Here is a 71,284-nt window from a genome sequence, read left to right as displayed (position 1 = left end):
TGGCTCAGTCGGTTGAGCGTCCGCCTGGTGATTTCAGCTCAGGTTGTGATCTCACGATTTATGAGTTTGAGCCCTCTATCAGGCTCCACACTGACAGCTCGGAGTCTGCTTGGGATTCTCTCTCCCTCTCTCTCTGTCCTTCTCCTTTTCGCTCTCTCTCTCTCTCTCTCAAAATAAATAAACAAAATTTAATTTGGCCCTTCTTTGTTTTATGTATTTTGAGGCTATGTTATAAATTTTATGCAACTTAATAATTGTTCTGTATCCTTTGTGGATTGGCTTTCTTTTTAAGTTTATTTATTTATTTTGACAGAGAGAGACCGCACGCATGTGAGCGGGGGAGGGGTAGAGAGAGGGAGAGGAAGAGAGAATCACAAGCATGCTCAGTGTTGTCAGCTCAGAGCCCAATAACGGGGCTCGATCCCACAAACCCAGAGATCATGACCTGAGCAGAAATCAAGAGTCAGATGCTTAACCAACTGAGCCACCCAGGCGCCCCTCTACCTTTCTTTTGGAGAAGTGTCCACAGCTCTCTTTTGAGAGCTAAGCATAGCATATGCAATATGCCTCAGCAATTCCACTCCTAGATACATACCCAACAGAAACTTATTACAGATGTACACCAAGAGATAGGTACAAAAATGGGCATAACAACACTATCTGCAATAACTCAAAACTGGAAGTAACCCAAATGCCTATCAAGATTTAGACAAACTGGGGTAAATCTTACAAGAGAATACTATGCAGTTGTGAAAATGAACTGCTACACGTGGCAATGTGGGTAAATCACACAAACATAATGAAAAAAGCCAGAAGAAAGAGTACATACCAGATGACTGTGTGTGTGTGTGTGTGTGTGTGTGTGTGTGTGTGTGTGTGTATTTATATATATATATATTTCAAAAGAAGCACAATTAACCCATGGTGTTAAAAGTCATGATCGTCGGGGCACCTGGGTGGCTCAGTCAGTTGAGTGCCCGACTTCAGCTCAGGTCACAATCCCTCAGTTCGTGAGTTTGAACCCCACATCGGGCTCCCTCCTGTCAGTGCATAGCCCACTTCAGATTCTCTTTCCCCCTCCCTCTGCCCCTCCCCCGCTTGCACTCTCTCTCAAAAATAAATAGAACATTAAAAATGATAAAAAATCAATAAAATTCATGATCGTGACCCCTTTTGAGAATGAAAGGATGATAGTAAGTGGAAAGGGGCTGGTAATGTTCTACTTCTTGACCTGGACATTTGTTATATGGGTGTGTCAACTTTGTGAATATCATCAAGTTTTACAATTATGATTGTTGTACTTTTCTGAGTTCACAATCCCAAAATCCTATTAAATATAAGATATGAAACATCAACTCAGTGGACTAATTTTAATTATTAAAAGTTACATTTATTTCAAACTGTGGAAAATGTTTATAATATACTCGTACATAAAAAAGAAGATACAAATTGCATCTGCATTACAACTACAATTATTGTATAGGTGGCTCAGTTGGTTAAGCGGCCGACTTTGGCTCAGATCATGATCTCACAGTTCATGAGTTCGAGCCCAGCGTCAGGCTTGTGCTGACAGCTCGGAGCCTGGAGCCTGCTTCGGATTCTGTGTCTCCCTCTCTCTCTGCACCTCCCCCCCCGCCGCCAGCTTGTACTCTGTCTCTCTCTCTCTCTCAAGAATAAATAAAACATTAAATACATATATATTACAATTATTGTATAAATAAGTACTAAGTGGAAAGTTTCGGAAGAAAATAAACCAAAATGATGAACGGTTATGTTATAGTGAAGACTCAATAGGAAATTTTTAAAACCATTTTCTTTAATGTCAATTCCATCTTTACAAAGTAGAGCACTTTTATAGGAAGAAAAAAACAGCCAAATTTTGTAAACGTTGGCTTTTCATTTTCTTAACACCAGTAAAAATCTTAACCTTCTTCTGAGATTATCTTTGGAATAGAAAAAGCAAACAGCAGATGAGTATCAGAATCAACTGTTGCTTTCAAAGACTCCCAAGCTCCTACCACTGCATTTTATTTTTTACTATTTTTTTAAGTCTCTTTATTTATTTAGAGAGAGAGGGACAGTGGGAGGAACAGAGAGAGAGGGAGAGAGAGAGACTCCCATGCAGGCTTTGCACCGTCACTGTGGAGCCCGATGTGGGGCTCAGACTCACAAACTGCGAGATCATGACCTGAGCCAAAATCAAGAGTCAGACGCTTAACCAACTGACCCACCCAGGTGACCCTTGATTACTTTAAAAAAAATTTTTTTTAACGTTTATTCATTTTTTAGAGAGACACAGCACGAGTGGGGGTGGAGCAGAGAGAGAGACACACACACTCTGAAGCAGGCTTCAGGCTCTGAGCTGTCAGCACAGAGCCCGATGTGGGGCTCAAACCCACAAACCGCGAGATCATGACGTGAGTCAAAGTCAGCTCCTTTTTTTAATGGACTGAGTCACCCAAGTGCCCCACCCTTGATTATTTTTTTAAATGTTTATTTACTTATTTACAGAGAGAGTGTGTGAGCAGGGGAGGGGCAAAGAGAGAGGGAGAGAGAAAATCCCAAGCAGGCTCCATGCTGTCAGCACAGAGTCCAACGTGGGGCTTGATCTCACGAACCAGGAGATCATGACCTGAGCTGAAACCAAGAGTCATATGCTTAACCAGCTGAGTCACCCAGGCTCCCCCTCCCTTTTGATTATTAACTGAGAATGTAAATTAGTCACTAATCTCAGTGAGCTTTTTTGTGTTGTGGGTCATTTGAAAATCTACTGGAAATGATGGAGCCTATCCCCAGAAAAATACAGATTCCTACACACACGTCAAATTCGTAAACAATTTCCTTGAATTTATGAAACCCCTTGAGAGCCGAGCACACAGATCCATAGTCAGGAGGCAGAGTCCCCTGCCAACTGAGAACTGAATCCTCTAAGCATGGGAGAGTCCCCATATGTCTAGAGCCCTGAGGAGTTTCAAGAATCCAGCGTAAGAACAACCGCTCTGATCCAACCCCTCGCTTCACACACGAAAAACACGAAACTCTGACAGGCACGTGATCTGTGCACGGTCCCAAAGGTACTCAGCAGAAACACTGGAACAAGACCCTTGGATTGACATCTGATCATTATCAACCACCCCTCTTCTGCTACAGTAATACTTCTGGACTTCGTCTTCTTGGTCCATCAGCACAGCTGTTCCAGCTTACTTTAGATTATGATGACATCACATCTCTTCCCACCATTTTATTTGCAAAATGTCTGCATCTTTACATTTAAGGTCTGTTTCCTATAAGCACCATATGGCTGGTTGTGATCTTTAATCCAGCTTCGTATCTCTTTTAATAATGTCATTTAATGTATTTGCATTTAATATACCTACCAATGTGTTTGTATTTAAACTATCATTATTGTACTATCTGTTTTATAATGTCTCCCTTATTATATTTTCCTTTTACTCTCCTTTCTCACCTTCTCTGGGACAAAGCTTCAAGGCTTTTTTGAACATTTCTGTTCCCCACTACTGGCTTGTGAATTATACATTCTTTTACCATTTCTTTTTAGTGGTCACCCTGAAGATCAGAACATCCATCCCTGACTTTGTAAAGTCTGACATAAATTAGAACTTTTCTTTCCCACAATAAAGCATGACGTAAAAACATTTTAAATTCCATTTATCTTCCTCTCTTTTTGAGCTTCGTTGTCAAGTATTGTATCTACATATAGTTCATACCCACAAGACATTATTGTTACCTTTTATGAAAATAGTAGTTTATATTTTCACCATGTATTTATCCATTATATTGTTTTCTGTTTCTTTCTACAATTTTTTTTTTTTCCAATCCGGGATACTTTTCCTTCTGCCTGAAGAACTCTCTGTGGTATTTTTTTAGTATAGATATACAGCTAAGTTGTTTCTGTTTTTATAAAACGTGACTTTTATTTTGCCTTCATTGTAAACATTTCCTCTGGGCGTAGAATTCTAGGTTGACAGTTATTTTCTTTCAAAATTAAATACACTACACCATTGTCTTCTGGCTTTGATTGTTTCTCTTGAGAAATGAGCTAGGTCTTATTTTCTCCTTTTGAAGATTCCTTTCAAGATTTCTGTAGTTGCTTTCAAGTTCGTTTGGGTTTGGGGCTTTTTCTTTTGTTTTGTTGGTTTTGTTGTTGTTGTTGTTGTCGTCGTCGTCTTAGGTTTTTTTAAGTCTGGCTATGATATGCCTAGGAGTGGATTCCTTTAAGCCAGTTTGGGATTTGTAGTGATTCTTGAATCTGTGGCTTGATGTCTTTTGACCGTCTGGAAAAATCGGTGGCTTTTAAGCTCTTCAAACATTTGTTCTGCATCATTTGCTATCCCTTCTTTTTCTAAGGTTTGAATTACAGTGGATTTTTTCAAAAATTTTTCAAAAGTTACTCACAACATTATTGTCTGTATTATTTTCTCTGCTCTATTCTTAAATCTGTATGTGTTCTGCTGACCTATATTCTAGTTCATTAATTCTCTCTTCATCTGTATTTAATCCATTATTAGTTTGTTCCTTAATTTCAGATATTGTAGTTGTATTCTCAGATTGATATTTGTTACTTTTCTATAGATTACACTTAACTTCTAAACTTTTACTCATGTATTCTTTTTTCTTGAACATACTAATCCCAATTCTATTACATGTCTGTATATGATCATTCCAACCTAGATACCCCAGTCTCTCTATTAACTGATTCTCTCTCTCTCTCTCTCTCACACACACATATCATTAATCTATCTGGAAATTTCTTATTAAATACTGGGAGCAAATGGACTATCACTGCTCAAGTGGAGCCAGTGTATTAGAGAGTGAAAGTTTTGCACAAAACTATACGAAAATCCCACGATTTTTAAAAAATATGGTGAACTTTCTGAGAGTCACTATTAATTTTAGAGCCAAATCCCCCAGAGGTGCATTTTCATTCCGCCTGCCCCACACGCCTCCACACAGGGCTGTTCCCATGCCACTGCCTCCAAGAAGTAGCCCAGATCACCAGCTGTGCGACTTTTCGCAAGGCGCTCAACCGTCCTGTGCCTCGATTTCCTCATCGGCAAAATGGAGACGATAGTGGTATTCACAGCCCCAGACTGTTGCCTGCAACACTGCAAACTGCACGATATGTATTACCATTGTTTTCGCCATTAGTACAACTGATTTGTAGAATTACTGTGCTGAATATAATTAGCCTGTGAAATGATACATATGAGTGTGCTGGGTAAACGTCAAAGCATCTTCCATGTACAAGGCATCGTTATTTTTTTTAACGTTTATTTGTTTATTGTGAGAGACAGAGCGTGCGCACACACTAGCTCGTGCGTGCCCTTGAGTCAGAGAGGAGCAGAAAGACACCGAGAGAGAGAATCCCAAGCAGGCTTAGGCGGGCTCCGTGCTGTCAGAGCAGAGCCTGACTTCGGGTTCCATCGCACAAACCCTGAGATCATGACCTGAGCCAAAATCAAGAGACGGATACTTAAGTGACTGAGCCACCAGGCACCCCTCTAAGGCATCATTATTAACATAGTTGGCTCAATAACTATGCTACAGTCATAGGTCATAAAATGAACGTGGAAGGAATATTTACCCTGTATGAAGCCCTGACAGTTGTTCTCTTTGGGGAATTAAAGAGAGCTGCCCCAACAGAATCCCAGGGGAAGAAAGCTGCCTGGAAGAAAGATGACCCCTAGATAAACAACCATAAACAGATTTCAGTATCATCATTAGGGCAACAAATCATCCTTCAAACCCGCCAGCTGACAGCTCTGTGATCCCGTACTGATGGGAAAGTAAACCCTGCTGGGGTCAAATAATTGAGGGAAATATGGCCAGATTAGATGTCATCCGATGAGTTTACATTCTATAATAATTGAAACAGTCATCGGAGCTCTGACCCTGCCTTAATCCAGCTCTGCAATACTTAATATTTGTGGCTGCTCCTGGTGGCTCTGCCTCAGCCCTCGCTCCTGGCCCAGGATTTGTTGAAATAAACTGGATTTCCTGGGTGAGATTTGAAATAAATTAGCCACGTGACGGCCACCTTCCCACCAGGTGCCCACTGGGTTCCATGTACTGCGTGATTCTAAGCGCTTAGAAGCACTTTCTAACAGCAACTCAGTTGCGCCAAGAGAAAAGAACGAATCGTTCATCTGCTGGCCCCAACAACCAGGAGGAATCGATTAAATTACCAGACTGTGCCATGGGCCTTGTTTGCAGCATGAGAGACAATTCTAGCATTTGAGTCAGAGCAAAAGAGGCAGCCCCGAGAAGGGCAGAGCCCAAGGCCGTCCCGTGGTTTGTTGTGGTCCACTTGGGCCGTCCGTCTCCCTGAGATCATACGGCAGCCGCTCCCCTCTGTCTGGTCGCCTAGATTCCTTCACGAAATTCCACTTCATATTTTCATATTTGTAAGTCCGCATAGCTGCTCCCCGCCATTCATTCTTGCCCTTTCCCCCATCTGTTTATATGAGGCAACCACATGAGAGGAAAAAATAAGACACCCTAGAAATTAATTCCATGAAGTAAGAATTTACTGTCTCTGCCTCCTAGGGGAGCACAAAAGAAGGGGAGAGGTCATTCTGTAAGTCACTCCTGAAAACGTGACAGCTGCTGGTTGTCTCAGGTCGGGGGGTGGGGCATCGCGTCTTATTTTCCAGGACCCAGAGTTTGTCTCTCTTCTTGATCTGTGCAGTGACGGTCTTCTTGAAAGACCAAGTTCATCAAGCGTTCCACGGGAGTATCGGGCTGGGTGATTGACTCAGTGTGCTCACTGTCATTGAGGATAAGAAAATGTCGAAGTTTGAAGGGAGCTGAGATATTATCACGTCCAACCACGATATTTTACAGATGAGGAAACAAAGGCCAGATGGATAATTGTTTGCCTCAGGCCGTGTATCAGGTATGTGGCATAGTCAAGACCAGAAGTCTCAAAATCTCTTCACTCCCCAGTCCGGAGAATATTCCGGGCAACGTGCCCCCTGAGTTCTGTGCATCCCTACCTTGTATTGAGTCCCCCATGGAGCTCAGACTCAGGAAAGCCCTGTCAGTGACAGAGAGGGCACTCTACAGGTGTAAATCCATATAAGCTTTCCAGATGACAGGAATATCCCCTGTGATTCCAGAAAAAAATTCACTTCAAAATATATGTTCTAAAGAATAGAGATGTTCATAAAGTCGTATGCAAAAATAGCTCAGCAATTAATAATATAGAATTCATATTATAGACAAGATCTCAAAATTATATATATGATACCAATCTTTCAATTATAGAGAAAGAGAGATTTGAAGGACACTACCAATTGGATCGTAAATAGGGTTTTCCTCTTTGTTGCTTTTTCTTTTTTTCTTTTCCCAGAGAAGATGAATTTATTTTTTCGATGCAAATATACCACCCTTCAAGGCATATAAGATAGTTATAATTTCTGAAAGTTGTATCTGCCAGCGAGAACCACAATCTTGTTGATTCATATGCCTCAATCCTTCAGCGCAGAGATTCAGTGCTTTATGCTTAAACGTGGCAGAAAAGGTGTCTCGAAAGAGGAACCACTATCAGCTCAGAAAAGAAGAGTTCCTTATTCATTCTGGGTTTATTGGGATGAAACAAGATGACTTCTCTTGTTTTGCATCAGACGCTAAATCTAAAATAATAATCTTAACAAATAGTCCAGTTCTGGTTTTCCTTTCTTATCCATAGTATCGCTCTGATGTGACAGAACATAAGGTTAATGGCCCGATGTAAACTAATGTTGCAGAAACATCACGTCTAATTTTTCACCTGAAATAAACAATATAAAATGTATTTTGGTGATCTGAAATTAAAGGTTGCAAGTCTTAAGGGCTCAGAGAACCCTTTCTGAGAACGATCAACTAGAAGAAAAATATATCAAATACTGTATTTTTTTCATTCTTCTAAAATATAAGGTCTTTGTATAAATTAAAACAGTACTTAAGTCAAACACATATACAACACACTCATGAATCGCACTAGAAATCCTTAAAAAGTTTAGGGGCACCTACGTGGCTCAGTCAGTTGAGCGTCCAACTTTGGCTCGGGTCACGATCTCACGGTTCTCAGGCCCCGCGTCGGGCTCTGTGCTGACAGCTCAGAGCACAGAGCCTGCTCCAGATTCTGGGTCTCCCTTTCTCTCTACCTCTCCCCCACTCATGCTCTGTCTCTCTGTCTCTCAAAAGTAAATAAATGTTTTAAAAAAATTTTTTTGAGTCCTTAAAAAGTTTAAATGCTTAAACAAAAACAAAAGTAAATAAAAGTAAAAAATCAAAGCAAAAAATACTATAAACAAAAATAATCTACGACCCTATCACATTACAGTTCTAGCTTTACAGTAACAAGTACAGCTAAAATGAACACTGAGGTCACTTGATGTAAGATGGTCCTCCCCTAGTTGCTTTGAACTTTTGGGGTTTTGGCTTTGCAATAAATGTGTAGTAAATATCTGTAGTGCTTTGCACATGATAAGTGGGTGGGCAGTAGGGATTCTGCAGCGTGTTTATTAACAAAACAATCTTTGTATCTGTGTGCTCCTGAAGTTTATATATTCGCAGATCAATATATTCCACAAGAGTTTTTCTTCCATCAGGTGCATATTTTTAGTAAGAGTCTTTTCCAAATAGGAGCACACAGGTTGCTCTTCCATTTCAACACCAACAATGACCACACGTCAGTGATGTTTTCCTGCCACTTGGCGTGAATGTCCCACGCGGAGATGGTTGACCAGACTACATAGATTCTGAAGAAAAGACAGCAACGCGGAGTTGCGAATATCAGAGGTGTCACTTGCTTTCTTTGCTAGGAAAGAAGAAATTGCATTTTTAAGGTCATTCTCAAGGAGACGATGGTTTTGGGGCACAATTTTACACTCTGGGGTTTGTAGTATTTCCTCCGCCAGGTTGCTGCGGACTCTTCTCAATGGAAGCATTTAAGTCTCCAGTCACGGTTCCAGATGTCAATCCAGTTCTGAAAGGAAAAGGAAAAGGAAAAGGTGTGCAGGGTGACTCGTGCAAGGCTCCTGAGGTCGATGACGATTGTAGGTCAATCGTACGTTTGGATCCCTTATTTCCCAAGACCGGCCGATGCCGCTTTCCAACAGGAATCCAATTCTGCCTTTGAAACCTAATCGTATTCATCAATTGCTGAGCTCCAGGTGACAACCTGGAGAGTTTGGAACCCTCTGGAGGTCTAGCCTCGATCCTAAAAAACAAAAAATAACTGCAAACAAAAATAATCTATGACCCTATCACCTTACAGTTCCAGATTTGCAGTGACGGGTACACTTTCAATGAACACTGAGGTCACTTGATGTATGTAAGATGATCCTCCCTTACTTGCTTTGAACTTTTGAAGGAGAGCTGGTTGAAGAATTTGCTGAAACCGGCCTCACGTGTACCATAACTTTAGTGATGAACACATATTGCTTTTCACCAACGGAGAGCAACTTTATTTTACAAGCGTGGCTGGGGGACTCCAATTTTCTATATTTTTTGTAGAAAATCATTTTGTGCTTACCCCGTTAGGGCCACATCTCGGGTAAAAGGAGCAGGGGTGTTCATCTTGGCTGTTCAGGCTTCTCTTCAAACTCACCAGATCTCGGCCCCAGGAAAGGTGGCACGCGGACGAGCCTGGGTGCGAGGAAGGCTCTGGGCCAGAGTTCCACCTGCAGCATCCCAGGAAGAGGCCAGCAGGGGCGGCAGGTCAGTCCCTTGTCCTCAGGCCCGGTCTCCATTCTGCCGCCGCCAGCCCAGGCTAACCCCGGAAGCTCTCTTTGTGATTTTCTGAGTTTTTTTCCAAGTTGTATACACTGATTGTGTTTGTACTTTACTATTTTAATTGGGACAAACGTTACTTAAAACAAACCAAATGTTTTAGTAAACACTTCTTCATCTTGTTCTTGAGCTACACCTCCACTGAGTGCTTCTTTGAAATCAATTTTCTGGTCCATGAAGTGACTGGACCATCCCCCCCCCCGCCCCCCACCAAACTACCATCCCATTCTGATCCCCTCCCCTGGAGGCTACATCCCACTTCCTGTTCCTCCTGCAATATACATGCTCTCTGGTCTACTGAGCTCCTGCCACAAAGAGAATTCTCACTCTAAAAGCCAGTATTTTAGTCCTGAATTCCGGCACCCCAACGTTCCAGCATCTGATGTCAGACAGAACCATTGGGCCAGTTGCCCTGAGAACCACGCCGACATTGATTTGAATCATTCCTACACCTGGTGTCCCAGATATGTGCGGAAATCTGGCCTTCTCTTGCCCTTGCTGGAATCCCTGCTCAAGGCCTCCTTCCTAGTTCCAACATCCTCTGGTGGCTTTTCAAATCCAGGGGTTGAGAACCCAGCAGGCTTTGAGTCTGTATCCACTGGAGCCATGATGTCTGGAATCAACTGAGGTTGAGGTTCTCCTATGGACAGCTCCCTGGAAGAGGTCCTCATCATCTAACACTCATAGCGTGGCAGAAAGCAAGCAACAGTGTAAGGGCTTGTGTTTAAAGAAATATTTAGCAAGGGTGGTTGAGCTTTAGATGAATACATTCCATTTCACCATAGACACAAGCAAACCATGGGGGTCTTGTTGGACTTGGCACTTTATGGTTCCCAGAGATGGCACCATATTTCTAAAAGCTGTTTCCAAGGAATCTTCCAAGAAAGCAAGCTCAAGAAGAAAATCAGAGCTCTTAGGCAAGTTAGTTGCCCTTAAAACCCAGTTGTCTATAAAAAATATTTTTAAATAAAGTTTTCCCTCCAGATTATAAGAGAGAACTCTTAAACATGGTTCATGTGACAGAGGCATGGGGTCGGGGCAGTGGAAAATGAGCATCCCTGACTTGCCTTGTGTGAAAGGAAACTATAGCTTTAGTTTTACCCATTAAAATCAGGTTAGCGTATAAATTTTTGGCAGGAAATTAAATGATGCAAACAGATGTAGATAGCAGCATCTTAATGCCCAAAGCAGTTTGTCTTTAAATATAAGAATACAATAAAATAGGGGGGAAAGTTCATTTCTGAGCATCTGTTTTTATCTCGAGAGGAACTATCGGAGACAAGAGGGTGAGATTGCTTTTGGAACCGTGTGAACATGAGTCAGGCAGAGCAGGTATGAGGGGACAGCTCTGGGGCTCAAGGTCCAAGGGTCAGACCAAAAGGAGGGACAGTAACTCAGAAGGCTGTTTTGCCAGCCTGAGCAGCATGTGGCAGGACCCTGTTGCAAGCCTTTTACAATCCACTTCATGGGTCCTGGGATATCTCCACCCAAGGCAGACCCACTCGGGCTCATTGACTGGGGCCTGGTGATTCCGTCACCGAATCCGATTTCCTTGGGGTATATTTGTTAGCACATTCTACAGCTTCAAGAAGTCAGACAATACGGGGATAGAAAGGCACCTGGGGCCAAGAACAAGAATTGAATTTCCTATGAAAATAGCAAACTACAGGAACCTCTATTCCCTATAGTTCTTCCATGCAAGCCATACCCAAACCACATCCCAACGATGTAGGGGACGCAACTCTGGGATGGATTATGTGGTCAGTGAGTTGGAGGCTGTATGCAAATGCTTGATTGCAGAATAATAGGTAGAATATTACATCAGTTATCATTTCAAAAAAAAATATGTGATTTCTGTTTTGCATATAAAGGCACTGGTAAAATTCTATAAGGATATACCAGTCTCATAACAGTGGCTACTTGTAAATGCATAAGCTCTAAGGGAAGTGTCTGAGGAGATATGCAAAGGCTTCCAGGATTAGATGAGATTAATTTTGAAGAATATGTAAGAAATGTAGGAATTACCAAAGCAAATAAGGAAAAGGTGGTATTCCAGTAAAGAGGTCAGCATTTCAGACTACCACCAGTAATTCAGTATAGCCTGAATATAAGGTGCATAGAAAGAGTTGATAAGAGATGAGATTGGAAAAGGAGGCAGGCTTCTGATCTTGATGCGTCTTGCATTTAATTCCAAATAATTTTCATTTTTTCCTATAGGCAGTAGAGAGCCTATATTTGATTACCAGTAACAGAAGGATCATCCAAGGATGACTCAATAAGAACATCTATTTCATCATGTATTAGCTCTGTTGCCATGTGGACAGGGTGGAAAACAAGAGTGGATACAAGGCAGATACCCTGTTGGACAGGAGACGTGAAGCCAGTGGTTTCTGAGATTGCGTCTGATGAACCCCTAGGGCAGTGATGAGGGAAGGAGCCAGGTGGGGAGGGACTCCCATTTAGGGGGTGCTGACATGCTTGGCCAACTTGATTTGGAGTGAGAGCCAGAATTCATCCTTATATTGCCAAGAACGGTTTGCAAGAGTAGACGAAAAAAAAAAAACTAACCCAGGGTGGAAAAAAAAAATCAGACCAGTAAGACTGGTGGAGAAGGAGCATGAGGGAACTTTCTGGAGTGATAGTAATACTCTATACCTTGATAGGGTGTTCGGTTACACAGGTGTATAAATGTGTCAAAATTGATTGAATGGTACACCCAGAGATTTGTGCCTTTCTGTGCAGAATTCACCCTCCACTTAAAAAAAAGACCCTAAACAAACACTGCATTCTAGTTAATGAACATATAGTAAAGCATTTAGGAGTAGAGTGAACTAATGAAATGTACTACTTTGAAATGTACCAAAATAGGAGGTAGATTTATGGATGGGTGGAGACATGGAGTGGTGGGTCCTTCTGTGTAAACAAATACACCACAACTGAATTGTATAATCTTGGTGGCACCAATTCACTGTAAGATTCTCTCAACCGATGTTTAGAAATTTTTCATCTAAAACATGGGAGGAGGTGGGAAACGACCTACAAGAAAATCTTTTCTCAGAGCCTTAATACCTACACATCCTTGGGTTCACATAGTCACAGCCCTGGCACAAGACAAATCTGATTATTTTGTAATTATATAGTGCCCCAATAATGGCACCCTGAATTTCCAGGAAAAACCTTTCGCTGGGTGGATGGGTAGACACTCTCTCCCGAACTCTGACCACAGTGTTTCAGACAGAACAGTTTGCATACATTAATCGATAGCTGTTACACAGTAGTCCTTCATCAAGCACAAGAATTAAATTCTTCAAAGCCCCGTGGGATGTGAATTGAAGAACTGAAGATTCTATTAGGAATATAGTGCCGGAAGATAGAGGTTCCAAAAGAACCCAAAAATTAAAAAAAAAAAAAGTTCCTAAATATTTTTCACAGCAAAGTAACTACACAATTTAAATTTTTAAATGTTTCGCAGTAATCATTAGCACCACAAAATTAAATATTTGCCATCCCTTTCTCAAGGCCATGGTGTCCCCAGCTCTGCCCTATTAGCATTTCAGGTCACATCATTCTTACGGGGGTGGGGGCTGTCCTGTGCACACCTGGCCAAATACCGGGACTTCTCACCTCAATGGTGACAACCAAACATGTCTCCAGACATTCCCAAACATCCCCAGGGGAGAAACCGCCCCTGGCTGAGCCCCCCGGGCACCACATCCTTGTCCTGGGCTGCTTTTCTCAGCATTTCAATGAGATGCCTGCAGATGCGTTTGCTTTGTTCTGAGTGAGTCCCATACCAACAGGCACATACCCCACATCGAGTCCTTCCCCTGACTGTCCAGTGCTGTCTGGTTTTATGGTTCCAGATTGTTCTGCCCGCTCCAGAAGAAACATGGGAACCTTGCAGCTTGAGACAGAAAAAGCTTTCACTAAACTTTATCTAAATAATGTGCTCAGCTCTCTGTTCTGATGCCTTTAACTCCCCACCTCCTTCTCCCCCCTACACACACACACACACACACACACACACACACAGGGATGTAAAGACTCCCTTGCAGACTACATCATGCCAAAGTCCCCCTCCTGAGCCTCTCTCTCCTGCTCTGCCTCTGGCATGATGTCTCTTTTCTAGTCCCTAAAACAAGTCTCCTAACTTTTTCTAATTATCCCCAGCTTGAGTGACTCATAATTCTGGGTTTTCATCATTTCAGCAAGATGTGCAAAAGCAAACCTAGACATATGAGAACTTTGGGGAAAGAAATCGACGCTAAGGGGAAGGTGACCCAACATTCTGCATTCGATCTAAGGTTTATAGCTACCAAAGTTGGCGTGACTACTCATGCTGCCCGTGTGGGGGCACAGGGACCTTCCTGGGTTCTCCTTTGCCACCCTGTGCAGTGCACGGTCACTCCCAGTATTGGCAGGAGAATCCTAGGACTCCTGCTCTGACGTAGGAGGGGTTATAACTTTTTCAGGGGAGACTGCATCTCCAACAAGGATGTGACCGTGCAGGAAATTTCCCTTAAATGGCAACTTTGGGGTCCCTCTGGATGTTGCCCTAACCAGAAATGCCCTTTGGGTCTCCTCAGTGTCGAAGTGCCATGATGGCTTCCAGACCCCCTGTGCGGTATCTTCTGCCCAGACTCCAAGTGAGATGGTGTCACTGACTGTTTGCTGGTAGGAGGAGCGAATCTTTTCCTAACCCTTCCGTCTCCCTCACTAAGTCTCAATGCCCTGCTGGGTCTGGACTGACAAGATTCAGCTCCATTGACTTCTTAGAAACACGGGATAGAAACAGCCAAATTAGGGGCGCCTGGGTGGCTCAGTCGGTTGAGCGTCTGACTTCTCAGGTCATGATCTCGCAGTTCGTGAGTTCGAGCCTCGCGTGGGGTTCTGGGCCAACAGCTCAGAGCCTGCTGCTTCGGATTCTGTGTCTCCCTCTCTCTCTGTCCCTCCCACCCCTCGCACTCTGTCTCTCTCTCAAAAATAAATAAACATTAAAAGAAAGAAAGAAAGAAAGAAAGAAAGAAAGAAAGAAAGAAAGAAAGAGATGCCCAAATCAGCCAGGCCCTCAGGGACAGGAAACAGTGACCTCCCACATCCTCGGAGAAGCACCTCTCTTATCCACCGTCCATGTCACATGGCACTGCATCACCCAGACCCCAGTACCTGCCTCTTCCCCATCAGACTGCAAGCTCCGTGAGAGCTGGAATATAGATCGATCACCGCTGATCTCCCAGCACTGATCACAGTACCTGGAACACAGCAGATGCTTGATAAGCACTTCATGAGTAGAAAGGAAGAGAAGCCCAGTTTCAAGCATATCAGGATTTTACAATTCCCAAGCTGCTGCCAGAAGAACCGGGCAAAGGGAGGTAAGAATGAGTTTGCACATTTGGTAAAAGAATTCGTGCTCTAAGAAAGAGGTTTACCCTAACTCGTTTCCCATCCTGGACAAAACTGACAAATCTTTCTGGTACTCTGACATTTGGTTTCTGGGCCTGTGTTTGTTTAACCACAGATCAATGAAAGTCGCGATGACTGGCTTCTCTCCACACCGTCCTCACAGCTTCTGGGAGTTCCAAGGCAGAGCTAGAGCCGGGGAGGCTGGGGGGAGACCCCAACGTCCCACAGTTTTCCAAGCCATGTACTCACCCACCCTGCTCATGCACCGAGTCACCAAAACCCAATTGCCAAACTGGGGGGCGCTGTGGGTTCAGGCAGTCTGGAGCTGAGGCAGGATTTTATTTCTCGTATCTTCTCCATTCCTGTCGCAGTAAGCGAATCACACCTTTGACTGTCAGCCAATCCCCTGACAACCAGTCAGTAGAGGGAGAGTAATTGTCAAGGGGCGTGGCCAGTGATTGAGGACGCACTGACTGTAACTTCTGCATGGCCTGATTCAAGACCTCTTTTGCAAGCTATGCTCCCTTTAAATACGGAAAAACAGAAATGGGAGTCAAATTGGTGAAGCAACTTTGGCAAACAATTGGGCAGCATCCCTTAGAATTTTAAATGATCTTACCCTATAACCTAGTATTCTAGTTCTCCCTCGGAAAACACATGTGTGAATAAGCTAATGAGTAATAAAGCGTGCACAAGGATGTTAACTGAAAACCTGGAAATGAACAAAATGCCCAACAACAGGTGAAGGGCAAAATAAGCTGATAGAGCCATACTAAATAATATTTGTTGCACGCAGCAGTTGAAGTGCAGTTAACTTGTTTGTACTAGCACGAGGGGGTCTCTAAGACATGTTAGGTCTTTAAAAAATGAATATAAATAACACAGTAGGAGCCCATTTGCTTAAAGCGTACATCCGTGTGTGTGTGTGTGTGCGTGCGCGCACAAAAACACACTACACAACCTAAATCTTTTCTATAAATACAACAACCCTAGAATGTAAATCGATCGGGAAATGTGTAGAAAGGTCCACATCCATCTACTGACCATGGTTACCCTACGGTTGAAGTCAGAGAAGGAGAGAGAGGGGCAGAGAGGCCGAGGGTGCTGAGCAGGACAGAGTACGGTCTGATGTGTAATATTTTAGCTTTTACAAGAAGATAATATTCATGTGCACCTTGAAAATGTAACAAATCCAAAAATGGGCTGGGGGGACTACACGTCTCCATCTCTGCAGGGGAAGGAAGGCTATTAAACGGAAATCCCAGGAAGTAGCAGCTCTTAGAATTAGTGCAATGTCCTGAATGTGGGCAGGACTCGCACGGCTGAATTAATGCACTGACAATGCTCCCAATGCAAAAATGTAAACTCTTCGCCTTGAGAATTCTTCACCAGGAAGGGCTCTTCTGTATTAGGCAGAAAGTTGGACTAGATCCCCTTTAGTGTCAGATGCCTGGAACGCAGTGTCATCATCCAGTGTGTGATGACAACAGGTACAATGTACTGAACATCGACGTTTGCCCAGCACAGCCTGGGCACCTCACATGCCGTTTCTCAGCCAGTTCTAATCCCGGAGGTTTGTAGAGTTATTTCCACCCTACAAGTGAGGAAACCAAGTTCGTAATAAACAGTGAGCTGAGGTATGGAGCCAGATGTGCTTTATTTCAAAGCCCATTCTTTTAACCCCGATGCCGCACAGTGCATGAGAATTCGGGGGCTCTGCCCCCTGGAAGAGGGTTAGGGGTTTTTGGAGGGGCCCTTTCTAAAATGTTTCCCAAAAGTTTGGAATAGCCCTATAGCTTCTTGGGGACCATGGAGTAGTTTCTCTGTGTCCAATAAAATGAAGTTGCCTCTATAGAACATTTTTCTGGATACGGCATTCCTCAAATTCTGTCCCAGGAGCTGTGTGATAATGAAGTTTCATTGTCATTTGAAAGAGGTCGATGGAAAAGGGAAAGGAGTCCCAGGTGGGACAGATCTGAATGGTGTAGCAGAGGAAATGCTGTCCCCATGAACACAAGCAGCTGGGTGTCTGGACGCACCATAAAATTTTATTGTGAAATGCGCAGATGATGGGCCCAGCTGCAAAGCATCAGGAGGGTTTATCGTGATCTCCCAGTGCATTCTGGGTGTGCTCCCCTTTGACACTATTTTCGTGGGCTGAACCTAACTGAGATGAAGACATCAAAATTACTTCAAGGTGCCGTCCTGCTGGGAGGCACTCCATGGGCTTCCCTCTCTAAAGCTCATCATACCATTTGTCATGACCAGCAGCGAGAACAAGAAGTATTAAGCATTAACCTGAGAAGACGATGGGACCTGGAGTTTAGGAAACCTTTGTGGGTTATACCCCTATCTGACAGACATCATCAGTTACCAAGCATACTGTGAGACCTGTGGCCCTATTGGCCACACTTTGTCACTGAGCAAGATCACCAAATCATGCTATACAACTACACGCTTGTGTTTCAGGGAATGAGATAATCTACAGCCTAAAAATAGTTTGACTCTGTCCACTCACCCCATAACGCCTTATAAGCAGTTCTGTCCTTGGTAAAAATCCCTTCTTCTAAGTAAGGCTTTGCCTTTTCCCTTAAAGACCATGATATCCTCAATCAGGCTTTCCCCTATGAACCATAGGACACAAAAAGTGTTTGGGATGACTATTTTCTCTCTCACAAGGATAGTACATAGTTAGTTCTATTTCAGCCACACTGGAAAGAAGTTGGATCGTTACATAAAATGGATGCCTTCCACATCATGGCAGAATTCTCTTACTGAAGCCCCGTTGAGAAGGGCTTAGGAAGGCCTCCGGAGTCATACAGCATAAGATTAAGTCATAGAATCTCATGAGGAAAGGGCTTCATACAAGGGTTCCAGTTCAACAACCCCATATATATATATATATATATATATATATATATATATATTTGCGTATTTATCTTTGAGAGACAGAGATAGAGAGCGAGAAGGAGAGGCGCAGAGAGACAGGGAGACAGAATCCCAAGCAGGCTCCACGCTGTCAGCGCACAGCCTGACGGTGGGCTCGAAATCACAAACTGTGAGACCGTGACCTGAGCAGAAACCAAGAACGGGACACTTAACCGACTGAGCCACCCAAGTGCCCCAAACAATGTCCCCTTTTTCGTACGTGAATTCTCAGTGATACCCTGAAAAGTAGTCAGTCAGTCTCTGCCCGAACAGCTCAGCCATCAGAGGCAGAGAACTCCAGGAAGAAGAGTGCTCACTGCTAGAAGCTTTTCCTCTGGACGAGGTAGGAAGGGACCAGATGATAGGGAACCTCGAAAGCTACATGAAGACATGGGGACTGCGTGGCAAACCATCAATCCCCAGCTCTCTGCCGGGCCAGAACAACCCCACGTTTGTTCCCCTCTGATTCTGCCAAAGCCCGTTATGTTATTGCAGGGAGGGGCACCCACAGAACTGTCGACAAGTTTAGAAATCTGATGCGGGGCCAGCAGGTAGATGCTATCAACAGGTAACACCATCCATCTCACTCGAGGAGATTTACTTGGCCGGGCAGACAGCGCCTCGGGGAATGCTATCTCTACCCATAACCTACCACGATTCCCCTGCCTCCTTGGAGAAATTGAAAATACCCCCTCCTGATGTCTTATCTTGTTTTCTCACATCAGGCCCGGGCTGAGGTTTCAGGTGTCAGGCTGCAGCCAGAAGGGCGATTTATGGTCCTGTTATCAGGGCTAGACAGCAAGAGGCTGTGGTCACACGGTGGGGAAACAATAGCCGGGCGGGGAGGGCCACGAGGAGGGCTGCTGGTCAGCACCTGGAATCACCTGTACCCACACGGTCCCCGGGGGCAGGTGGACTGGGCTGGGGGTTGGAAACAGAAATGTCCCATGGGTGCTGGGAAAACAGCTCCCTCCACGCGAGCGCTCTGAGTGCAGTCACTTACCGGCTCGGGTGGTTATTGCCTATGGCTAAATCCACTGTCACATATTTCAGAGGTGCTAAATCATTCCAGCAATGTATAAAATAGAAAGCCTATCACAGCTGCTCAGGACTGAGGAGGTCATGATAAATGGACAGTGAGTGAGAGGACCCTTGGGGGCTGACGCAGGCCCATGTTCAAGCCATAGAAGAGGCGTCCTGTTGACTTGTGCCATATGACAGCTGGTCTGCCCCCACCCTCCAAGGACAAAAAGGAGAGGTTGCAAGCCAACTTCTACTTCTCAGGCAGGGGCAAGAGGGGTAGGCAGGAACAAACCTCATTACCATAGCAGCCCCGGGGTTTCTCAGTCAGCCATTTACCTTTGTGAGACCTCCCATCTCCATTTCTAACAAAGCCTCCTCGACTAAATATATATACAACAACATATAATATATAATACATTTTTTACATTCTCTCGATACAGATATAGATTAGATTAGATTATAGATACGCATTGTAGATTATAAATATGTATGTATTACAGATATAGATTATAATTATATAGATACGTTATCTATATCTCATATCTATATCTCATATCTATGAGATATATATCTATATATCTATAATATATAATATTATATCTCATATCTATAATATATTATCTCTATATGTAATCTAGATGGCATTTGATAAATGACACAAAATATAGTATGATGAGCTAACTGCTTCCCCATCCCGAACCGTACCCTCGTGTTGCTGGACCCTGAACACACAATCCCTGCCACTGTTCCCCGTGATGCTATGAGTGGGGTACGCTGGGAGAGAAGCTCTCCCACAGCTCTCTCCCAGCCTTCGGGTGTGTGCAGAAAAGGCGAGAGCAGACTTCAGTCAACTCCAGGGAAATCCCAATGCTAAGCAACAGGGAGCAGCATCTAACTCTTCCTGCCTTCCACTCAGGCTGCCAGCGGAGAATTTAGATTTGCCAAAGAGATTCTTTTCCAGGCATTAGGCTAAAGTCACCACTTATTCCCCACGGTCTGCCACACGGATATTGTCGCCTGCTGAGTCAGGGCCCTGGGCTGAACCTGAGCAGGTGACCCCAAAGGAAATGGCTGTAGTGTGCCCGGGAGCAGAGCCCTGCTCAAAGCCCAGCTTCTCCAGAGACTCTTCCCTGGTTTACCCTGAGTAATTAAGCAGAGGCTGGACCACATACAACAAATATTTACCGAGTGCGCATTACATGGAGGGCAGGATGTCAAGGGGCCATTGCAGTACTGTTAATTCAGCATACATTTATTTGGAAGCTTTTGTTGGTGAAGAGTGGAGGGCAGGGGTGCCTGGGTGGCTCAATCCGTTAAGCGTCCGACTCTTGGTTTCGGCGCAGGTCACGATCTCGTGGTTCTGTGAGTTTGAGCCCCGCATCGGGCTCCGTGCTGACAATGTGAAGCCTGCTTGGGAGTCTCTGTCTCCCTCTCTCTCTGCTCCTCTCCCGCTCACGCTGTCTCTGTCTCTCTCGAAAGAAATAAATAAACTTAAAAAAAAAAAAAAAGAGTGGAGTGTAATGGATTCAAGAATGAGCTCTGAGCCATCCTGCCCGGTTCACATCCTGAGTCAGCATCCCTTTGGATATTTTTAAATTAAATGAGTTAATACATTCAAAATGATTAAAACCATGCCCAACACAAAAATAAGCACTCGATATATATTAACCGTTATTATGTTTACACAGTGGCGACGCCCTGGGGATGGAAAGATCAGTAAATTATTCTCCAGCCACCAAAGAAAATGGAACCAACGGGGGCAGAACATTTCAACACAGTGGTGTTTCCCAACCAGTCAGCCATGGCACACGGATATATCCAAAGCATTTCCCAACTATACTGCCAAACGGTAAACAATGCTTGAAAGGAATGTTTGCCACCCTGAGTATACAGCTGGGTTCCTCAGCTAAATCACTGAGTTGAGCTAAATCACTAAATATTGTCTGGAGCAGGGGATAATGCCAATCTTCCACCAAAGAAAAATCACACCTTACGAGAAAACGTAAAAAATGTAAGAATGTGCCACTGGGTCACAGGTATTTCTAGTTGAGCAGTGAGAGTACTCGGGCATACTTTTATCTGCTAATAACACGATACCCAACTAAAGTGGGTAACATGTAAGAACACTTATTATGTTGCAAGACAAGAAGCCTCGAGGAAGGTGGTACAAAGTTGGTCCAGCAACTCAATTACATCATTAAATCCCAGACTCATCCATCTCTCCAATCATCAGACCAAAACCCATCAACTTAGTCCTTAAGTATCTATCCCCTAGGATGCAAAACGATTACCAGAGTTCCAGTCGTCACAGGTAGACATGATGATGTTCAGCAAAGAATTTCCAGTGGGTCTCCTTTCTTGGAGTTGCATGTTCCTCAAGGCCCATTGCCAGCATTGAATCACATGGCCCTACCCTAGCAGCCAAAGAGTCTGGGAACGCAAGTGCCTGGCTTCTTTGGCCTCCGTAATGGAAGATGAGCTATACCAGAAAAGTGCGTCACCATGAATGCCTGCAGAGCGAGTAAGCGAATCATCCAGAAACCGTGGATGTTTATTCAGACATTGTGAGTTTTTGTTGTGCTTGTGCTATAGTAGTAATTGTTTACTAATTATTACTAACTTGTTGAGTGTGGCTTTAAAACACGTAATCCTCTCAAGCGCATAGCCAAATACTCTAGTATTTCAAAAGGTACCGCAAACACGGACAGGCTGAGCCCTAGTTCAGTACGTGGCAGTAAATGATAGTCAAGGAAATGAAATGCTAGAGAAGAGACTGGAAAATCAGCCAGGAGATGCATACATATTCACATACTCATTCATTTTTTAATTAATTTTTGAACATCTGCTGTGTGTCTGGCACCGTTTTATAGCGGCGAATAAGACGAAGTCCCTGACTTCATGGAATTTAAGTCTATTGGGTGTGACCCCGTGGCCTTTAGTCCCCAAGACCCAAAGATTCTATTATCATCCTAGGTTTATAGGAGTTTGCTGTTGTTGTTGTTTTTTGTCTGTAAATGTTCTTGCATTTGTCAAAGTGTGTCTTGCTTCCCTCCGGACCTCCCACCTCACAAAATAAGAAACACAGGGCTTCCATTAATTCTGCGCCCCGTGAAAGGAAAGGTTCTTCACCTTTCTTACATTGGCAAATTGGCAGAGTCCCAAAGGGCAGACCGATGCATTTACCCCAGCTTTGCTACCCGGAAGCCATACAGCCGTGGGCAAGTCACTTGGGGATCCGGTTTTCTCATCTGAAAGTGGGAACGGTGATAGCCTGTATTGCTACATAACGCTTTCATGACGCGGATCCTCGGTACAAAGCTTAGACAAAATCGGCGCACAACGGCTGGCGCGTCGCAGGCACTCCGTGTCCGGGAGGGGCTCGAAGCGGTCTTTGCTGCCATCTGACCTTCTAATCTCGTTTGCCACTTGTCAAATGAAGCAGCCCTCTGCAGCAGGTGGCCAGGCCAGTCAATTAGTGCCTACAGATGGCACGGTGATCTGCTAATTGCTGCGAGGCTTCCAAAATCTAAATCGGTGTGGTGGCCCAGCTGCCAGGGACATCAAGTTTTCCTCTCTCCCGCCCCTGCCCTCAGCCCTGCTCCTGAGCATTCCAGCGAAAACTCTAATTCTCTGGAGACAGTCAGCAGTTTGTGCTGTTAAAAATAAGTCGTTTGGACCCTGACTGGCCACGTATGAGGACCAAGGAGGCACTTAGTGCCATCTTTGATTTCTTTACGCCCACCCCCACACAAAAATGGTTCTTAATCTACGGGAATTTTGACAATTCTCTCATGGCTCAGCTCTTCAGCTGTCACTCGGGCTATTCCTTGACTAAGCACGAGGTGAACAAGGGACCTGAGAAGAGACAAGCAATCGTGAGAAACCAGCAAACTCAATTATTTATTCAAGTGGCACAGCAGGGTGTATGCTCACTGCCATGAGTTAACGAATTTTCTAAAAAATTAGCTGAGCAGGGGCACTTGGGTGGCTCAGTAGGTTTAAACGTCCGACTTTGGCTCAGGTCATGATCTCATGGTCTGTGGGTTCGAGCCCCACCTAGGGCTCTGCGCTGACGGCTCGGAGCCTAGAGCCTGCTTCGGATTCTGTGTCTCCCTCTCTTGCTCTACCCCTCCCCGGCTTGTGCTCTGTCTCTCTCTTTCTCGCAGAAATAAACAAACATTTAAAAAGAATTTTTTTTAAGAAGAATCAAAATTAGCTGAGTGTATCTCCATATATAAATATACGCTGTATTTTTTTCCAAATACATAATCAACTCCGTTTCCTAGCAACTCAAACAACCATCTGCTTTTTTTTGAGCTGTCTCATCACAGATGTCCTTCCTGAGTCTTAAACCACGGCATGGGCCAGGGCTTCCTGCTAGGAAGTATGGGTAGTTTGCCATTTGTGGGGGAAAGGCCCCAGCACATATTTTCTCGTTGCCATTCTGAAAACATGACATGTTACCCATACATCAAAGCATCGGTGTGTCCCTGGAACCTCTACAATAGGCCCGAGATATGGTGGCTGAATGTAATGGAAAATAGTGGAGAAGTGGAGCAGGGACAGAGAGGAAACAGATGGAGAGAGAGAGCTCCCCTCTTACACCCCAAAAGGACATATGTCTATGGAGCTGTGTCTTTTTTTTTTTTAATTTTTTTTTATGTTTATTTAATTTTGAAAGAGAGAGAGACAGAGCACGAGCAGGGGAGGGGCAGGAGAGAGAGAGACAGAGAGACAGACAGACAGACAGAATCTGAAGCAAGCTCCAGGCTCTGAGCTGTCAGCACAGAGCCCAACACGGGGCTTGAACTCAGGAACCATGAGATCATGACCTGAGCTGAAGTCAGACGCTTAAAGGACTGAGCCACCCAGGCGCCCCTGGAGCTGTGTCTTCTTAAATAAGAAAAGCAGGAGAAAGAATTTGAGAAGAGGCCAAGCAAAAAGGACCCCCCCCCCCTTCTTCCTATTGTCATTCAGGACCAGCATGGATAAGACAAAGCTCCCTTGGAAGTGATAATGCCAAATTCAAGGCAAAATTCAGAAGCCAACTGCAGCTTTTCTGCTCGTGTTGGTCAGCTCAGGCTGCCAAAACGAAATACCACAGACTGGGAGGCTTAAACAACAGAAGGAGGCTGAAAGTCCAAGATCAAGATGCCAGACAATTTGGTTCCTGATTTGGGCTCTCTTCCTGTGCACACAGATGTCTGCCTTCTAGCTGGGTCCTCACCTGGCCCGGAAAGAGAGAGAGAGGATCCTGATTCTATTGGGTCAGGACCCCGCCCTGATGACCTTATTGAGCCTTAATCACCTCCCGATAAACCCCATCTCCAAATACAGTCATTTATGGAGCGAGGGCTTCGACACATGAATTTTAGGACACAATTCTGTCCACAGCCCTGTTAAAAACCTTGCCCTTTCTGAAGGCCCCTCGCTGTACCCTGGGTGCAGCCATCCTGAGCATGTACCGTGTGCTTCAAGACACAGTGACCCAGGGGGGTGCCTGGGTGGCTCAGTCTGTGAAAGCGGCCGACTTCGGCTCAGGTCATGATCTCGCGATCCATGAGTTCGAGCCCCGCGTCGGGCTCTGTGCTGACAGCTCAGAGCCTGGAGCCTGTTTCAGATTCTGTGTCTCCCTCTCTCTGACCCTCCCCCATTCATACTGTCTCTCTCTGTCTCAAAAAATAAATAAACGTTAAAAAAATAAAAAAAATAAAAAGACACAGTGACCCAGGGGCCTCCAACTCACTACAAATTCTCAACTCAACCCAACTCAAGTTCTACCCTCCCTTGTGGTCATAGGCATGTAAAAAGTCCTTTATCAGTATTAAAACTTAGGGGCGCCTGGGTGGCTCTGTCAGTTAAGCCGCCAACTTCAGCTCAGGTCATGATCTCACAGTTCGTGGGCTCGAGCCCCACGTCGGGCTCTGTGCTGACAGCTCAGAGCCTGGAGCCTGCTTCGGATTCTGTGTCTCCCTCCCTCTCTCTCTACTCTTCCCCCGCTCGTGCTCTGTCTCTCTCTCTCTCAAAAATGAATAAACATTAAGAAATTTTTTTAATTTTTTTAAATACTCAAGTTTATATTTGAAAAGCATTGCTGCTTTGTCAAAGGATTCCTCAGATGACATATGCTACATGAACTGTTAAGAGAGGCAGGAGTATCTGGGTAGGAAGGGCTTGGGATTTCTGCCCACTGGAAAGTTGTTAGAAATGAAGGTAAAGAGGAACTAAACTCATGGCACAGGACGACGGTAGATGGACTTTAAGTTGTACCACACTTGCCTCTGTTACTAAAACAAGGCGACATGCTGGTCATCATTAATATTATTCTTAGTGTTGTCTCATAAATCTCCATTTTTCTCATTTAAAGAGAAACATATGGTATATTACATACATAATTTTACACCTCTAAAGATGATCCTGCTCCAAGGCATGGAGAGGAAAAGGCTAAGGCTCTGTCTTCCTCTCAGATTCCACCTACATTCTATTTAATTCAGCCAAAATTTAGGAAGCAAAAGATTATCCTCGACACTGACAAAGCTGAGGGTCAGGAAGGGTGATCCTGCCACACCCAAGGTCTTTCCCTCTCTCCCCCCTAGTCTGTAGGTCCTGGGGCCGTGCCTGGGCAGAAGCACAGAACCGGACCAGTGCATGCAAAGGACCCTCCACCCATCTTGGTCTGGAGCGAGAATAGGGCACAGCTCCCACACCCACAGAGAAGTCAGACCGAGGAAATGATGGCGGCGACGTCTCAGAAGAGCCCCAAGGTGTTCCCCCATGCCCAGGTCATTCGCCTCATTTCCTTCCCCTCCTCTCCTGGCTTCCTTCTCTCCCTGTCCTGATTTGCCTGTCACCTGACTGTGCCCAAAAGGGCTTGCGCGCGCTTCTTGGAGATCGACAACGCACATCGCACATCGGTGAGAAGTCTTGCAATTAAAAGAAAACTTATTTAACCCAGTATTTCCCAAATGCATTTCTTTCCCATGGCAGCGCGCAGCCCCACGGGTGGCTTCTAAGTGTTGCCGACCAGTTTTCAAATACGCACTGAGCTGCCTTCATTATAACCCTTAAGATGATAGTGTTTGCTTTCGGTTCTCTCCCACCTCCTAGGCACGTCCCCTCACTTTCGGCAGGTACTATCCTTTTACCCCTTCTCTGCACCTTGGGACCTTAGATTCAGATCTTCTTCACGACCCTCAGACACAGAGGACCACCAAACAAAACCTGTACCTGCCAAACAAACCTGCAACACCAAACAAAACCTATACTTTCCAAACAAAACCTGATGCTCTAGGCTGGAATTTCCAACTGGGAACTCTAAGGAACACTTATCGTCAAGAAAATATTAAAGAGAGAAAACTCACGATTAAATGTGTTTACGTATTAAATTCCCCCCTTTGATATTTGTAAGACACATTACCGAAGGCTCTGAGAAGTCTTGTATTAGAGAAACTTATCTAACCTCCCTTTCCCAAATGCATTTGGCCGCACTGCCCCTTTTTAATAACACCTAACAAAGAAAGAATCACCAGTCCACAGAATACCCTTTGAGAAACTCTGCTGGAGACCAGTTTTCTCCTCTGAACCCCTCCTGTGCCATAAAATCCCCCCTGTTTGCTGTCTCATTCTGTCAGAATGGTTCGAATAGGTGAGCTAATAATGGCTCATTGAGTTAAGAACAGCAGGCACGCTATTCGGTACTGGTTGCTACTCTGCAAAATACTCTGGAAAAAAAAATCATTTTACAGATGAAGAAACTGAGCCCTAAAGAAGGGAAGGAACTTTCTCAAGTCTTGCCCATGCAGGAGGTAGCAAGCTGAGAGCTAAATCCAAGCCTCTGTGATGATTCCTTTTAAACTGGCCACTCTTGTCAATCAGGGGTTAATAGGCTCACTTTCCAGAGCTGTTTACATTTTAAAGTCAAAGAGAAGAAATACTTTAATCCCAGAAGAATGAAGTGAATCCCGACTGACAGGGATCACGGAAGACTTTGAGGAAGCCAAGGAGGCTGGTCTTCCTTCAGACCACAGCCCTCTCTCCCCGTGGGTGCAAGGAAAGTTTTGCCTGCTTGGGCAAGGAACCCTTCCACCCTCCTCCCAACTAAGGTTGTAAGGTTCTGCAAATAGCCATGTATTTGCGTGGAGGCACAGCGAAGGAGTGGGGCTAGCTAAGAATAAGTTGGGGGGCGGGGGAGCGCCTGGGCGGCTCAGTCCGTTGAGCGTCCAACTTCGGCTCACGTCACGATCTCGCAGTTCCTGGGTTCGGGCCCCGCGTCGGGCTCTGTGCTGACAGCTCAGAGTCTGGAACCTGCTTCGGATTCTGTGTCTCCCTCTCTCTCTGCCCCTCCCCGGCTCACGCTCTGCCTCTCAAAAATAAACATTAAAAAATCTTTTAAGAATAACTTGAAACCGACTGCCCATCACACGTGAGTTTTTGCCGACAAAAGGGACGGGTCCATGAAATGCTGGCTGTATGATGCTGAACGTGGTGCCTTTCAAAACCAAGTGGTTCGCTAGATATTTTCTGAAGACGATAATCCTGAGAAATCGGTACCCGTTTCAGCACGTATTTGCTCCCAATGGCCGGCAAACTCCCCCCAAGTCCTCAAATCAGAATTTGGGGTGCGCTTCCGTTGAAGAGATTTTCCAGGAGGCGTCCCTTCTAATGTATTCTGATTTCAAACGCGTGGCCTGTGATGATCACGGAGTCCGCGGTGAAGCAGCAGAGGAATTTGCTGCAGCCACCCGATGGCCATCTCATTAGGCTCCAGTCCAGTTCTGTTTGTGCTTCTCCATCACCTTTATTTGTTTAAGAGGCCTGACAAGGCAAACACTCCTGATGCGATGTTTACATTGCAGCTTTCACTGGAGCTTATTAAACTCATCGTTACTTCATATAAGCTGCAGATATGTGGCTGGGGCCAGTTAGTGTTGACAGTACGTAACAGACACCCTGTCACAAGGTAACATGTTTATACACTCCATTGGATGCCTGGTGGATTTTGTCCCTGTAAAACTATCAGAGATAATGAAGCTACTATCAGATAAGTGACTATAATAAATGACTACAATTAGGTCTCTGGTTGATGAGAACACTTGGTGGTCTCTCCAGCTTGACTTAGACAAATCCCAGGCCACAAAAAAAAAAAAAAAAAAGTGGGGGAAGGGGATCAAAAATCCAAGGTAAATGAGATTGATTTAATGGAACACCATTTGATTTCAAAAGGAGCAAGAGTTAGAAGAAATCCAGTTTTCATCTTTGCTCCCTCCCTCCTGACCCTCCTTCCCTTCCCCTTTGTCTATTGCGAAGAAAGAAAGAAAGAAAGAAAGAAAGAAAGAAAGAAAGAAGAAGAAGGAGGAAGAGGGAGGAAGGAGGGAAGAAAGAAAGAAAGAAAGAAAGAAAGAAAGAAAAAGAAGGAAGGAAGGAAGGAAGGAAGAAGGAGGGAAGAAGGAGGGAGGGGGAGGGAAGAAAGAAAGAAAGAAAGAAAGAAAGAGGAAAGAAGGAAGGAGGGAGGGAGGAAGGGAAGGAAGGAGGAAGGAGGGAGAAAGAAAGAAAGAAAGAAAGAAAGAAAGAAAGAAAGAAAGAAAGAAGGAGGGAGGGAGGAAGGGAAGGAAGGAAGAAGGAGGGAGGAAGGAGGGGGGGAGAAAGAAAGAAAGAAAGAAAGAAAGAAAGAAAGAAAGAAAGAAAAGAAGGAAGAAGGAGGGAGGAAGGAGGGAGGGAGAAAGAAAGAAAGAAAGAAAGAAAGAAAGAAAGAAAGAAAGAAAGAAGAAAGAAGGAAGGAAGGAAGGAAGAGAGAGAGAGAAAGAAAGAGAGGAAGAAAGAAAGAAAGAAGGAAAATTCTGGAATCAGGTTCTTCTGAAGTTCTAAAGCACTCTGCATGCCTCCTCCCCAAATGCCCCAAGGATATCTAGACTGGAAGAAAACACCACTATGCCTCTAAACTTGGGGAAGCTTCTCCAGAAGAAAGAGCCCATCTGGGGCAGTTACTGCACCCAGAAGAAAAACTGGCGAAGAGAATAAATCCCCAAAGGGTCTTGGCATGAACTTCAATATCGCTCTACGGTCAAGGCTCCATCCATCCATCCTTGGGGCGGCTCGCAAGGCGCGACTATAATCACTCCTTTAAAGGGTTTTTGTTACACCAGGCAGGCTCTCATTACATGCCTTCGAAATAATAGCACACAATTTAAGTGCTCTGATGAAAAGGTCTTTAAAAGACATTTATTTTCTTGTACGGAATAGTCATTTCCAGGATGGCTTGTAGGTTTACAGTGAGCTCTATATATAGACGTATAACCTGAGAATGTGCTGGAAGCAGGTGTGTAGGGCCCTTTTAAAGGACTTAGAAGATGACACCAGCCAAGTGGAAACGGATTGGCAGTCAAATGCACTGTGGGCGCTGCACAATTAGTTTTCTTCTGTGACAACAATTTTGTTTACATCGCATCGCGCCCGCTTGCCCCAGAGGTCTCCCGACCGTCCTCTGCCATTCTCCCTTCACGCACCTCCTCCTCCCCACCCCCATTCTCCTACCCCTGCCTCCCTGAATCACAGCCACGTTTTAGAATTTGGCTAGAGGAGAAATGCTTTTCTGAAGCAGTGTGTTTACTCTGGGGGGTTCTATTTTCCTTTGATTTAATATTCCTAATAATAGTTTCAGGGGAAATTACCGTTCATGGTAGAGTGATTCCCCCCAGGAATAAATGCTCCGGGAGGTGGGGATGGGGAGGGGGTGATTGATGGGGCTTTTTGTATATCCCTGTTGCCAGAAGACCTCATAAACTCAGGAAAGCTGTCCAGGCATCAGTCTGTTTACCTTTTCACGACTTTAAAGGTGATTTATTTGACCTTTGAAAACTGGGATCATACTTCTTGCTGAAAACAGTGCACATTTCAGCATAAACGGTGACAGTCAAGATGGTAAGGTCTCCAGTTTGAGGTCCTTTATCACTATTTTTCTCATTCTAATCTGAATGGGAAGCGTCTGCTGGGGTCTCGGTACAAGCATATTTGAGGAACGCTGTCTAAATACATGGAGATAAGTGTGCGTTTATGTACCATACGTACGTACAGTTCTCATAACGATTTTTAACACTAGTTAGAAACGCCCCGGGCATCAGGGAAACAAGAGGTAGCACGCGTAAAGAAAAGCCTTGGGATTCCAGATAGGACCTGAGCTTTCACTGGCTGGTCGTTACCCTAGTCGTATAATTTAGCACCTTGCAAGCGACAACTTTGGAGCCGAACCACCGGCATGGGACGCCCAGCTCTATCACTTAGTATATAATGTTGGCAAAGACACGTGACTTCTCCGCGCCTTGACGCCGTTATCTGTAAAATGGAACAATTACAGTGTCTATACCTCACAAGGTTGCTGTGAAAATTAGAATAAATTGAAGCATGTAGATTGCTTACAATAACGCCTGGCATATGGAAAACAATACGTGTTAGTTACTATGACTCTCTGGAAAGGGGGGTAAATAATTATCCCTACAACAATACATGCAGCAATTAGGAGCGGACAATAGACAGTGCATATTAAGCCCCTCGTACAAGGCGACATGCTCTACAAATGCCACTCACCCCTCGGACGGAAAACAACTCATGAAGATCGTGTAAGTCCCTCGAAGCGGCGCTGCGACTACAGACATTTTCCTAACTTTCTTTTACTCAAACGACAAAGCAATATGGCAGGCTCTTTGTAGCTTCGTTTTACATGCGAAGAGACAGAAGGGGTAAACAATGAATGACTTACTCAAGGTCGCACAGCTCTTCACACGGCTCTTTGCACAGCATGTGCATAGAATGCACATGCAATCTATGTGCATTCTGATTAAAATTGTATAGTATTACAATGTGGGGTATTCGCGGACCAGTAAGGGATGAAACAATAGCTACTGGTTCTTCAGGTTTGGGGGGCCCACTTCCCCAAAGCGACCAGTTTCGCCTTCAGAGGGACCCAACCAGCAGTGGAAACGGTGCATAGAACAGAGTGAACGTCATTAGCAAGGTCAGTCTTTCTCTGAGATTTAACAATCAAGAGAGGAAATGAGGGAAATCGTCCAATGGCACAGACCGGATCGGGGGAACTGCTTTACCAACTGGACTCTTGGTTTTACTTCTAAGGAACATTAGAAAGGACGTTTGGTATCAGTAAGATTTCTATTTTAAAACGTTTTTTATGTCGGAGCTCCTGGGTGGCTCAGTCGGTTGGGCGTCCGACTTCGGCTCACGTCATGATCTCACGGTTCATGGGTTCGAGCCCCGCATCGGGCTCTGTGCTGACAGCTCAGAGCCTGGAGCCTGCTTCGGATTCTGTGTCTCCCTCTCTCTCTGACCCTCCCCCGTTCATGCTCGGTCTCTCTCTGTCTCAAAAATAAGTAAACATTAAAAAAAATTTTTTTAATAAATAAATAAATAAATAAATAAATAAATAAATAAAACGTTTTAGGTCTCTTTAGAACCCAATCCGTCAATAGAAGAGTGAACACTGCAACACGAATCCATTCTGTTAAAATAAAATTGAGTTCATTCCCACTGATGACTTTGCAAGCTTTCCCCACAAGTGGCCAGCAGGAGAGGACGGGGATCCTTGAGTGCAGGGGGGGACATTTACATTGCTACACATTTTGCAAGGCCAGTTCAAGTTGGGGGTACAGTGATTTTTTTAAAGCTCCCGGGAGCCCCACAGGTGCTAAGTGAGGGCTCGGGACACAACCTAGAAAGCCCCATTCAATGGGCAGAGGGCACAAGCTTTCTGAGGAGTCAGGAGACAAGTCCTTGGGACAGCAGAAACGGGCCCTGGAGGTGACATTGGTAACAACAAATGTGCCTGCCCCTAGAAACCAGCTAGAAGGCCATCTGCTCTGGGAGAAGACCCACCTGTTCCCACACTTCCAGGGCCTCAACAGCAGTAACTGCTCCGTGACCGTGCGCGTCCCCTGTTTCCAACACCCCGCCCTCCTCTGCACCTGTCAGAAACCTGAGCATTGACAGACGCGGCGACCCGGTGCCCATCCCTGACCCTGCACATGCTCGGCTCAAACCCCCACGAACCCAGGAGGACTCTGGAGGTACCCACCATCTTCTCTGACGACAGCCCATAATTTATGAGCCGCTGCATTTCTCTTCAGGACGTGACGACTGCATGTGTTCTAAGGGGAGAGCTGAAGAGCCATTAATCTTCACCCTGGCAGGGAAGAAACTGATGGTAATTTAATTTAACTGGATGGGTGAGGTAGATATACAAGACCACAAGGTAAAAATGACAAGATTATTAACTGCGCCCAACGCTGTCTGTTTAGCAAGCTGCCTCCGTACGTGGAAGAGGGTTGGTTAACGTGGACCAAGGTTCAAGCAAGGTTTACAGAGGGGAGGTTCTGGCAGATGTGGGTAATGGCAAGGCTCCACATTTCCAGGGAGAACGCAAAGGACTTTTGTGGTTAGAAGAGGAACTTGGGCTCCAACCAGATTAGCAAGCAGGCTAAAGTTTAAAAGGTCAGGGCACACTCAGAAATATTTCTCTCCCACACCCGCAAAAAGGAAACGGTTGAACTTAATCACCAGGGTCCCCCTTCAAGCCCTCCCCTGACCAACCTCTCATTCCAGCTAACTCAATTTTTCCTCCTGTCCAAGTTGTTTTTAGAGGCTGAGCGACAGCTCTTTGCCATCAGGGAGCAAGTCTTTCGGCCACCGGAGTCCTGAGTCTCTGGAAGGAGCACCTGCCTCAGGCTCTCCCTGGGAGCTTTCTACTCACCAGCCCACGCCCAGGAGAGAGAGCAGCCAGGAGAGAGATAGGAAGTCGACTTTGTGGCGTCCACCATGGATTCCCTCCGTGGGACACTTCCTAGGGTATCTGTCTCCCCCACATCAACATCAAGTAAAAGCATTGTCCCCAAGTGCAGACCCCTTTCAGAGAGGAGAGCCTTCACTTTCCCAGCTCCTGGTCTGGCTCAGGACTTGGTGCGCAGAAATGCGACAGCAAGCTTCCGGGTGCTTCTCAGTGTCCCAGCTTTGTGCCTGGATCCCAGCGCTCTCGAGGCCCCGGCCCCTCGCCCCACCTCCAGGTCCAGATTGACCAGGCCAAAGTACAGATCTGCGGAATCACACAGGTTGTCCCAAACAAGGGCAGTGTTTGCACTGAGAAGCCAATAGGTATTCAATGCCTTACGGTTTGCAAAGCATTCATCGAAGATGATGGGCACGTAGCCCTGGATGTGGGCAGAGTGAGTATTCATTCCCCACTTTACAGATGAGAAAACTGAGATTCAGACAGGTCAGGTTTACCAAAGCCATAAAAAGCAGGACACACGTTAGAAAGCTTTCTAACGTGTGTTAGAACGTGTGTTTCTAAAGCTTTCTCTTGGCACTTACTTTAGTATATAGTATATGCATACATATAAGCATGTATTTTAATATATATTTGTGTATGTATATATTTGTATAAATTAATGTCCTTCTATGGCAGACACTATCGCTCACGTCCCCAAATGTCACTGTTGCCTCTTTTCTTATTTATAGAACCAGAATTTTGTTCAGTGCGGGCCACAGATGCATTAGACCCCAGGAACGGACCCGGCTTCTGATTTAAGCACGGGACCAGCTTCTTCTCTAAACATTGGTCCCCAGAAATGGATTCGACTCAGCTTCTGGTTTCTGACCCATGAGGCTTCTGGAAAGCTTTTCCTTCCTGGTTAAGAGGGAGGCACCACGAGGGGAAGCGCTCTTGTCCCACTTTGCCCATTCCCCCTGCTATGGAACATGGACGGGTGAGGGGGGCAAAATGCTTAAGAGCAGCTGCAGCTTTTTTGCAACAATGAGGAAGAAGGCCAAGGACATCAAAGACATGACAACGCAGAGCTTTGATATCATTAAGCTACTAAACTACCCTTGGTAAATGCAGAGCAGCGCACTCCTAGTTTAAGCCATTTTTAGTTGAGTATTTTGTTTACCAGAGCTAAAAGCATTCGCTGCTAATATGCTCCCGGACCAGATGATGAGAAAGTCAAGGACAGAGGCCATATTTATGTTTGAGCCCCCTTTGGAATCTAGTCCAAAAATAGCCACTTAACAAATGTTTGCTAGAAGAAAGAAAAGAGTGTTCTCCTAACAGATATATCTTGGTGTGATGAACATAACAAAACCAATGAAGTTAAACTTAAATCTTTACTTGTTGGCAACCACATGGTCCTACATTCCAATTGCCCTTGCCACCGCCATTATTCTGCCTCCTTTCCCAGAATCCTTCTCACCATCTCCATACACTTCGACAACTAAAAACATGTTTCTTCATAAGACTGAACAAGTCAATAATACCTTTCTGCAGTGAAGGTATTTTTCTTATTTAAAAATAGAATCACCCATGGGGCTCCCGGGTGGCTCAGTCAGTTAAGCATCTGACTTCGGCTCAGGTCATGATGTCACAGTTCACAGGTTCGAGCCCCACATTGGGCTCTGTGCTGACCGCTCAGAGCCTCGACCATGCTTTGAATTCTGTGTCTCCCTCTCTCTGCCCCTCCTCCGCTCACGATCTCTTTCCCTCTCTCTCTCTCTCTCTCTCTCTCAAAAATAAATAAAAACATTTTTAAAATTTTTTTTACATTTTTTTAAAATGTAAAAAGAATAAAAATGGAATCACTTAAAGATGACATTTCAAGTCAATGAGGAAAACAAATGATGAAGCAAATCTAATAATTATTTGATAAAAACAAAATAAAAATATTTCTGGTACACCAGAATTTTGGTACACACCAAAATAAATTTCAGATGAATGACAACCCACTATATTACAAGGTAAATAATAATTGAATCCATAAAAATATCTAAAGGCATACTGAAAAGGGTGACTGGGTGGCTCAGTCGGTTGAACCTCCGACTTCTGCTCAGGTCATGATCTCATGGCTCGTGGGTTCAAGCCCTGGGTTAGGCTCTGTGCTGACAGCTGAGAGTCTGGACCCTGCTTCAGATGCTGTGTCTCCCTCTGTCTGCCCCTTCGCCGCTTGCCGCTTGCACTGTGTCTCTTGCATTGTCTCAAAAATAAATAAACATTAAAAAAACAACAATACTTAAAGGCATACTGATAAACATTTATATAATGTCACCTTTGGGCGAACATCGTAAGACAGAAACCATGAAAGAAAAACAATTAAATGCTGGACTATATAAAAATTAACATTTTCTGAGCCTAAGAAAACCACCGTAAACAAAACTGAGAAATAACACTGGAAAAAATATTTGCATGCAAAGAGTTAATGCCTTAAGCTACATAGGAATCTTACATGTATGTAATCATGAGAAACAAAAGAACACCCTGATAACAAATTTGCAAAGACATTAACTCAAAATCTACTGAAGAATAAATACCAACAAGCAATTAACATATGAAAACATAGGGGCACCTGGGTGGTTCAGTCGGTTAAGTGTGACTTTGGCTCAGGTCGTGATCTCACAGTTCAGTTCGTGGGTTCAAGCCCCATGTCAGGCTCTGCACTGACAGCTCGAGCCTGGAGCCTGCTTCGGATTCTGTGTCTCCCTCTCTCTCTCTGTCCCTCCCCCGCTTGCGCTGTCTCTCTCTCTCTCTCTCTCTCTCTCAATAAATAAATGAATAAATAAATAAATAAATAAATAATTGTTTAAAAAGCATTAAAATAATCTTTTTAACATATGAAAATATAGAACCTTACCAGTTTCAAAAGATATTCAGATTAAAATGAGACCCCCTTTGTCATTTTCTGCCTATCTTCTAGGCAACGTTGTCTTTCATTATAATATCAAATGTTTGGTAGAAGTTAGAAAATTGTGTCGCCCGTATGTGTCTATTGGTACCAGAAAACAGAAAACAAAAATTCACAGGAAAAGAAAAAGAAATGGAACCTTTGACATGTAATATTATCTTACAAAGTTATCTTAAGGAAATATTTATCCTAAGGAAATTTATCCTAAAGAAATAAAAAGATTTACCCATAAATATGCTTACTACAGCATTATGCATAAGAATTAAAAATGGGGGGGGGGGGTGCAGGCGCCTGCGTGGCTCAGTCGGTTGAGTTGAACGTCTGACTTCAGCTCAGGTCATGATCTCACAGTTTGTGAGTTCGAACCCCGTGCCGGGCTCTGTGCTGACAGCTCTGAGCCTGGAGCCTGCTTCGGATTCTGTGTCTCCCCCTCTCTCTGCCCCTCCCCTGCTCATGCTCTGTCTCTCTGTCTCTCTCTCTCTCTCTCTCTTTCTCTCTCTCTCTCTCTCAATAATAAATAAACGTTAAAAAAAATTTTTTTTTTAAATGGGAGACACTTGAGTGGCTCAGTCAGTTAAGCATCTGACTCTTGATTTTGGTTCAGGTCATGTTCTCAGTGTCATGAGATTGAGCCCCGAGACAGGCTCTGCACTGATCATGGAGCCTGCTCCAAATTCCTTCTCTCCCTCTCTCCGCCCCTCTTCCTTGCTCACACACTCTCTCTCTCACTCTCTCTCTAAAACAACATTTTTAAAAAAGAATGAAAATTGGAACGAACCTAAATGTGTATGAAATGATAGCCTGTTTTTGCACAGCAAATATTGTTACTGGGAAATGCTCCCCACATAGTGTTAGTGAAATAAGCTAAGTAAGGGAGTCATGACATAGACCGGGCATCTGGTTATACAACAGAAGTTGGTAGCAAGATAATGGCATCATAGAAAATTTTGTTGTCTCTTCTGAAGTTTCCAAATGTTCCTGTGAATCACATGTATTGTTATTTTTACCTAGGAATAATCATCAGAGCCTCTCCTGTCCCAGTATCACGATCCCAGCAACATGCCGTTCCCAGCAGTATTTCAAGCGGTAAAACACCAGTTCCTAGACATTTTACAATATTAGTACATACACACCTAACAAAGATACAGCACCAAGGGGGGTGAAAAAACAATATGCATCATTAATAAATCCTTTTTTATTTTTCCTCTCTTTTTTTTTTTTAGAGAGAGAGAGAAAGCACGAGTCGGGGAGAAAGCAGAGGTGAGAGAGGGAGAATCCCAAGCAGGCTCCACGATCGGTGCAGATTACGATGTGGGACTCGATCCCACACCCCTGGGATCGTGACCTGAGCCAAAATCAAGAGTCGGAGGCTCAACCGACTGAACCACCCGGGCGTCCCATTATTAAACCCTTTTGAGCAAATACTGTCAATAAAAAATGGCAAAAATTTTGATATCTACCACCCTTACACAGGCAGTCTTGCGTGACCCTACAAGAACCCTCTGAGGAAGGGCTGAGTGTTAAAGTGATTTGTCCCAGGGAGGAAATGACAGCTGCTGGGCCCCTGGCTTCACTGGACACTTATGGCCGTTCACACAAGACTGGGCCTTGTGTACCTATGACTTCCGTTGACTGCAGGGCTCCCCAGCACCATGAGCCCCGGGAACCAGAGGCCTGCGAAGCTGTAGCAGTCACTGCCTGGCCCCTACCTCCTGCCATCGCCCGTGCCCCGTTCTCCTGAGCTCTGTCCGCCTCTGAGCTGCAGCTACGGAAGAGTGAAACTCTCATCCACCCCTTCCCCATCTTATGGGAGGGTGGACGCTCTGAGCAGCATCCATGGAGAGCCCGGAACGGGGCAGGGCCGAATCCGGTGAGACAAGAAGGCTTACAGAAGAGTCGAGCGGGAGATGGGAGCTCAGCCAGAACGGCCAAACTGGTCTCTGGTGTTTCACCGCCTGGGAGTCCTCCTCAACCTTCCGCCAGGGATCAGCAAGGAGACCTGAAAATACAGCTAGCCCACACTTGATAACTATTTCTTCTCCACTGGTATCTTAGTACCTCAGTAATAAGGCTCTTCCTAATAATAGGTTCGTCAGGACAATCTCAGGAACCCCTTTTGACAGAAAATTAAAACAGGTCCACAATACAGATCTATTTTTCTCCCATCTCCTGTCACGACAGACACAACTGAACTCTAAGTCCCAAGCCTTTGCCACACTTCCCAGGTAACCCTTCCACCTCCTTGGTCCAAACCTTCCATGGGTGCACACTTCCCATGGTATCTGCCCGGTACTGCCCGGCCTCCCACGAGGCCCAGAGCCAACGTGGCCGCCCTGCCTGCTTCCCCACAGCCCAAGCGATTGCACAGGCCTTCATCTGCGCTCCCGGGGCACGTATCCACGGCCCACACCTCCAAGGCACTCACTGATGGTGCTGTGCCCGCGGTCTGCCCAACCGTCTCCCCCACGGTGCTCGGAGCACCACGCCTAATCCGCCTCGCTCCCTCGGGGTCTGGCACAGAGGCCCATACGTGGTCAGCACCGTGCTCCAGGGAGAGAAGTGGTCCTCGTTGGTACTCTCAGGAATCCCCAAGAAACAGCCAACAAACTGCAGCTCGCAATCAAATGACAAGAAGTGAGAATTACAGACCCTCCTCCCTGAGACGAACACAACTGTGAAAAATGAACGAATGCATACGCACACACATACGTACGCGCACACATTTACTTGCGTGCGTGCGTGTCTGCGTATATGCATCCGCGTGCACGCGCACGCACACATGCATGCGTGCATCATCCCCCTAGTCTGGAGGGGACCAAAGGCGTGAGGAAGGTGTGCACCAGAGAAACGACACAGTGTGTTCACGGAAACGTGGGGACATCCTAAATAGGATGGTCCTGAAACTTACCCTTAACTGTGAAGCAAGTTCCGCCACAAGAGGCTGGCTTATTCTGATTATTGAATTATCGTAACTATTGAATAACTATGCGTAATTACTGATTACTACATGAACCAACCCAGAAAATGTCGTGCCTCATGGTGGCACATTTCCCGATTTGTCGGATGAGTTGAAAGGAGGCCATTCGCACAGCCTAGCAGACAGCCCGACCGCGGAAGAGGAGTGGAGTGGCCCTATTCTAACCCCCTTACTGCGCATGTGGCAGAATTGAAGCCCAGACCGGAGAAGAGACAGACTTCAAGAAATATTTCTCGTTACCTGGAGGGCTGGGGCTAGAAGCCAAGTCTCTGAGCTCTCAAGTCACTGGACAGGGAAGTCTTCCCTCAAAGTAGAGGCAATATGGCAAATTAGCAAAAATGATTTAGAAGTTTCGGAGAACTTGGTTGTGGGGAATGGACACTTTGGGACATTAGATGCTTTAAAGCTCTTTTTCCCCCCTGCTACTGTAGCTTTTTATCTGGTCTGTATAGTGAAGGGGGAAAGGAGCAAACAACTGGAGAGGAAAAATAGCATGCCGTCTTGCTTCCGCTCTCCTTCTCCCTGCCATGCACGGGCCCAGCCCTCCTTTCTCTGCCCCAAAAGGTCTGAGCACACTGGAAGCTGGAATAGGTTACAATGACCGTTCACAGTCCACTGGACCCCAAGGTGGAAGCCCTTTGCTCTGCCCAGCCTCCTAGAGTCTCCTCTTTGACCTTGGAGACTAAGTGATTTCTTTCCTCTGCTTGGAATGCTAATCCAGACGCACTACGTTTGCCCATAAGACTTGGAATCCCCACCCCACCCATGTCCTGGCCCCCAAGCCTCTCACTATCTATGACCCCATGAATCACAGAACCTTGATTCCTAAGTTAAGATTCAGACTAGATCCCCTCCCAACCTCGCCAAGTCTCAATAGCACACAAGGGCCTTCCTAGACATCCTGGTGAATCATCCAAACACCTAAGCGGGCGACTATGCAGGGAGGAAAACATGGCCAGTGTTGAGAAAAAATTCTGCGAGGCAGCTTGTTGCCCATCTACAAATATTCTGGATTATTACAATATAAGATTTAGTGAGAAAGATACCAACTTATCCCGGAGGTGTTGTTAGAACAGTTACTTTGAAACAGTGGTCGATTTCATTATTGTGTTCACAATCAGGTAGAGAAAATCTGCACGTTTCATCTCAAACACAAAGCTGGAGAGCTCAGACCCAGGGACCAATCCCAGCCTTGCCGCAAAGGATGGCGTGAGTCTGGGGAGGTGTCTTTACCTCTCCCCGAATTCAGTTTTCTTAACTGGAAAATGAGAACAGTGATATCTGCCTCCTACAGAATATTTCTGATGATCAAATTAGCTGCGGCACAGGGGCCTGGCGCGTAGTAGGTACTCGATCAAAAACTAGTTCTCCCCTTCCATTTTCCTCATCTGCAAATTATTCAGAATGTGTAATCAGAGCACGAGGATACTACCACCACCTGCTGTACGGGTCTCAAAACTGCATAAGCAGCAGCAAAGGTGAAAATACAACCTCCACTCAGGAAAGAGCAAAACCAGGGTTCAGAAATGAGTGAAAGCCCTGCACGTAAGACACGCCAATTATATATGCGGGATAGAGGCCACTGGAGATGCTAGGGCAGTGGGTAGAATTAATCGAGGCCAACTTCCTGGAAGAGGTACATCTTATTTTGAAATGTAAGAGATAAAGGAGAAAGGATGTAGACTGACTGAAAAGAAGGAAGAATAATTTCTTATGCAAAGTTGGGGGAGGGGGGATCTTGGAAGTCAAAGAGAAAGGTCTTGAAGGCCTCGTGTTGGCAAATCGTCAAATGGAGCCTTTAGTCCAACCCAGCCTGTTAAGCCTTTACACCCTTTGATCACAGAAGAAAATGAGAGAATTTGAATGGTTGGATGTAAATCACCCCACCTCAGGGCACCTTCCTGGGACGGCCAGCTGACAGAATCCAAGCACAGCATCTCTAACCCGTGGATGTCCTCCCTTTGGTCAGGACCTGCCTCCAGGGGCGGGAGGTGTTGGAAGGAGCCATCTAAGGCCTTGGCCCTTGTGACAGGGAGACTCAGAAGAGGGTGGAGATGTGCTTCTCTGCTCTAGACACAGAGGTCATGGGCGAGAGGAGCATCTTGAAGACAACAGTCCTGCCTTGTCCTTCTTATTGCCATCACAATTCCTAGCTCAGAGCCCAGTGCCTTGAAGGAGCTCCATACATCACTGTTAAGTCAGCTGCCCGCGAGTAGGGAGCCGAGATGGTCTTGGGCAGCAGGTTCCTAACTAGATCTCCACCCTGCACCCCTGACTCTACATTCTGGCCACACCCATGATAGAATGTGCTGTGCCTTCTCTTCCTTCTAGATCTTTGAAGACAATCCTCCTTCTGCCTGAAAAAAAACTTGGAGGGGCCCAGCTGAGAGATGGCGTTTTCCCAAAAGCCTTCTCTGACCCGACTCCAGCCCCCAAGAATCCCCTTATCTTAGCATGTATTGTTACATCGTATCATAATGTCTTGTCCTCTTGTCTGCATCTACATTTGACTCTGAATTCCACGGAGGAATGTTTTTCTTATTCCTTGCTATTTCCCCCCAGGACCTAGAACGGTGCCTGGCACATTAAGGTTCTTGATAAAGATTTAAGAATGTCCAAAAAAAAAACCCACTCAGGTAGTTCTGAGTAGCCCAGAAATGGAGGAACCTAGGGCAGGAAAGGCCTAGAAGTATCCATCTTGCTGCCCTGGAGCTTGCCTCTGATACTGCTTTGATCCTGGCCAGTGTTGCTGATCAGGGTAACACCACCTTAGCAGGCTGACTTTGGCCGGTATCATCCCACCTGCCCTACACGGACATCTCACTCAGGCTTTGGGGAATCCACGTTACCCGGCCCCACATCCTACACCGTATTCTGAGTCTGGTGCCATGTGTCGAACAGCCTTGGCAACTGCATTGGGTGTGGTTCAATCACAGGTTGGTCAAGACAGACCAAAGCCATGCACGATTGTCTCAGTGACTCAATTTTTTTTTTTTTTTTAATTCGGAGAGCTCACCCTGATTCTCTAACTCTAGTGAAAAGAAGACACAATTATGAAGGGATCAGGACTAACCTTAGCACAAGCCAGAGCCCAGAGACTTAGACGATCACAACGGATACTTCTAGATGCTCCAGGTGACATGGGGTCAAAAGAAACATCTGAACATCTGGACAGTCCTCGAGTGGGGAAGAAGACACATGTGGGCAGCTTTGGAAGAAGCACTGAAAGCAGGGAGAGAGGAGGGCAATGTCAGCCAACCACGCGCACATGACCCCAGGCCTTTCTCTAGCACCAGTTGCCAAAGTGACTTCCTCCTCTCTCACAGCGGCTGCCCTCATAATCACTGATCCTTAGCAGCAGCATGAGGGCCTGGTGTGCTGTGTGGTGGTGCCCCAGAAGCATCCAGAATGCAGGGTCTTTCTGTCTCCACCCATTGTTCCCTCCTATCACCATCATGAAGAATAAAGTTCTATCTCCCCAAATCTTGAGGGTGCATGATGGTGCCCCTATTCTACTAGTCTACGATGCATGAAAGGTCCCCGGCAGGGGCACCTGGGTGGCTCAGTCAGTTAAGCGTCCAACTTTGGCTCAGGTCATGAGTTCACGACTTGTGAGTTCGAGCCCCACATCGGGCTCTCGGCTGTCTCCCTCTCTTTCTGCCCCTCCCCCGCCCTTGTGCGTGCTCTCTCTCTCTCAAAAATAATAAATGAACATTAAAAAAAGAGGAAAAAAAAGGTCCCAGGCAGAGGCAGAGGCAGGAGTGGTGCAACAGAGAAGTCCATCTCAGAATAGTGGCTTCTCCCACAGCGGACTTGTTTCCACGGAACAGCACCCACATTTTTCTCTCTATAGGTCATACCCTTCCCTTCAGCTAAGTGTGACTTTGGTGGCCCGTTTCCGCCAGGGGACCTCCCAAACTATTAGAGCACGCCCCCTTTGCAAGCACCAATATCCTTATGCAATCCTGCTGCTTCCTACATCCAGATCTGGACGGCCGCATGTGGGGGCCATGGGACGGTCGCAGAAAGATGATTTGGCACAACTGGGGCCATCACAGAGTGCTGTTGTCTTAAGCTCCCGGCTCCCATCCCTTATAATCCCCAACCCCCCCAGTTCCACATGTTGCCTTCAAACATAGAGCATGGCCTTGCCTGGGCTCTGCCCCACAGATCGATTATGACATTATTACTCTTGCCCTGTGACCATGGGTCTAGCCAAGCCTGACCCTCACGCTGTCGATTCGCCCTGAGTCATTTATCAGCACGGTAGCTGATTGCCCGTGTCCGAGTAAGCGGGAGAGGTATTTCATCAAGACATTTGACACCTGCCTTTGAAGGGTGAACGACAGAATATATGAATGCCTCTGATTAACATCTAAAGGCAGCCTGGCCGCCCTGAAATTGCCCCCTCCGTGGAGCAGCTCCCAGTAAATCCAACCGGCTCCCGCTGGAGGGACCTCTACCATTTCAACTCATTTATCAGCAATTCCATCTGCTTCGGTTTGGGGCATTCCATGTGTCCGTGGTTCTGTCGTGTCAGGGCCCGGGGCCGCTCCCTCAAGAGTTTCTAGGCTCCACGGAAGGCCTAATCCAGGCCTGTCATCCTCCCCAGTGATAGCAGAAGCAGCTGCTGTTTCTTCCTCCGCAGCATGGTGGTTGCCAGAAAGTCGAAGGGGCCCACCATCCAATTTCCATGCCTGGAACTAAATCTGTGTGTGCATGATCTCTCCTCGAAACTGCAGCGGGGAGCTGTGTCCCTCCACCTTTGACACCAAGTAGATTGAACGTCTTCTGGAGGAGCGGTGAGCTCATCCCTGATCCCATTCAACTTCAAAAGGCCAACTGTCTCATTAACCTAATTGCCTGACTTTAAGTAACTTGCTTAAATTACCAACGAACGGATGGCCATTTCTGTCCAAACAAGACGTTTTAAAGCATTGCCACTAAAAAGAAATGACTTTCAACCATGACAGAGGAATGTCTTCTTTAGAGGATTATTATCATAATTATGGTAGATACGCTTGTGAGCCCAGAGAAATCGATTTTGAGAGAGAGAGAGAGTGCGTGTGTCCAGGAGAAGGGCAGAGAGAGAGAGAGAGAGAGAGAGACAGAGAATCCCAAGTAGGCTGCCATGAGGCTCGATGCCATGACCCTGGGATCATGACCTGAGCCCAAATCAAGAGTCGGGCACTCAGCCGACTGAGCCGCCCCGCTGCCTCGCCCTGAGAAATTGTTAAAAGAAAGATACAAATGGCAAATTGGTATAGATTACAAACTATGGAATCCTTTCTCAGTGATAGCATTTTGAAAAGTTCAACCAAACTACACTAAATTATAAAGACAATCAAATATGAGTACTATATAACAGTTGTCTCTCTGGAGGGAAAGAAATCCCTCTGGAAAAAGAATACTGAAACTATCACTAACCCCTGTTGGCTACATTAAACCTAATAAAATTACCAATGATAAATTTCTCGTCAATGAGGGTTCCCTGCTGTGCTGCCTCTCCTGGCTTTGGTCACAGTGAACCAGGCAGGGAGATTGAATTATTAGTTAGACTCATTTTATTGGTTTGGGCTTTGGCAGGGGGTGGTGGGCAGTGTGTTATATGGGAGATTCTTTTCATGTTTTGTTTTTTTCCCCTCAAGAACCAGCTGGTTTTGTCTTTAGTTTCAAATATCAATAATAAAAAAAAAAAAATCCAGGCAACCATTAGAAAGCAGGAATTTGTACATGGGAGCTTCCCATCACACCTGATGTCAGTCCCAGCAGGTCGGCCAGGATGGGCGGTTCAAGGCTCAACAGGGGAGACAGGGGAGAGGTGCAGGAGGAGGGCGGTGGGCATGGCCCCTTGTGGGTCCAGCAGAGGACGGGAAGGGGGGTACCGTTAGGAAGTGGCAATGGGGAAAGAAGCGGTGAGGTGTGTGGGCTGGGGCTTCGGATCAGGGCAGTCGGCTGGGCCTGCAGCCCCAGGGGGCGGCTCTCTGTAACCCAGTATCCCAGGCCTGGCTCCGGTCTCTTGCTGATCCAAGCTGGGTTTTAAATTTCCATATGGAGATGGCAGCTGGTATACAAAGTATCAGAGCTCCACTGCTGGTCTCCAGAACAGCATGGGGTTCCTGAAGACAAGATATGCAGCCTAAGTTCCTAAGGACTGGAACCTTCCGATGGAGAAGGGACTGCTGGAGTGCCCTGGATCCCATTACTGCTCAGTCCCTTTAATGTCAACCAAATAGCCCTTTTTCACCTTAGACAAGGGTCCCGGGGATACACAGAGAAACCCAAAACCTGGGCTGAAACTCAGGCTCAAATCTCTTAGACTATCTCCTCTTAACTGGCAGGACCCAGACCGAGGACTCCGTGAAAACGTTGGAGAATGTGTGTGACCAGAGTATGAGCAGCCCTAGGTGGCAGAAGGCCCTCCTCTGAGAAACGCAGCTCAGAGCCCAGGACTGCCCCAGGGCCCACCGCTTGGCAGTGCTCTGGTAGTTCCTGGCACCCAGATGCTGGGTGTCTCCATATCCGTCCTGTGCTCTGCTTTGTCTCCAGGAGGGCCACTTAGCTGATGGGACACACTGGCAGGAAATCAGGGCAGGGAGCATGGGGTGAGACGAGGAAGTCCTCCTGCCCCCTCCCCCCAGGGACAGGTGACACCATTGTGTCAACAGCTACACCCTCTGCCCACGACTGGGTCTCTGCTCTTCCCCAGCTGCAGGCTCCAGGCTCCAGGCTCCTCCAGCAACCCTCCAGCAACACTGGTCCTTGTGTGGGAGAATGAATAATGGCCCCCAGCCAGAACCAGCCCCTGATCCCTAGAGCCTGCGAATGTGACTTTACGTGGCGATAGGGGCTTTGCAGACGTGATTAAGGATCTCGAGATGGAAGTTTATCTGAATTATCTGAGTGGGCGCTCAATGCAACCACAATGTGCTTGTGAGAAGCAGGCAGAAAGATATCTGACCTAGAAGGAAAGGCTATGTGACCAGAAAAGCAGAGATTGGAGTGACACAAACATAAGCCAAGGAATGCCGTAATTAACCAGAAGCTGAAAGAGACAAAAAGCAGATTTTCCACCCTAGCCTCCTGAAGGAACCAGCTAAACCCTCTGACGTTAGCCCAAGGAGACTCATTCTGGACTTCGGGCCTCTAGAACCGTAAGAGGGGGAGCCTGGGTGGCTCAGTTGGTAAAGTGTCCGACTTCAACTCAGGTCGTGATCTCAAGGTTCGTGAGTTCGAGCCCAAATATATATATATACTATATATATACAGGGCGAGTATATATATATATATATATATATATATATATATATATACATATATATAGTATACTATATATTCTCCTTAAATGAAATATTACTATATCATTGAAAATATACTATATTTTCTCCTTAAATGAAATCTTACTGCACTGTGTGTGTGTGTATATATGTATATATACTATATACTATATATAGTATATATACTATATATATATATATATATACACACTAGTATATATATATATAAATACACACTAGTATATATACTATATATAGTATACTATATATAGTATATATACATATATACACACACACACAGAGTACAGTAAGATTTCATTTAAGGAGAAAATTTAGGAGAAAAAAAAGTAAGGATAAAAGAATTTGGTGCCAGGACTAATATAATAAAACCTTAGTTTGAGAGCATAATTCGTTCCAGAAACATGCTTATAATCCAAAGCACTCGTATATCAAAGTGAATTTCAAGAACCATTGGCTCAGTTGGGATCACGTGAGATTTGGCATCACATACTACTTGTATTACAAGACATCACTCATTTATCAAGCTAAGATTTATGAGAGGTGTTTGCTCATCTCGTGGAAGGAATACTCACAGAACAAGTCACTCACAACCCAAGGTTTTACTGAATTTGCATCCAAAATCCATGCATGCATACAGCATCCTGACCACTTTTCAGGAACTGGCCTGCTGAGCTCCCCCACATCCAATGCAAAGATAACCAATTTTAGGTTCCTAGTTCTTAAACTAGCCTGATAATAGGAATCTTCTGGATACCGTATTAAACATCCAAATGTCCAGTCATGCTCTCATCCAAAACCTACTGAAGTAAAACCTAGTAGAAAATCAGTAAGAACTTGGATTCTAATAAATTTCCAAGATGAAATAGGTCACAGCATTTGGAAATTAGGAACACAATATGGGAATTGAAGACAAAGACAAAAGTGTTAAAGATGTAGGAAGAAAGCCATCATCTCAAGACTTCAGAAAATCTCCAATTGATTATCCTTCCAGCTATGGTCAAGCACTATCTTCTATACTAGCATGCACAGAAGAGAAGAACGCCATGGTACCAGGAGGGAGGCCAGGTTGAGCATGAAGGGATATAGAGAGAAGGTGAGAAACCCACAGAAAACAGAGCCAGAGCCCTGATCAAACCATGCGTGAAACTCACTCCATCACTACACTTTTCAATCATGTGAAGCAATTAATTTCCTTTATTAGATATACCACCTTACACTGAGTTCTCTTTTCTTACATCTCAAAGCATCCTATGTAGTAAGTCTATTGTATTTATCTAATATTTTCTAGTGAAGATCTTATTTTTTTAATTAAAAATGACAGAAAACGAAAAAACATTAAAATTAAAAAAATTAAAAATAAAAATAAAAAAATAAAAATGACAGAAAACTAAATCGTTGGAGAAAGATAAACTTTACCCAAAAGAAGTGTTTCATTATTTTTAGTGACTACTATTGTTTTAAAGAAGTTTTTTTCGGGGTACCTGGGTGGCTCAGTCGGTTAAGTGGTCGAGACTTCGGCTCAGGTCATGATCTCACGGTCCGTGAGTTCGAGCCCCACGTCGGGCTCTGTGCTGACAGCTCAGAGCCTGGAGCCTGTTTCAGATTCTGTGTCTCCCTCTCTCTGACCCTCCCCCGTTCATGCTCTGTCTCTCTCTGTCTCAAAAATAGATAAACGTTAAAAAAAAATTTTTTTTTTAAAAAAAGAAGTTTTTTTCTCTCCTGACACACTGTACCAAGAATATTGCTAATTATTTTGACTTTTTTGTTCTCATGATAACTAACCATCACCAGGGTTTTAGGTGCAACCAGAGATTAATCTGGAGCTTATCTTTCTTTATCTGCTGTTGTAACAATGATTCAAGCACTTTCTGGAAAACATTTCAAAGATCCATCATTAACTCCCCAAACACACGATGAGCACTGATATAGGGGACATCACATCATTTTCAGCCCCAGGGTATTTCCACTGCTTAGTCACCGATGGGCTGAGACCAAGGAATCAGTGGAGGTGGCATATTCAATGGAGCCTGATTACATTTTGAGGACTCTGGCTGCCCTTTTCCAACCAGTTCAGCTATTTTGAAGGACTAATTGATTTCTTAACTGGAATGGTTAACGTAAGTGCAAAGTATTGACTAAAATTCTAAAGCCTGGAGCCCAGTTCACATCCACATAGAAATATTATTGAAGGGGAGTTATTATTTAATGGATATAGAATTTCAGTGCTATAGGATGAAAAAGCTCTGGAGATTGGATATCGTAACACTATTGCACTATATGTTTAAAGTGGTTCAGATAGTAAATTTTATGTTTTGTGTATTTACCCAGAATTTTATAGACAGATAGATAGAGATACAGATCTGAAAGGGGAGGGGAGTTAAATTTTTTCGTCACCCACTAAGGTTTCAGTCTGCCAGTTACAGGTTCTTAAGTACTTTTATTTATTATCTAATTTAATTCTCACAATAACCCTATAAAGAAGACAATGTTATCATTACTACTATTATTCCAATTTACTGATAAGGAAACTGAGCCCTGGAGAAGTTCCAGCACTAACCCTGAGTCATCTGAGCTGAGCTGAGCTGAGATACAAGTCAAGTCCATTCAGTTTGCCCTGAGTGTAAGCTCCCCACCACCAGCCACACTGCCTTTCCATGTTTTGTTATCAGAAACCATTACCTTTGTTTTGCAGAAGCAGGAATTGACCCTCGGAGTTCAGAAAATCATCTATCATCGTGAAGATAGCAAGTGCAAAGTCCAGACAAATTCACCCTCTCTACTTTCAACGTCTATGTCAAAGATGTAACCTTGAAGATGCTCTCAGGAGAGAATCTCAAACATTACTGGCCTCAGAACTCCTTTACAATCTTAAAACGTCCTGAGGTGGCTAAAGGGCATTTATTTGTGTGTTTGTGCCCATGCCCATTTACCTCATAGATGAGCACTGCCCTGTAGAATTTCCATGATGAAGGAACATCCGTACATTTGCACTGTCCCACTGGGGACAGTCACTGGCCACGTGTGGCTATTGAACAATGAAACGTGGCAGGTGTGACTGAAGACATAAATATTTCATTTCTTTTTAAATAATTTAAATATAAACAGCCACACTGCACAGATACACACGGAAAACCAAAACATATTTTTGGAATGTACTAGAAGATGCACACATTCCATAAACCATCAGAGCCAAGACGTCACCACACCTAATGTGGCCTCTGGGAAACTCCATCGCACCCTGGCGGAGAAGCCAATAATCTTTTTTTGGGAGAATAGCTTTGACTTCGGGGATCCTCTGAAAGGGTCGCAGAGACCCAGAGGGGTCCCGGAACCACACATCTGCTCTTAAGGGCCTGATAGGAGCTCAACTCCTTCCTTGCAAAGGAACAACTCTCCGTCCACCCGGCTCTGGGCTGCTTCTTCTCATTTGAGGGCACTTTTGCCCCGCCCCCTCCCCATAACTGGATTTCTCAGGCTCACCAGGCGCGCTGGGGCCGGCCGGAGGTTAAGCGCCCAGTCACCGCTGGGGCAGAGGACTGGGAGGTGGGGGACAGAGGTGGTGGCGAGGCTGGCTGCGGGAGAATTCTCTCTCAGAGGTTCCGAGTCTCCAAGGCAGCAGGGATCAAATCAAGAAGTAGAAAGAAGCTTGCAAAGTGAAATTCAAGATGCTGGAAAAGATGGAAAGGCCTCTTCTCCCAGGGGTCTCCCGCTTCTCCCCTCCTTCCGGCAGGCAGGAAAGAGGAGGCCATTGGAGGGGGAGAGGAGAGGGCTTCGGAGGGTCTTCTGGGGCAACTCAATCAAAGAAATTATTTTCCCACAGACGAAGCCAAGAATATCTTAATGGCTTTTTCCTGATTGAGGAATAAATCTATTAATTTATGGCCCGGCCCCAAACCGGTTGTATCAGCCCCGCCCACCTCCTTTAGAAAAATGTGAGAAATGCTGCAGAATTCCACTTATTTTCATGATCTCCATCTTCTCTCTCCTTCTTCTTCTTCTTCTTCTTCTTCTTCTTCTTCTTCTTCTTCTTCTTCTTTTCACTCCGTTGTTTCATAATCCACCCTGCTCAATTTTTTACTCCTACCTCTTCTCCTATTTTCAAATAAATCGCTACCTCCGTCAGTGGGCGCGCCCGATGAAAGGTGCCAAAGCTTCGGAGACGCGACTCCCCACCTCCCCCTTGCTGAGTGAAGACACCGGCAGCAGTCATTAGCTGTCCCTGCAGAGAAGGTGGAACTGCGCAGTCCCCGCACCACTTGCCCGAGCGGCCTTGCGCATCCCAGAGCGCGCGTTTTCGCCAAGCCTGGGTTCGCCTAGATCTTCCTGCCCGAGACACCCGGCCCAACAGTAAATCAAAAGAAAGCAGAGGGAGAGAAGCCGTTGTCTGAGACTCACAATTACTACCTCCCAGCGCAATTAACACGCCCCGGGGTAATTGCTAAATGGTCCGTATTTATGGACTGGGCCACCCTGCTTGCCTGACCCCGAGGTTTGCAGCTCCCAGCGAGGGGGCGAGTGTCCAGCCCCTTCCGAGAAGGACTAAGAGTTGCATAAATTGCACACACACACCCGCCCCCCCCCCCCCGGGCTCTCTGCGGGAATTCAGCCCGCTCTCGCCTGCGTGACTCTTAATATATTCGAAATAAGTAGTGGTTTCATTAGTACCGTAGACGATTTAGATAATGTAGGCCCTGGAGAAGGAGATGGAAATTGTTTCCAACTCCACTTGCGAACTGGCTGCCCTTCAGCGAGTTAATTAACCTTTCTTAGCCACTGTTTCTTTATCTGTAAAATGGGGATAATCCAAGTAATCACAACAATTGGAATTTTATAAAAAGCAAATAAGCTTTTGTATACAAAGTATATACAGTATAAGTAAAGTATAAGGTATATACTTTATGTATATAAAGTTCTCAGGACAGTGCCTGACACATAGGCACGCAAAACTCTGCTACGTTATTTAAATTAAAAGTTGTGCCCGATATTATTAGTTACGCTCAGGCCTAACCGTCCTTCGAGGTGCGTTAGGCGGCGCCACTCCGTGAACACCAGTCCTGGTGACAACGTGAATGAAAGGACCTGTCCTTCTCTGGCTGCCTGGCTTAACTCACACCTCCTGTGCGCCGGTGTGGCCCGGCCTGGGAGAGACAGCGTGGACGCGCTTCGTGCTAACCCGGCAGGATTGAAGCCGGAGCACTGGAACTTCTAGTGTTGCTGGGCGTTGGCCGCCTGCCCCGGACCATTTTCGCGCCTCCTCCAGCCCCCCAGGCCCAAGGAAGTCTCGCATTTGCCCCCAACTTTTGGATGGGCTCTTTTCTCTGTCACGGACCCACTCGAGAAATAGAATGAAGTCTGGCCCCACGGGCGGAGGACCGAGGCCAGGCCTCGACGGGACGCCGAGAGGACTTGGCGCCGTGGGAACCCCGGGGCCCGTCACCTAGCCGCACTTGGGGCCACGCAGTCCTACACTGGGCCCGGAATCCCACCCTGCGCCACGGCCGCACCGGCGGTGCAGACACGCAGGGCGACTGAACGCAGGCCTGGGAGCCGGTTTCCTAGGCTGGCCGGGCTGGGTTAACTTCGGCGAGGCTGGTACCCACCTCCCTGCAGGGCTTTCGTTTTCAGCCGCGCCCTCCCGGGGAGGTTTATGGCCTTAGCGCAGCAGAAAGGAGAGACTCGAGGGCACCATACTTGGCCGCGGCGCCTGCGGCCCCAGATCGCGGCCTCAGGGGCTCGCGGGGCCCCATCCTTCTGGTGCGCGGGGCTCTGGAGCCAGAAAGTATACACAGACCATAAATTTCCTGCCCCGCCCGGCGCCGGGCCCCTCGCTCCGGTCCTAGGAGCTGCGGCCCGCGGCAAAGCGCTGCTGGGACCCGCCGCAGCTCCAGGCCGGTCGCATCCCGTCCCGCCGCTGCACGGACAACCACTGCAGCGTTAGGACTCGGGTCACAGCCCGGCCGAGGCTCTGGGCCGCAGTGTGGGATGAGGAGGTGGAGGGAGGCAGCAGAGCGGGAGGCCAGGTGAGGACGGAAAGAAAAGGGAGTAACTAGGAGCACAGAAAGGGGAAGATGTGGCTTCTAGACTAACCTTAGCTTCCCAGCTTGAGGTGGAAAGGAACAGTTAAGTGCTCATGGCGACCACTCGCTTACAGATGTTTTTGTACTGAACTCTCCCCTCCTTCAGTCATCAACCTTGTACACCAGACAGGGTACACCGGGCATGGGCTTTCTCTGGGGGTGCGACAGAACGATGCTTAATGGATTTCTCTGTGGCGGGGTCTACTCTCACAATGTAAAGTGGATATTTGAAACAATGAATGGAGTAATTCGCTAAAAAGGAGAGCAGAGCTTTTCTTTGAACTTTGAACTTTTCTTTTTCTTCGAAGAGGGAGTCGGGGAAGCCCACCCTTTCCGGATTGGAACTAGGAACCGGTGGCTTCGGGGTCGGAGGCTTGGCCACGCCCCTTGCCAGCCAGTACCTGGATCAAATTACCCAGCCTCTCTGCTCCTCAAACTGGATTATCTGTAGGATTGGAAGAAAACATCTTCTCGCCCAGGGTTGCTGGGAAGGTTAAATGAGATACAAGACTTTGAATTTGTGCCTTAAAAGTGGGAAACGATTGCGTCTGTTTCCTCCGTTTTCACTTGCGCGCCCCCACCCTGGGTGATTTCCAAGTAAAGACGCGTTCCAAACGGAAGAAATTAGCGATGTAATGGCGGTGAGGGTGGTGAGAGTTTAATGCCAATTCTCGCTTCCTGAGCGCCACTTCTGTTTGCCAGCATAACGGCGCTCGCGACCGTGCGCGCGGCCGTGACTGTCCCCTGTATTAGATATGCTCCCCTAACCTATGTAGAAGGGATACTGAACTGCCTCCAGGGTCGCTGAGCAAACTGATGGGGAGAAGATGGGGAAGCATAGTGGGACGGCTGGAGAGGACTCAGAAGGCAGGATGGGTGTCCTCATGACCACTCCTCTGCGATGGGAAAACCAAAAGAGAGGAAAAGAGGGGAGAAAGAAAGATTCCGAGAGCTAAAACTGTTGGTTCAGCCGGCGCACCTCAGGGCGCTTTCCTGTTGCTCCTCTGGAGCCGCTGATGGTCCCGAACCGAACCCACCAGCACGTAGTAGGGGCGCAGATGGTGTATGCATGTGTTAACGGATGACACCGAGGCTATGGCTGGTTCACGTGCACCGACACATCAATATCTCTTGGCTCTTGAACCATGCTTCTGACGAGGATGACATCATCGCGGGTCGGTGTTGTTTTAATCTTACAGGCCGTTCGTTTTTTAATAATAGTTTCAAACAACATAACTGCCTTTCGTTTCATTTGGGGTCATAGCCGAGACTGGAGCCACGACTTCTGGAGCAGCCCCTGCACCACATCGCCTGCCCTGGTTGTCCTCGAGCCCCGCCATCGCGGCCCAGCTCCTCTGAAAGTCCTAGTGGAAAGGTGGACAATCGCTGGATGAAGGAAGACCCAGGCACACGGAGTGGAGAGGGGGAAACAAAAAGTGGGAAGGGATGGGGATGCCCAAAGCGAGAAGGAAGACTGGGAGAGTGGAGACCGAAGGAAAGGGGAACATTTGCATTACGGTGGGTCGACATTCATTTTTAAATTGTGTGTCATAGAAAAGTTTCATTCCTTTCCTTTCTAGTTTTTCACCCACTGCGCCCTCGCCGAGGGAGACAAGTCCGCGGAGGAGGCAGGAACCTTGCGGGAGATGAGAACAAAGGGATGCGGCTTAGATCGCTGCGGGGGATCCAAGGCAGCCTTACCGGGAAGATTTTGAGATTTGCCCGGCGCAGCCCACCCGCTGCGGGGCTGATGTCGGGACCCACCCGAGCGAGGTCGCTGACCTCCGACTGGGCGCTGGGGATCCAAGGAGACAGAGGACCTGGGACCCTCCATCGGACCCAAATGAGTGGCGAACGGGGCGGGGGGCGGGCGCCCTCCTACAGGCTTGAGGCTTCAAGCACAGTCTGCGCGGAGCGGAGAGAGCCGGGCCGCGCAGCGACTCCTTTGGAGGGCGTGCGCGGCCTCCGATTGTCTCCATAGAAGGATCCAGAAAATGGCCAGATCCTCAACCAGACGCCTGTGGGGCCTGCGAGATAAGGAATCTTATGCGGTCATTAGTTCATTCGTTCTTTCATTCATTCACTGGCTCATTTCTTGAGCTCGCACCACGTGCAGGAAAGTGCGGGGTGCACTCTTCACCCCATTCGCACACACAAAAATAAACAGCCCTGACAAATCAAAGCGCGGCTGAAATTTGCTGACCCTGAAATCGCCAGAGGCGGGTGGGGCGTGAGCAGTTGGGGGTGGGGGGAGCTCTGGAACTCGGCGAAACTAACCGACGCTTTTGCGCAGCAGAAGGAGAAAGCAAGGTGCACATTGACAGCAGCCCGCTCGCTCACTGTGCCGAGAGACGCCGGCGCGGATCTTAACGCCCGGAGCGGGCCACCCCGGGAAGCACACAGTCTCCGGCTTCCGTCCTGGTCCTCAAGTTGACTGCTGGCGAGGTGACTGTGGGCGAGTCATTCAACCTACAAAATGGGGCCAACGATGCCCACCTGCGCACGACGTTCTCCAGATGAACGTGCGCGAACGAGCGCTTTCGTCATCTATATGGAGCGCTGCTTGGGAACTTATTTTCTTCTTCTGCAACGGATTTAGTGTCCGGGACCCTTGTGTGTCCTCATCCAGATGACTTGGGACTTCCAAGTCCGCTCCTCCTCCCCGAGTCACCACTCAGTAGTTCCCGCGCCTTCTAGCTCACTTCTTCCTGTGTCCAAGTGCTAACCACCGATCACGTTGTTCCTGAGGATCCACTGGGACTATCAGTAACCACAAGGAACACAACAATGTGTTACTCATTTATTCAGTAAACACTTCTTGAGGCGCCTTCCCCGTACCTAGCGCTGTGCGAGGTGCTAGAATTGCTCCGACCCTAAGGCAGAGCCCAGCCTTGCCCTCAAGAAGCAAAGGGTGCCTTTTCCCAGCTAAAGGGACAGTTGATATCCTGTTTCCGTTTTGAAGACTTCCCTCTACGCGATTAGTTAAGAACTTAATAGAACTCCCCAAATTCCATTTGTCCTGACATGGCCTCAACAGTAGGCACATAGTTTTCCCTCCTTGGACCCCAGATACTTAAGTTTCCCTCAAACCTGAAGTGTCAGAAAACTCTAGCTCCTTCCCCTTCCAGCTCCCAAGGAAAACTCCCAACCACACCTAAAAGCACTGTCTTGAGCACCTGCTGTATGCACAGAATGCCAGGCGCAGTGCCTGAAGGACCAAGAAGAAATGCCACTGGTCTTCCCATAGAGACGAGGGGTCTGAGCACAACCTCTGTGGACACACTGTATCCAAACACTCTGCTCTACTCTTTCAAAGGTTCCTCCCCGGGGACACAGTGACTGCCCTGAATTCATGAGCCTCCATCCAAGGATCTGATTCCTTGCCTTTTTTTTTTCCAACTGTGCAAATACTAATAAGGTAGTAAATACTGTAATTAATAAAGGAAGGAAGGAATATAATATGCCACCCACTTTCTCATTTAACATTTTACCATGCAATTCATTCTCACAGTGGTTTAGAAGTTAGGTAACATTATTTCCTATTGTACAGATGAAGAAACTGAAGCCAATTTCCCAAGGTCCCACATTTAATAATTAGCGAATGAATGAACGCTTCTCGGGCTCTTTGGGGTTGGGGTCAGGCGTGCTCCTTCTGACACCCTCAACTCCGACCTCCATACGCCAGCCTCTTCCCATACTTAAAACCCCCCAAAAATAGTCATTGGGGTCACTGAAGCCTCGAGCTCTGGGCGTGGGTCCGGTGGTGTAGCCGCTGTCACCTCCACCACCTTCTATGGCTGGTCTGTTACCCACCCAGAACTGTGCAAAAGGAGGAGGCATCATCTGCTGGCTGGGACTAGGTCTAAGGACCGGGGGAGAGAGAAGGAGTTAGCTCAGTGGCTGCATGACCAGCATGATGAGGTCTCGGACACCTCGTGCTGTCCCAAATCCCAAATGTCGGCAACCAGACGGAGAAACACTCAAGAGTGATGTCACGTCCCAAAAGCAGGATGTGGCCCGACCTTAGACATATTAGCAAAGCCACATAGGTGGTACAGGCTGAAGGGTGGGGGTATCAATCCTGGAGAGGCCCAGGCCTGCAACTCCTGGAGGGAAACTTCTTGGGGACTACCAAAAGGAAGAACAAATGGATCTGTTGGAGCCCACAGTTCCCCGCAGGCTCAGCGCCTTTTATGCCCCCTTTTTAAAAAGCCACTGAGCGACACCTGGGTGGCTCAGTCAGTTAAGCATCCGACTCAGGCTCAGGTCATGATCTCAGTTGGTGAGTTCAAGCTCCGCACCAGGCTGTTTGGATTCTCTGTCTCCCTCTCCCTCTGCTCCTCCCCTGCTTGCATGCAATGCATAGATGCTCTCTCTCTGTCTCAAAAATAAATAAACAGTTAAGAAAAAAAAGTTAAAAAGCCATTGAGTTGTAACAATCCAGATCAGAATCTGGTTGGTCAATTGTGTCTGGTAGGACTCCTCTCCCTTTGCCCCTCAGGAGGCACCAAACCCACAGCCTTATCAGAGTCCTGGCACTCACTCCCCAGGGGACCTTGGGCAAGTGTCAAGAACCCAGCCTCTGTTGCCCCATCCTTAAAATGAAGAAGTCAGAAGTAATCACACCTGCCACGACATCTATGCTTGTTCATAAAATAACAGAAGACAGAACATCCAAGGGACCCAAGGACCACCCATTCTCTGAGCTCACCTTTCGGAGGTGTCAGAGGCCCCAGGCCAGTCGCCGCGGGGGCCCAGCCTTTCAGAACCCGGGTGGGGCGGGGGTGGGGGCATGGAGGGGTTGGAGGGGAAGGAATAGTTTGGAAAGTGCACGCCTCCCATGTAGCAGTTAGGAAATCCAAAGAGCGGCTGCGGGGGTGGGGAGAGGAGGGTGCCCGCTGCAGGTTTTAATATCCCGGGTGTGGGGAGAACCCACAGAGAAGGCAGTTCATTTGTCTTCAGGACCTCAGCCAATCCCGTCACGACCTCAAAGGGAAAGACTGAGCCAGATGCGTGCCTGAGCACAGTTAAATCGAGGTGTATCTCCCAAAGCCCGAATACCTACAGTTGGAGTCCTCCATAAAACCCAGTAGCTGGATCTTCACAAAGACCATGGAGAGTGCAGCCCTCCTTCGCCAGAGGCTAAAGAAGGGGGGGGAGGGTTGCGAGGGCCTGTCTGTTTAGGGTCCTCTCCACCTTCTTTAACTTAGTGTCACCGTGTCCTATGGGGAGGGCCCAGCACTCAGTCTTTCAACTGGTTCTTCCTTCTCAAAACAGACCATTGCGCCCCTGGGGAGGAGGGTGCGTGGACCTCAGCCTCGCGCCTCCCTTCCCCATACCTTGCTCCAGAGCTGTTCTAGGCCCCACCCTGCACGCTGGGGGATCTGTTTGAGTTGGCTTGGGCTTGGGGGGAAGCGGGGGCGGTGGGGGGGGGGAGAGACTGATCTGGAGATAGAGTAAAACTCAACAGGTTAAAGCCACACAGGTTAAAAGTCAAGTCTGGAGCGCCCCCATGATATCCGCTGCCAGGTGCTGATCCCCGCCCCACCCTGCGTCCCCTTAAGTTCCCGGAGATTGAGACTGCAGGGGCATCTGGGGTCACCCTCCACTTAGGTTAGCTTCCACGACCTAGAACAGGAGGGACCAGCAGGCTGCGCACTCAGAGCTCACCTGCTCCGTGCTGGCCTCAAACTCCTGCCGACACCCCACTTCTAGACCCCAGCTAGAGGGAGCAGCCGCAGGAAAGATCCCAGAGCCACTGGTCCCCTCTGCGGTGCGGAGGGAGTCACAGGGATTTGTGACAACCGGAGTCTGAGCAAGTCACACACACACACACACGCTACTCTCGAATCCTTGCGAGGCGGTGGGGTAAGGAGAACTGGAGAACACCTTGGCTGATGTGCGGGCCAGAGCCTCCCTTGGAGACAAGACTTCGCCTTGAAGTTCCACGGGGCCTGACAGCCGTGGCCCCGGAAGGGGACAGGACAGCGAGGGCCACCCGCTCCCCCAAACTCCCGGACTCCAGGTCCTGCTTGCTCTGGACTGAGGCGGACAAGTGGAGTGGAATTCGGCTCCGGCTTACAGGGCTTTGGCCGGCGAGGCTTGGCGCAAGGAAGCTTTTCTGGAGACCAGCGCCCCACCCACCCGGCCACCAACTGTGGCCGAAGAAGACGGCGTGAGGTTCTTCACTCTGCCTTGCCGAATGGAGAAGGGAGAACTTTATTCGCGCGTTTGTGCCCAGAGAATGCTGAACCGGCCAGGACAGGGTCTCTCGTGTCTCCGTCTGGGTCTGCGTTCCTGGGCGCTTCTTTGAGCATGTGGCGCTTTGACCTGTGTGTGTAATTGGGGTGCGAGCGCGCGTGCACCCGAGGGGGTTTGAGACACACCCCCACCCCCCGCCGCCTGGTCCCAGCGAGACGCGCGGTCGCCACCCCTCGGCACGTCCCGGCTGCGCCTCGAGGACCTTGCTCCGAGGACTGGGCGCCGCGAGGACCACTGCGGCCGGCGAGGCAGAGCCCAGCCCGGGCAGAGTTACGGCTGCTCTTCGGGAAGGGCGAGTCTTGGGCGGCACAAGCGGGGGTGGCGGCTCGGCTCTGCCCCGGGGCCCGCGCGCACCCGCCGCCGCCTCCAAGCCCCAGCGCGCTCGGCCTTCCCTTCCGCGCCTTAGAAATCTCGGTCTTCGTTCAAGAATTTCCAGCTTCCCTGGACGCGCTTGCAAGCATCGAGCGCCACCGGGAAAATTCCCAATCCCTGGGCCGAGGGAGCAGTCCCGGGATGAGTCCACGCGGCCCGAAATGCGGTGTTTCCTCTCCGCCGCCGGGCCGGCCTAGAGACGACTCTTCGTCCTGTGGCTGCTCCTCTTCCAAATGAACCCTCAGCTTCTCCTGGACTTGTGACACCCCGTTCCTGATGAAAATGTGGGAGAACTCCACCGCCCAAAGCCCCTTAGAATTTCACGGGGGAAATGTTCCAGAAGGAGAGGTGGGGGGTGGCGGAGGAAACGCTCCAGGAGCATCCCCACTGCCACCTCCCGGTGCCCGCTGCCAGGTTCATTTCCTTCCCAGTACCCCAGCTTTGCTGCAACCTCTGGTCTAGCGGGTCCTGGTCGTGCTAAGGCTGAAATGTACCTGAAATCATTTCATTTAACAGTCCCTGGGAGATCATTTCCTTTACTTAAAAAACAAAAAACTCGGGCCCCAGGAGGAGAAATGCAAAGGGAGATCAGGGCAGTGGGCACCCCGAGGCCTTGTGGTCTAAAGCACCAGCTCCTGTCCGATTCTCCTCCCCAGCTGAGCTCCTCAACTGGTATCCTTGCTGCCACCGTATTCTCCTGAATGCCAGCACTGGATTTAAGTGAGTCAAAATTCCGTGTCCTTGGGATGTCCTATTACAGCATTTTAATATTTCAGGGGTCAGAGGAAACTGATTTCCGTAATGAAAGCAAAATTGGGGCACAGGAAGAATCCTGCGGTTAGGTGGTAAGGCCCGCGGAGTGGTGAAGGAATCCCTCCCAAGCAGGTATGGAGGCTGCTGTGCCTGGAAACCTAGGCACATTTAAAGATAATAGCCAGCTCACGTTCCCATTTAACTTAAGGCCCCTCCTTCGAGCCTTCTACCTTTCCCTTCTCTTTCCTACACTGGACCACCCTGGTCGCCGCCACTCCCCCTCCCCAAGTGTGCACATTCCTTAAGGGGTTCGGCTCCACTTGGATGCTGGGAGGTTGATGGGGGCCAGGGAATGGTCAGCCTTGCACCCCTGTGCTGCGCCAGGCCAAAGAAGGCTAACTCTGGGGCCTCTGCTCTAAAACGGAGGTCTTTGTGCTCAAGTCAATGAGTCAAAATGGGGAAGAAGCTAAGCCAGATCGGGGAACCACTAAGAACCTTCTCACTCCAGCCTGGGGACTGGGACGTGTCCTGGGCTCGCTGACCTCAGCGTCTCTGGGGGAACATCACTCTCGACAGAGCATCCTCTCAGAGAACCACATCTTGGCATGGATGGTGGGCCTGTAAGAAGCCTTGTCAAATAGACCCTCGGGGTCAGGTTTGTCAGCAAAGTCTGTTTGTTTTTAAATCTCCCAAAAGAGCTTTATACAAACTCTGGACTTGTTGTAGTTTCGAGGGAAAGAGAGCCCAGAGAGGACAGGTCTGGGAGAGAGGTTTGACTGTCTAGCCTTTCAAAACAAAACAACCTGAAATGGTCCATCCCAGTTGCAGCGTGGAAGCAAAATAAATATCCCAGCTGCAGTGTGATGGGGAAACGGCCTCTCAACTCCTGGCTGTTGGGGCTGGAGCTGGGGAGGGACTCACTGGGCACCTGCAGTGGCCTAACTGCAAGGGAGATTGTGAGTGAATGGGGCTGGGAGATACAGTTTTGTAGACCCATCACTGGGCAAATGTGAGCCAGGAGGTCTGAGTTCCGGTTTTGACTTTGTCTGCGTGTGACCTTGAACAGGTCACTTCCCTGACTGGCCTAGGATTGTTCGGGCACCTTTAAAGCCTTCTCAGACCTGGCCCTTCAACCCTAACCACTGTGATCTGTCTGTCCTTTCCTCCAGGACACTACCTTCTCCCCTTACGCCATCCAGGCCCAAGGAGCGGTTTGTGTTGGAATTGCTTCAAAGCTCCACTCCGGCCATTGAGTCGCCACGTTGTAAGTACTGACTGTGGCTAAATTGACCCCGCCCGCATCACCGACATCTCCACTCCAACTCAGCAGGCTCTCCAGCCAAGGAAAGCCCTCGGGCACACTCATGGGGCCCAGACCCCGGGTGGGGAAGCCATCTGTCCGACAGGCCTAACAGATTCCGCGGCCACCTCGGTCCTCTGGCCACACTCAGGGTGGTGGAGCGCCCGTTCCGTGGCGGTGGGCGCAGGCTACGTCCGAGGGGCCCTCGGAACTGGAGGGACCTCTAAGCCCCAACGCCGATCTCTGCAGCCAGGCGGGTCTCAGCTTGCTGCACTCCCCTCCTTCCCCCCCCCCCCCCCCCCCCCCGCAGAAAGTACTAGTTCCCGCCTCCAGCTGCTGCGGCCTCCAGCGCCCCGAGGCTGAGGTCCGGGTGGGAGATCCCCGACCTTAACGACCGCACCGCCCCAGCAAAGCCGAGCGGCCTTTACAAACCGTAGTAAACATTTTATTTACAAGTTTGTGTCGTCCTGTGTGCAGCTCGTCCTTGCGCCACAGCCCCGAGTGCGGGGAGGAACTGTTTCGTCCAACACTTCACAGTGTGAACTGCTCGCGGCCGGGGAGAAGTGTTTGGCCGGCGCGGGGAGGGGAGGGGGCCTCGGGCGGGGGCACTGAGACCCCCCCTCGGCTCTGGGCACCTGCGCGGCGGCGACGGGCAGGTGGGACCGCAGGGAAGGGCGCTCCGCCGCGGCGTCGCCCTGTCCCCATTGCCAACGCAAAGCAGGCGCGAAGTCCGGCCCACCCTGGGCGGCAGTGAGCGGCACGCGGGCCCCGGGGCCCCTCGCCTCGCGCAGTCTACAGGCCGCCCAGCGGCGCCGGGGCGGGCTCGGGGCTCTGCGGAGCGCCGCTGAGGGTGGGCTGGGGCGCGGGCAGCAGCTCCGAGGCGCCGCCGCCGCTACCCGCGCCGCCGCCGCCGCCAAGGCTGCCGAAGCCGAAACTGCCGCCAACGCCGCCGCCGCTTCCCGCGCTCCCGCCGCCGCCGGCCGGGAGGAGGGCGCCGGCGGCCGAGGCCTTGATGACCGTGGTCTGGTGCAGTGACCGCTCGGCCCCCTCGGTCCGCTCCGTGTCGCTGGGGGCCATGTCCAGAGACTCGGAGTCGCTGCTCTCGCTCTCGGCCTCGCCCTCCGAGCGGCTGAGGCTCCGCTCCTCTTGCTCGCCGTCGGCGGCCGCGGCGCCGCCCGACGGCTTCTCGCCCGCCTCCTTGTCCTTGTCCTTCTGGGCCTGGGCCTCCTTGGAGTGCCGCCACTTCATCCGCCGGTTCTGGAACCACACCTTCACCTGCGCCGCACCACGTGAGGGAGACAAGAAGGGACACGGAGATGAGACGCGGGCTCGCCGCACTCCGACTCGCGCGCGGCCTGGAGCCGCGGTCCCCAGCTGTCTACCACCGGCCGGGCCCTGTGCCCGGCGCAGGGGCCGAGAGGCAGCCCCGGGAAACGGAGGCCTTCGCCAGGGATCCTCGCCTGCGGAACCCACTAGGCCTGGTTCTCACAATGTGGCCCTCCAGACCTGATCCTGAAATGACCTGGATGCTTGTTGGAAAGCAGACGAAGGACGATTTCTGCTCCAAATCAATGCGTCTTAGCCCGACTCGAGTCAGGACTCTCCGAAAATCTGATTTAAATTACGGACCCCTAGCCCAGAAAAATATACCCATGATTTCAAGAGTTTGGTGAACCAACGTTAACAATTTCTGCTAAGCTGGTCCGCCCCTCTACTGCGTCTACCCAAGGCAAGTTTCTACGAAAGCAGTTCTTGTTAAGGAGAAACCGTGGGGAGAACAGAGGGGAAAGAGGGTTCAAAAGAGTTAGTCTCAGTGGGGGGGGGGGGGGGGCACCGCTGGACCTTCAGCAGAAGAGCATTTCCTTGGCAGGTAGGTACTCAGAAACCGATAAAGACCTGCCCCTGCCTGGGATAAACTGATCCTTCAGCGGGCTTAGAAAATGCTGGAATGAAACCTGTGCAGAGTGGAAGAAGGGGGTAGGGATGGGGTGGAGAATCTATATAAATATATACAATCCCCTGGGGGACCTAGTGCTGTTCACACAAGTTCCAGCTTCCCTTTTAAAAATAACATCCACAGCTGGTGGAAAACGGCCGGGCTCTTCCAGTGTGTGCTGGGGAGGGGGGGGGGGTGGTTGTGGAATGGAGGACAGAAGGGGGGGGTAACCTAAAGGAGCTATGAAAAGGTGCCTGCTTTTGGCTTCTGCTCTGCTCAGAACATTCAGCACCCAGGGAGCAAAGGCCACTGCTGTGGGGTGTGGAAGCAAAGTACCTCTTCTATTTCCGGGGGGGGGGAAAAAAAAAAAAAAAAAGGTCCAATTCTTGAATTTGAAAAAAAGAAAAAAATTGAATTCAAACACGATCGATTCGCCATTGCCTTGCAAAAAAAAAAAAAAAAAAAAATCCAAGTAGGCAGAAGCTGCTGAAATGCTCTTAGGTATTCTAAGAAAATCTGTTTTTTTTTTCTTTCTCTCACTCCCCCCCCCCCGAGATTATCTTGAGACCCTGTGCCGTTAGAAAATCGGACAGACGGTGGTGGCTCTGCTCTGAGGGCACTCCTCGCCCTACTAAGTAATTCCGTTTGAAATGATGTTTTCACTTCCTCACAAATGGGGATTTCACAATCCAGCGGCAGCAGGAGGAGGAGGGAGGAAGGACGGGGCGGGGGAGGGGGGGACCAACAACAATCTCTTGACTTTGGATTTTTATCTCTTCTGAAATAAATTGCCTCCTACAGCGAATTGCACTACAGTCGAGTACATAATTATTATCTCCTGCGGCCTATTCGCTTTCTCTGCTGTTCTTTCGCCTGTTGGCCAAAATAAACATGCTGCGGTTGTTGACATACATCTTTGGGGATGGGCTATTCTTTCCGTCCTTCTCACCCCCACACCCCCCCTCCTCCTGCCTCAAGTTTCGACGTGTACGAGGTCTCGAGAAATTCAAGACCCTGCGTTTCCCCCGCAGAAGGAGAGTGGGCCGGGGCGGAGGGAGCCCTGGGGCTAGGCCGCGCCCCGAGGGAGCGGTGCGCGGGCGCCTGAAGCGGCTTACCTGCGCGTCGGTGAGGCCCAGCATCGCGGCCAGCTGCTTTCGGTCGGGCTTCGTCACGTACTTCTGAATCTCAAACCTCTTCTCCAGGCCTTTCCTCTGCAGGTTGGAGAAGACAGCCCGTGACCATGAGCGCTTCCTCTTGTACGTCTGCGGCATGGTGTCCTTCGTGAGCACAGCGTAGGGACCTGCCACCAGGCGGTAGCGGGGGGCAAGAGAAAGACAGGAGGGCCGCGTCAGTGCCACGTCCGCGGTCTGCGGGCCCGGGACTCACCGTGCTGCTTAAAACTTGTTTTTGCGTTAACATCGGCCCTCCTCCCCCCGCCCCGCATTCGGATAGCCCTTCGCGCAGACTGGGAATGGCCTGTCTAAAATGGAATCCTACAGCTCTTGAGACTTTAGGCGTGAGGCCTAAAGCGAGTGTGGAATGGAGAAGCCCGGAGCTTCATCGATTAATTCCAAAGGGAAAATATCAGCCAAATGCGCGGCCTTTGGGCATGCAAAGATTTGGCGAAAACGTCGGTTGGGCCTTTAGGATGTAGAGAAGACAGCTTTGACTCTCGTGTGTGTGTGTGTGTGTGTGTGTGTGTGTGTGTGTGCGCGCGCGCGCGTATAAGTTCTTGCAAACGTGTGCGCGGACAGAACCTCTCCTTGGCCAAAGCGTTTGAAGTCATTCCAAACTGTGTGTATGTTAAAAAACAACACCTCTGGCTGCGTTTTCAAGTCCCTCTCTGGCTGCAAGACTAGGGAAAGCCCCTTCACCCCACCCGCCCACGGCCTCCCTGGGTCCCCCACCCTCTGCCCCCGGGAGCCAACCGAGGGGTGAGCTAGCTAGCTGAGAACTCTTTCGGTTTCTGTCTGCGGGCTTGGTAGCCTCCTGCACCGACCCCGGGTTGGCTGAACCGCGGTGGCCACGCCAGGCGTCAGTCCTGAATGAGCAGTCAGTCGACCCGCCCCGTCAGGCCGTGGCTCAGCAGGGTTTCCGTACCTGGAAACGTGTCTTGAAACTGATGCTGGACTGAATTTCTCGGGTTCGAGCTTAAGGGGCTCAGGATGGCAGAAGCCTCGTTAATGGGATCTAGAGACGCGAAGAACTGGCCGGCAGAAGGCTGCAGGCCGGGAAGGTGTACGCCTGCGGGCCGCCCGCTGGTTAGCAGGGACGTGAGGTCTGGGGACGAGGGAAAAGAAGAGCTGGTTACACCTCGGGCAAACCCACACTCTCCGGCTGAGTTGTCCCTCCCCTCCCACCTCGATTCGGTTTCCCTGCAGCAAAGTCGCGAGAGACCTTGTCTCTACCCCCAAAAGCCCTCTCTCCCCGACAGAGGCCAAGGGGCGATGCACAAAATGTTCCCATGTGTAGCGCACACGTCCACGTCCACACATATAGCAAGGAAGGGCTTTATATAAAACGGCCAAAAGGCAGTCACTTTCAGGAGACCTCCACCCTCCCCCGGGAAAGAACCCCCCACTCTGCTGAGGGGCGATTTTGTTTATCTACATTCTTTAAGTGGCATTTCACTAGAAATCGGATAAATGGAAGGGAAAGTGTTCCCCGAAAGGGTTTCCCCTGTCAAATTAATATAGCTCACTCTCTAGATATGTGATTCAAGAGACAGAATAGCCATTTTAGCGAATATTTATGCCAACGGATTTTTAGGAATAATGATTCTGTGACGTGTGTTTTTTAAAGCATCCCTGGAAACTTTTTTTTTTTTTTTTTGTAATGCAGAGCAGGTGAGTTTTACACCTAACGTTTCACAGTTTTCTTACAATTCATTTTCTTCTCCCTCATTTTACCGACTTGTCCTTAATTGTGAAAATACTCAAAGGCATCCCAAATGGCCCTGGGACCTGGGAGTGCGCCAGGGCCGTGGTCAGAGGCCTGCAGCCTCTAGCCCAAGACCTACCTCTCAGCGTGTTGCCTTCCTTGACTTTGGGGTCAAATTCTGCAGACAAAATGCGGTCAATTCCAAATTTGAGGTCCTTGCTGGAGGGGGCCGGGGCCGAGCCGCTATGGGGGGGATTCGGGACCCCCCGCGCCCCAGAGGCCGGAGGCTGCAAGGCGCCAGCCCGGGGTGGAGGCGGAGGCTGTTGCTGCTGCGGTGGTTGTTGCTGCTGCTGTTGTTGCTGTGGGTGATGGTGGTGGTAGGCGGCTGAGAGCGGAGACAGCCGCTGCGGGAAGCCAGCCGGGACTTCGGAGGGCGCCACCACCGGGGTGGGTCGAAGCGGGGATCTGGCGGCAGCTTGGAAAGAGGCGTGCGGGTGAGCCGAGCCCAAGTGCGCGGTGAGGGCGGCGGCCGAGGCCCCCGCCAGACCCTCCGGGGCCGCCCCCGGCTCCCCCACGCCGGCGTGCAGGATGTCTGCGATGCAGAAGGAGGGTTTCTTGACCGCGGCGGGGTCCAGGGGGAAGGAGCAGCCGCCCGGGCCGGCCGAGGAGCAGTAAGCGGCCGACCAGAGGCTGAAGTTGGAGGCGTAGAAGGGAGCCAGCCCGGCGGCGAACATTCTGGCTGGGTGCGCCGAGCGCCGCCGCGGCCCGGCCGGGCCCGGCCGGGTAGCTGGGTGGATGGGTGCGCGGGGAGGGGCGCTCTGAGTCGCGGAGGCGGCGGCAGCCCAGCCGAGGACGATCCGCTTTCGCTTCTCCGTCCGCACTGAAGACAGGCCAGGGAGCCCTAGCGCCACCGAGGGAGGAGGCGAGGCCCGGATCCCGGCCGGTCACAGCCTCGGCCCCTGGCCTCACTTTAAAGGCGGCGAGGCGCCCGCGCTCCCCGCGGGCCGGAGGCGAGCGAGGGGCTCTGGAGCTGCTAGGCGGGCAGGGGCCGCAGCTCCGCACACTCCAGGGAAGCCGGGGAGACAGGGGCCGGGCACCGAAAGAAAACCCAAACAGCTAAGCCCTACGAGCTAAATTTAAAACAACAACAATAATAATCCGTTAGCTTAAAAAAAAAAAAAAGTAATAAGAGAGAAAAAAAAAAAAAAAAACTCCTCTCTAAAAACTCCCAAAGTTTTGGCAGGAGCTTCGGAGTCAGACCCAGGGTAGGACCTCGATCCGAGCGCTCATTGGCCATCCTCGTGACCAATGGGAGCGGGAAGTGGAGGGGAATTGGGAAAGAGGGGCGTGGCCCGCTCCCTCGGCCACGCCCCCGGCCACGCCAAAGTGTTTGCTGCTGCCGCGTGGGCTGAGCTGGGTCCCGCGCGTAGGGGCCCGGGCGGCGGCTGCAGGGAGTTGTGGCCCTCCGCTAACTTCTGCAGCTCCAACCCGGCATCGGACGTGGCGAGTTGGTCCCAGCGCTCCTGGGGCGCTTGCCCAGAGCAGCTGGTGCTCCCGTGTATTTTCACGGGTGCAAAGCCCGCCTCCTGGCACGGGGAGGCGGCCCCCTGGGTTCCCTCCTCCTGATTTCACTCGGGCCTGATTTTTCTTCACTCAGCCTTTATCCCGAAAGTCGATGTCCTCATCCTTCGTGGGCTCCGGCTGCCAAGCTGCTCAGCTCTGAGCTCTGGCGCGGGAGAGCTGGGGCTCGGAGTCCCCGCCCAATTTAGCACCGCGTCAGCCTTGCTGCCTCCGAGACCTTCAGGGAAGAGAGGAGGGGCGGTCGCAAATTAGCTTTATTCCAGGCTGTCACGCAGTGACAACTTGGACGAGTAACTTTTCAAACAAAATAAGATGGATGTCTCCGAACGGCTCCCTTGGTCTCAGCCAAACCCTCCCGGGAGCCTCAGACGACAACAAAACAGGCCGCCGTCCCGAAACCCGGGAAAGCGGCACGCGCGTCCCCTCCTCTGCTGCACCTTGTAGGAAATGTCACCCTGTCAGCTCCACCACAGCCCCAGATCACGTGGGGTCCATTGTTTTGCAAGCGCCCACAAGAGCACATTTCCTTGGGGTTAAATACTACTTTCAATTCAGTGACGGTTTCCCCAGGAACCCCTTGGGCCTGGTCGGAAAAGAAGACGAAGTGAAGTCGACGTCTTCCATTCGTGCTTTGGGTCTTTAGAGCGTAGGGTGGGTGTAGTGGGGGTTTTCTGCAACACCAACACCTCTATTTTAAGAATTCGTTCTCTTTTAAATTACAGTCAGAATGGATTTCCCCACCCCTCTCCCAAACAAACCACAGGCCACCCAGATGAGTTCTTCTTGCACATTTTCAGGAAGAAAATAAAATAATAACAATAATGAAACACGAAATCTTTTGTTTTCGATTGCCCTAATAAGCATCTCCTAACAGAACTTCTGCGCTTCTATGGTATTTCCCCCCCCCCCCCCCCAGAAAACTTTTAATATAGTTGCAGTAAAGCTTCTGTGACATTTTTTATTTCACTTCAGCACCAAGAGGTCTTACCAAACAAACCCAGAGGCAACAGAAATTGCCATGCCTATGTCAAGGCTCAGGATGTGGGCTAATTAAATATATTTCTAGTGTTTCTAGACTTTTGTTGCAGCTGCTGTCATTTTAAGCTTTTGACTTTCTCCTGGAAAGTAATTAATCACTGATCAATCACTTCCGACCGGTCAGCACTGGAACACCGCCTCCCGCCCATTCCCTACCCGCGCCCCCATCCCCTCTCGGTCTTTCTCTCTCCCTCTCGGGGTCTCCCTCTCTCCTTTTATTAAAGGACATGCCTGGCTCCATGCAGCAAGGACAGAGGTGTTATTTCCAGAGATGGAATGGAGCGGTGGGATCTGCTGAGGACACGGGCACCTGGGGTAAGAGATCTAGGAAGCCCACTTCTGTTTCTAGCCGGAGGCAAAGGAGTGACAGGCATAAGCCGCTTGGGGCGTTGGACCCTCCTTGAAATGCTCCAGTGGCGATGTTTCAGGCCGAGGCCGGGGATTCTGGCGAGACTCCGCTGCAAGGGCGCGGCCTCGCTGTGACTTCACGGCTCCCAGGGCCGGTCACCAGCGCAAGCGTGTTTAGGGACGGCCATACACCCTTTTTTCTTGTGTGTTCTAATGTCACTTCTAATTCCAATTTGACCGCAAACATTCAAACAGCGGCCTAAATTCAAACTCAAGTTTCTACAGGCCTCACCCCTGCCTCCCGCCCCCAAACAAGACGCGTCCCTCAGGGGGCGGGTGGGTGCGGTGTGCGGACTAAGCTGAACGCGCGCCCCTGGGGTGTCCTGAGGCATCCACGACCCGCGTCTGCAGCATTCGAAGGCCCCGAGCGCGGGGCAGGCGGGACGGGCGAACGCAAGGCCCGGAGGGGGGTTTTCCTGCAGACTGCTAGCCAGCCGCGCGTTCCTCTGTGTCCCCGAAAGCCCCCTCCCCCCTGGCTTGGCTGTAAATTGCAACTTCGCTAGCGCTCTCCTCTGCTCTTCCAGGCCCTCGGCCCCCTTGCAACCGCGTCAGCGCCACCCGGGCCTACTCTGAACTCTGGAGGGAAACGCAAAAAAAGGAAACCTTTGGAAAGACCCCCCTGCTTCCCCCCGCCCCCACCTCCCCCGCTCACACACCCCTTTCCCCGGATCAGGTCTCGCCGCTGCTGGCCCCTCGCTCCCTTCTGAGTCCGCTGACTCCCCTCCTCCTTACTGCCCACCCCTCAGAACCAAGAAAGCGGCAGGAAACCCCGGGCTCGCCGGAGTTCAGGTCATCTCCTGTTTTTTGATGGGCTCAAACTCGTACTAAATGAGCGGATGTGCCTGCGAGATTGGTCTCAAAATAGAAGCGGCCTTAGTATTTTAGGATACTGCAGAAATCCTTATTTCTTCCGGAGAAAAACTCTATAATGACTCCTAGCACTTCCCCTTTCAATATTTGTGCAACTTTATCTCCACCGACAAGTTGCTCGGGTGACGCAAATCCGCCCTTGTGTATTACAACTACCAAAATAAATGCGCGGAAATCAATTCCCTTCTAGCAATGAAAATATAAATATACAGCTGCGACTTTCCCCTTTAATCTTTGCTTTCCGAGCGGCTCCGAGCTGTGGCGAAATGAACTGGTCCAGAGCAATTGAGACGGGCGGGGAGGCCCTGGGGGCAGAGGCGAGGGCTCCCGGGGGCCTGGTAGCCACGAGGCTCCAGGCTCGAGCAGGAGTAAAGAGGGCCTCCCTTAAGCGAATTAATTTGAGCTTAAATGTGGCTGCGTTGCCTTCGGGGAAGCGCAACTGTAAAGACAATTTCGTCTGAGGCCGCAAAGCTGTGCTGGCAAATTACAATTGACAATAGAGTAACAGAAGTACTTGTTTATACTCAAAGGCCACAATAGCAGGGGTTTCTGATCAATTCTGATGGCTGTCTGTAATGCATTCCACTCTCCCCTTTTGCTGGGTACACCCAGCCAAAAACTATTTCACCATACTGGGAATGGACAATGCCAGATAAGATCCCTTTCATAATGTAACATTTTTGCTTATGGGGATGGCATCTAGGGTTGAAAGAAGGGGCAGAAAACAGAGGTTTCTGCATTGACTGAAGCAAGAGAGGGGTCCCCTTACCCTTTGGCTGTCCCTTGAGCCTCTATATTTAAAGCACCAGTGCAAATTCTTGTCCCAAACCTGAGGACACAAATACACACCAACTGAGCCTAAAAGCTCAAGGAGACTGAACGCTGACCTTTGTTTATTGTAGTGACATAACTCTACAAGGGCTTACGCTGTCCAGATCTGCTATCTGCTTTTGTTGTGGGTTTGTTTTGGGTTTTTTTTTTTTTTTCTGGTACACTCTAGGCAAAATAATGTGCTAGGTAATTGCTCTGTGGACTTGGGGACTCTCCCTGGCCCTTAAATTGTTTTAAAATATTTCAATCACAGTACCTCGTGGTTTCAAAGACAAAGAAGGAAATCACGAAACATTTCACAGTCAAAAAGAGAAGGAAGCCTAGCTTACCCAGCCGAGGATATGAGAGATTTCCAATAATGTAGGAATCTGCTTATATTCTGCTGTCATTCTGCCAGCTGAAGATTTATAGACTGTGGGGCTCAGCCCTCACATTTAGTGGTAGGTATGGGACTTCTGTTCCTTGTGGATGCTACATACTGGAGTTGAGGACTCTAGATACTACACACACACACACACACACACACACACACACCCCTTGGATTATTTTAAGCAGACCCCAACTCCCCTTTCCTGGAGACTTTAGTTAATCCAGAACTAAATAAAGTTCCCAAGTTTTTCTGAAGATAGTTAGACTTTGATATGGGGTAGGAAAGGCAAATAACAGTGTGACAGCACTACAAGGTCCATAGCCACTGGATTTCTTCCTTTGCCCTGTTCTCATTCCCCAGGTGCGGCTGACTCATAGGTGGCCATCTCTTTATGTGATCATGGCCCTACCCTTGACCTCCTGCCCACAGCTCTGGCTTCAGAGACTCAGA

General features: G+C 48.4%; 1 protein-coding gene, 1 long non-coding RNA gene and 1 pseudogene across 2 annotated transcripts; all 3 read right to left on the bottom strand.

Annotated features, from left to right (window-relative positions):
• Positions 1-8,391: 8,391 nt before the first annotated feature.
• Positions 8,392-9,758, bottom strand: LOC102953664 (annotated as a pseudogene).
• A 20,820-nt stretch (positions 9,759-30,578) lies between these two features.
• On the bottom strand, positions 30,579-41,114 carry LOC107179247. The gene is made up of 3 exons (XR_006214135.1): positions 40,747-41,114; positions 32,231-32,338; positions 30,579-30,854 (listed from the first exon to the last, which is right to left on the bottom strand). It is a non-coding gene; the product is annotated as an uncharacterized LOC107179247 (long non-coding RNA).
• Positions 41,115-61,302: 20,188 nt separating this feature from the next.
• HLX (H2.0 like homeobox) lies at positions 61,303-66,917 on the bottom strand. The gene is made up of 4 exons (XM_042975888.1): positions 65,876-66,917; positions 64,957-65,136; positions 63,972-64,156; positions 61,303-62,195 (listed from the first exon to the last, which is right to left on the bottom strand). The coding sequence occupies exons 1-4, from the start codon at positions 66,468-66,470 to the stop codon at positions 61,713-61,715; spliced, it is 1,443 nt and encodes a 480-aa protein (XP_042831822.1). The 5' UTR covers positions 66,471-66,917; the 3' UTR covers positions 61,303-61,712.
• Positions 66,918-71,284: the final 4,367 nt, after the last annotated feature.

The sequence above is a fragment of the Panthera tigris genome, chromosome F3 (genome assembly GCF_018350195.1).
Source record: "Panthera tigris isolate Pti1 chromosome F3, P.tigris_Pti1_mat1.1, whole genome shotgun sequence".
Lineage (NCBI taxonomy): Eukaryota > Metazoa > Chordata > Mammalia > Carnivora > Felidae > Panthera > Panthera tigris.
Note: the sequence above shows the minus strand (reverse complement) of the source record. Positions and strands in the feature narration are given on the sequence as shown.

Coding starts and splice junctions, on each gene's coding strand:
- HLX (XM_042975888.1), bottom strand. CDS start 66,470: ATGTTCGCCGCCGGGCTGGCTCCCTTCTACGCCTCCAACTTCAGCCTC. Junction 65,137..65,875: donor GGAAGGCAACACGCTGAGAG/GTAGGTCTTGGG, acceptor CCTCGTCCCCAG/ACCTCACGTCCCTGCTAACC. Junction 62,196..63,971: donor TGGGCCTCACCGACGCGCAG/GTAAGCCGCTTC, acceptor GGTGCGGCGCAG/GTGAAGGTGTGGTTCCAGAA.